General features: G+C 35.8%; 2 protein-coding genes across 2 annotated transcripts in view; one reads left to right on the top strand and one right to left on the bottom strand.

Annotated features, from left to right (window-relative positions):
• LOC146737842 (charged multivesicular body protein 3-like) overlaps positions 1–9592 on the top strand; it is a 10107-nt gene extending 515 nt beyond the window's left edge. The window contains exons 2-6 of the mRNA XM_085504703.1: positions 1677–1737; positions 4308–4487; positions 7115–7236; positions 7809–7923; positions 9204–9592. Of these exons, the coding sequence (XP_085360829.1) occupies positions 1677–1737; positions 4308–4487; positions 7115–7236; positions 7809–7923; positions 9204–9337 (612 nt within the window). The 3' untranslated portion in view covers positions 9338–9592. The remainder of the gene's footprint in view (positions 1–1676; positions 1738–4307; positions 4488–7114; positions 7237–7808; positions 7924–9203) is intronic.
• Positions 9593–19126: 9534 nt separating this feature from the next.
• LOC100372248 (atrial natriuretic peptide receptor 2-like) lies at positions 19127–69062 on the bottom strand. Its single transcript, XM_002740884.2, has 19 exons — positions 68342–69062; positions 42038–42266; positions 41261–41354; positions 40306–40441; positions 39759–39829; positions 37309–37465; positions 36742–36817; positions 34499–34601; positions 32713–32916; positions 29910–30098; positions 27158–27326; positions 26518–26664; positions 25453–25636; positions 23785–23925; positions 23108–23300; positions 22041–22212; positions 20572–20762; positions 19806–19903; positions 19127–19451 (listed from the first exon to the last, which is right to left on the bottom strand). The coding sequence occupies exons 1-19, from the start codon at positions 69060–69062 to the stop codon at positions 19127–19129; spliced, it is 3600 nt and encodes a 1199-aa protein (XP_002740930.1).
• Positions 69063–72089: the final 3027 nt, after the last annotated feature.

Below are 72089 nucleotides of genomic sequence, written 5' to 3'. Positions count from 1 at the left end.
GATTTAAAAGCTTTTGTTTTAAGCACTCGTAATCGACTTTTTATCACAGGACTTTGAACACAGTGATAGTTTGACATTTACGACGTTCCGACATTTTCAGTTGACATGGTGCAACCATGACCTTGTACCTAACTATTTCCGTTATCTTTTGTTATGCAGATTTGTTTTAATTACCATACTGTAACCTCTTATGTTATATTAGTGTAATAATTTTTGTAATTTGAGTTAATGAGGTGCACAGAGAAGTAAATAACTGAAACTGAACTGATTCAGAAACAGCACTCCTAGAATCGGATGAGCAATTTCATATGGTGTATGTGGTGTCATGTTTATATTTGTTTTCATTTGTAAAATACTTCATTTTAACCTGAATTAAATTTTGCTGAAATAAAAACATGTTGGGTGTTTTGTATGAAATTTATTTTGAATGTAAAAAAATATGAAACAGCTATATTCATTCCTTCATCATAAATAGCAAAATAAATTCCAAGCAAAAATATTTTACAGTACTTCGCTAATAACTGTACTCCAAGTGCACACACACTGGTGAATTTTGCGAAAGCACTCTTAAAAAAAAAAATCTAAACCAAAAACCTAAAATTTGTTATTGGTGATGTAATAAAGAAATATTATTCCAATCATAATGAATAAAAAATCACCAGATTCAGACGGAAGTCATGTTTTTCTTCAGTTGATTGTAACAGTGGCATTAGAATACTGAGCGGGATGAGTAGAGAACCTCAGCTTATCAATGCCTGCACACTTCTTTGATTATCAAGAACTAGCTCCATAATGCTCTGTCATTGGTTAAGCAATGAAACATGCTTTACTTTCCCGTAGTGGAAAGATAGTGTATTAGAATATTATATTTTCAAGAGGCTGTCACCTATCATGCAATTTAAGTATATATTTGTGCAGTTGCATTCACGTTAGTCGCGACCCACATCAGGACCAATTCGGCTTGTGCCAAAATCGCGCCCTCAAACAGGGAAAATGATACGCATATGATGATAATAATAATTGCTATATTGAAATTATATCCATTTGTTCATATGGTATTTATTACAAGTCATCGTGCACATGAACGGCAAAGAAGATTCCAAAAACAATTATTTGTATACGTTGATGTGGCATTGCAAGAAAATACCAGTCACAGCAGCACATAAATATGCGTTACTAACGACGGTTTGCATTCATTTCATTTATTACTACAGTATCCACCATATACAGCTTCACTTCCCTTCATCGTCATGTCACACTAGTATGGATCAAGACACGTTTTCTTAAATTCACCACAGAGGGCATGCTTTCACTTGTGCGCTCAGGCAGCACATGGCGAGTTTCCATCAAGATCAAAATCAAGTTTTTTTTGGCATGTGCTCGACTTGGCCTGACCGTTCACACACATGTTTCAGCACCTGCCGACTAGGTCTTGAGTCTCGTCACATGTCGAGATCTCTAATGTGAACGCCACTAGTTAGAACTGTAACACCTTTCCTTTCTCATATTTTCATGCAAAATACCTACGATAGTTATGGTTTCACTGCTTCATACATGTTCACACATTGCATGCTGAAAGCCTCCCTGGATAGCCAAGCCAATATGAATGACATATTAATGCAAGTTCTTAGCATCCTAACCTATATACCTAACCAGGTTGTTTTCATTGTTATTAGGTAGATGAATGGGCAAGGAATCTTCGGAAAGAAGGTAGAGTAATAGACAGACAAATCAGATGTAAGTCTTCACATTATTATCAATTCTTCTAAGGAGTAGACTCTTAGGAACTCAAAGGAAAGGGAAATGGTAGTAGAATATACTGTGTCCCATCAGACATACCACTTAAGTACTGGAGATACTTTTTAATATATCAAAAATTGTTATAGTAAAGTTAAAAATTATTATTACTATTATGTATATGTAGAGACAAAATATAAGTTGTAATTATTATGTTCGTTTTGAGAATTACCTACCCCCGTTTCCCACTTCAAATGATGCATTATAAGTTACTCAAGTCAGCTGACAATGTCACATGACCCATGGATGACACATTTGACGAGAAGTGTGGATTTCTGCTTGTAACAACTTTTTGTTCAGATCAATCAGATTACATAAATCCTAGGTCTGTCCCGGGTTACAAACTTAAAGGTGACAATCTTTGTGCGGCGTCCGGTTTGATATGGCACTCATAACGATGTACACAGCATGTGTAAAATACATGGTTTACAAGCAATTCGATCATGTGCCACGCAACATTCACCGCCCTTTAATTTATGACAGTTTTTTGTACTCATTTGTGTCCGTAATTATAATAAATGTGTTTATGGGATAGCTTAGGGCTATAATAATAATAATAGCACAAGGGAAATGTAAGTCGTTTGATTTGAGAGGGAGGGGGTAATTTCATCTTACATGTATCAAAATCCCATTAAGAATTATGCATCAAAATATTGTTTGAGGCACGGTTACTAAAAAAGACGGTTAGGAAACGAACCATGTTCTTTTCATTGGATGCGTGTCGCAGGTAAACATTTGAAACAAAAGGCGTACTAATCTGTGATAAATCATTAACATAAAATGTAGACAGGAAATCACGCAAACATGACGTAATTTTTCCCAGAGTTCATTGCAACCAACAACTGCACGCCATTTTATTGTCTCTGTCGATACTTTAAAGTATAAGTTGTTCCAGTGAATCCTGACAAAACCTGTCGCTCGGTTTAAATTCAATACATATTTGCCTTGGTTATATGGCATTTTCATTTCTAAATAACAAGATCGACAGAAAACTGAAATAAAAAAACCAACAAAACATGATCAGAAAAAAAGACGTCAAAGAAACCATACAAGTGTTTATATTTCAGCCAGGCGAAAGTTTTAATGAGAAGCCATAATACCACGTACATTTTGTTGGAAATAAACAAAATATGCGATAAGATAACTGAAATGACCCACCCATGCTCTACAAAATGCATGTAAGCTGGCCAAATATGCAACAACAGGCAGTTCCAATGAAATTAAGAACGGTTAAAGAGGGTTTGATAAAATTGATTTGGCGAAGAGACTGCCAGAAAGTTGTACCGATAGTTCAATGTGTTCAAAAATTGTAGCGTTGACTAAAACCGCATTTAACGGCACGCTGAATATTGCAACATGAATAATTTGCCAGAAAACTGAAACAAGGACAGACAAGAACAATTAAACAGGCATTTTATGAAACTGGCGGAAAATGTTGAATACATTTTCAACAATTTCTACGACTTTAAACAAAATGGCTGATACAGTGACGCGAAAGCAAAATGATAAAATTTACTCTAATAAGCCCCCAAATCGCACACAACCTTCATAAGTACGCACAGTAGTATACTAAAAATTTTAAAATAGTGACTTAGGGGTTAGAATTGTTGTCACTTTTTCTACCGGGACCCAAGCTCACTCTCATGACAAGAGTGAAAACGATAAATCAACGTTTCTCGATTTTGAATGTTTTCACAGTCACAAAGAGTACTCATCCGAAATGTACGTGTGGTTCTTCGTAGAGCTTGTGCACTAAACGTGGATATTTTATTGAAAGCTTAAAATTTCAAATTCCCGGAACATCAAGTGATCGACACAAAAATGAAACAAAATGGTGGGCCTTGAAATCTCTGAGGGATTAGGCAGATTCACACCTTTTAACAATAGCGTTTCCTAACCGTCTTTTTTAGTAACCGTGTTTGAGGAGAATGACGACTTTTGCATTTGTGAGATGCAATATGTTTGAATTGGAGATAAACAGAGAATCCCAAGACAAAAGAATGATAGCCGTTTCTAGACCTGGGATAAAAGGACTGTGGACAGACCATTCTCTAAGGGGACATCTATGATCACAGAATAGCCAATCAAATATAATACTGATACACATCACAGAACACCCCTTCCATCATTTATTTTTAGAGTTTGTACATTTCAAAATTTCGTATTAAGGAACTATCATTGGAAAGAGTTCCTTTTGCAGCTTTAACCTTAACTCTAACCCTCACCTCAGCCCCCCTCCAATTCAATTGCACATATCCCCCTAGATAACTAACTAACTCTAGATAGGAGTCCTTAGGAGGGGCATATACAATTATATTGAGGAGCACTGGATAGGAGGGGTAGGATTTGAATTAGAGTTAGGGGTGCAAAAGATATTCTTTCCCTTTCATTGGGGGGGGTGTCAGCAACATAGTTAACATTTTTTGATGTTCTTTACTAGTCTTGAATGAAAAGTCTACCACTCTGTGGTATTTATTGTGAAATAATCTGTGTAATATGACTATTTACAGCCATTCAAAGAGAACAAGACAAAGTCAAGAGACAAATAAAACAGCATGCAAAGAAGAATGAAAGAGATGTATGTTTAGTGTTAGCCAAGGAATTAGTGCATTCAAGAAAAGCTGTCAGTAGAATGTATGCAGCTAAAGCTCAAATGAATTCAGTCTCCATGCAGATGAAGAACCAATTAGGTAAACAGTGATAAGTAATAATGTTTTGACATGTGCGCCTAATCATCCATGTGTGTGTGTGCAAGCATCTCCTCCACCTGTATCTTCGACAAGTCTGGACCAATTTCATTCAAACTTCACACATATTTCATGAATCTTGGAATATGTCTATTAGTTTCATGATCCGATTCATGATGGCCAAATGGTGGCCATTTTTATACTAAAAATTCCTCAAAGCCAAGCATTTCTGGATCTCAGTTGTGTATGAATAAATTTCCTTCAAATTTCCTACAAACTTTGGACATTATGGGATCTTGATGCATGTCGTCAAATTCAAAATAGCTGACTTGTGGTCAATTTGTTTCAGAGAATGCTGTTCCAGAGCCATATCGCTGACATGCCTTGATTAATAATGTTTAAACTCTATATATACATTATACATACACCTGCACATGTACCCATTTGGGTGACACCTGCACATGTATCCATTTGGGTGACACCTGCACATGCACCCATTTGGGTGACACCTGCACATGTACCCATTTGAGTGACACCTGCACATGTACCCATTTGGGTGACACCTGCACATGTATCCATTTGGGTGACACCTGCACATGTACCCATTTGGGTGACACCTGCACATGTACCCATTTGGGTGACACCTGCACATGTATCCATTTGGGTGACACCTGCACATGTATCCATTTGGGTGACACCTGCACATGTACCCATTTGGGTGACACCTGCACATGTATCCATTTGGGCGACACCTGCACATGTATCCATTTGGGCGACACCTGCACATGTATCCATTTGGGCGACACCTGCACATGTATCCATTTGGGTGACACCTGCACATGTACCCATTTGAGAGACACCTGCACATGTACCCATTTGAGAGACACTTGTACATGTACCCATTTGAGTGACACCTGCACATGTACCCATTTGAGTGACACCTGCACATGTACCCATTTGAGTGACACCTGCACATGTACCCATTTGAGTGACGCCTGCACATGTACCCATTTGGGTGACACCTGCACATATACCCATTTGGGTGACACCTGTACATGTACCCATTTGAGTGACACCTGCACATGTACCCATTTGAGTGACACCTGCACATGTACCCATTTGAGTGACACCTGCACATGTACCCATTTGAGTGACACCTGCACATGTACCCATTTGAGTGACACCTGCACATGTACCCATTTGAGTGACACCTGCACATGTACCCATTTGAGTGACACCTGCACCCATTTGAGTGACACCTGCACCCGTACCCATTTGAGTGACACCTGCACATGTACCCATTTGAGTGACACCTGCACATGTACCCATTTGGGTGACACCTGCACATGTACCCATTTGGGTGACACCTGCACATAGACCCATTTGGGTGACACCTGCACATAGACCCATTTGGGTGACACCTGCACATAGACCCATTTGGGTGACACCTGTACATGTACCCATTTGGGTGACACCTGCACATGTACCCATTTGAGTGACACCTGCACCCATTTGAGTGACACCTGCACATGTACCCATTTGAGTGACACCTGCACATGTACCCATTTGAGTGACACCTGCACATGTACCCATTTGAGTGACACCTGCACATGTACCCATTTGGGTGACACCTGCACATGTACCCATTTGGGTGACACCTGCACATAGACCCATTTGGGTGACACCTGCACATAGACCCATTTGGGTGACACCTGCACATAGACCCATTTGGGTGACACCTGCACATGTACCCATTTGGGTGACACCTGCACATGTACCCATTTGGGTGACACCTGCACATAGACCCATTTGGGTGACACCTGCACATAGACCCATTTGGGTGACACCTGCACATAGACCCATTTGGGTGACACCTGTACATGTACCCATTTGGGTGACACCTGCACATGTACCCATTTGGGTGACACCTGCACATGTACCCATTTGAGTGACACCTGCACATGTACCCATTTGAGTGACACCTGCACCCATTTGAGTGACACCTGCACATGTACCCATTTGGGTGACACCTGCACATGTACCCATTTGGGTGGCACCTGCACATAGACCCATTTGGGTGACACCTGCACATAGACCCATTTGGGTGACACCTGCACATAGACCCATTTGGGTGACACCTGCACATGTACCCATTTGAGTGACACCTGCACATGTACCCATTTGAGTGACACCTGCACATGTACGCATTTGGGTGACACCTGCACATGTACCCATTTGGGTGACACCTGCACATAGACCCATTTGGGTGACACCTGCACATGTACCCATTTGAGTGACACCTGCACATGTACCCATTTGAGTGACACCTGCACATGTACCCATTTTGGTGACACCTGCACATGTACCCATTTGGGTGACACCTGCACATGTACCCATTTGGGTGACACATGCACATGTACCCATTTGAGTGACACCTGCACATGTACCCATTTGAGTGACACCTGCACATAGACCCAATTGGGTGACACCTGCACATAGACCCATTTGGGTGACACCTGCACATAGACCCATTTGGGTGACACCTGCACATATACCATTTGGGCGACACCTGCACATGTACCCATTTGGGCGACACATGCCAAACATTGTTTTTATATGATTGTTTACAGCAATAGTAAAGATGAGTGGATCAATACAAAAAAGCACAGAGGTGATGAAAGCAATGCAGTCACTCGTCAGATTACCTGAAATCAGCGCTAATATGATGGAAATGTCAAAAGAAATGATGAAGGTATTGATTAATTTGAGATTTTAGAGTCATGAATTTCATATCCTGTTTATCCCATAAATTTGTTAAAATTTTTAAAGACACAAAGTAATGCAGAAATAAAGGTGTATTCAAAACTCTGTGAAATTTATGTTCCTTTTCCAAAAATGGCTGCTTTTCATGTACATCGATAACCATAACTTTACTCTCACAAGAAGGGAATATTTTTTTTGAACCCATGTACATGTCTATATATATATATATTGATTGGTTCAAGGATTCATTGACAATATGAAATATTTGAAATGGTATAATTTCATAAAGATATATACACTAAATGGTTTTTAGAAGCATCTATTATTTGTAAGGGTATTTCTCTATACCAAAGGGACATTCTTTACTCTGTTTGTATGATTGATTTTGCTTTACCAGATGTGCAATTTCCAAAACATCAACCAACAACACCTTGGTAGTCATGTGATGCGCATTTTAGTCTGTTGTATGTCATGCTGCAGTATTGGCATTCTGCCACATGAGGGCGCTGTACGTAATTGCCTGTATTTTCATGGTCATGTGACTTCTCTGTTACATTACAGGCTGGTATTATAGAAGAAATGATGGATGATGTTTTTGAGAATATGGAAGATGAAGATGATTTGGAGGAGGCTGCTGGAGAAGAAGTTGATAAAATACTATTTGAACTGACAGCAGGTAGGCTTTCACGTATCTCATCTCCAATTTATAGCAGAATATTAATGGTTGTTTTAAATCTAGTTTTAAATCCCACTCAGTGGCATACATAAGGCAGCCATCCTGACACTAATATTATATTTGTATGCGATAAATAGAGGTTACAAATCACAAACAAACGAACTCTGCCACTTGTCCAAAAATTGTATTGTTCAATATATTTTGTAACTATTTTCAAATATTTGATGCATTATTGGCAAGAAATTAGGAATAACCTGCCTTACTTCTATGAATAATATTAAGGATAACTTGGTGAAGATCTCATGAAAAGCAAATTTACAAACGTCTGAAAACACTTCTGTCCTGTGTGTGTCAATCAAACGTAATTCTACCCAATAGAATTAAAGAACTTAGTGGGTGCTTAGAAACATGTTATTGCATAAACAAAAATGAACGAGATTATTGCCACGTTCAAAAATGCAAAAAACACATATTACATGCTTTGCGAATATACAAGGATGCTACCAAACAATCTGAGTTGAACACAAAGCAGTTCTTTCACCGACTTACTAATTTGCTTTAGGGTTGCTAGAAAGGTTTCTTTTGCGGTTTTGGTATCATATCATAGTTTGTGTGGCTTCAATTCACATGTTCTTCAATGCATATCTCGCCCATACTTATATACCTATAAATAAGCTCTCACAAAACTACATCCTGTAAAAAGAAATTAAATTTTTCATAATGAACAATCTTTTTCGTCATTTTCAATCGAAGATTATTTGTTAGATATCTGTGTCAAATATTGCTCTTTTCATTGTGATTGTAACAAGTGAAATAGTTCGTATTCGCTCTCAAATTCCTAACTATCATATTGTGATAAAAATGTTGACTCTTGAGTGATACTGAAGTGAATACAAAATAATAGAAAACCCATGCTTAATTGTGATCCTCCAAGTGTATATAGCAAACATTCTATTGAGAGTCCTCCAAATGAGTAGCATCAATTCTTGCCAATGGCTTGTATGAGGATTAAGCATACCATATTACATCACCTCTGTATATCTATTGTCAAGTACACACATCATCAGGACTTTGCAGTTCAGAGGGCATCTATTTTAAAGGCCACAATTTATTAAATTGCCTTGGCCTTGTAGAAATAACATAGGCACTAGAAAAAGACACAGCAAAACATATTGGGCATCAAGGCAATGGCCTGTGATGTCTCTGTGAAGTTCACTTCCTGATGAAATGATGTTCTAATAATATTGATTATAATAAAACAATTATAATTATATTCATAGGTGCTCTAGGTAAGGCTCCCAGTGCTGTGGAAGATGAATTACCAACACCAGGTGGTGCGTCGGCCATGCCGGAAAGTGATGAAGAGGAAGAAATAGAAGAAATGCAAGCCAGACTAGAAGCACTTAGAAGTTAATACTTGAAGAAAACAGACTTACATGAAAATGTATATAGACACATAGAAGTGAATACAGGGATGCAGTATGTTCCATATCAATGGCATCATCATCATTGTTGTCACTGATGTGGTTGTCATCAACATTATTAAACTAGAAACACTTGATGATCAGAAACTATTAATTTACTTGTAATATAATATTTATATATTACTTACAAATTTCCCTTCCTATACATGCATGTATTACACTGATGGCATAGGGATAGTATTGAGACATCCACCATTACAATTAAGGATTATCATATCTAACATTATTTTTTTATCTCAAAAGTATTCATTTTAATTTTTGCAGGTTTAATAATCCCTGTGCCTATTTTCTGTATGTACTTTTGTGAGTTATGGATCTTGTAAAGTAGATACAAGTGAAAACAGCCAGCTGTCAATGGTTAGAGATACAATTTGTGATCCAATATGGCCGCTTGGCTGCCATTCTAATGGATGACTTATTCATTATGGCCACTTTGCTGTCATTCTAATGAATGACTTACAATGTATCCATTATGGCCACTTTGCTGCCATTCTAATGGATGACTTATCCATTATGGCCACTTTGCTGCCATTCTAATGAATGACTTATCCATTATGGCCACTTTGCTGCCATTCTAATGAATGACTTGTCTACATTTGGTTTTATATTTCTGTATCCTGTACTGTCATCAAGCCTATCCCTTAGACAGGGTCAAGTGGTGGTTTGTTAGGTGAAATCTGTTTCTTTTGACACAATCTGTGCTGTGTACATACCTACTTAGTCTTCACCTCATAGTTTTACTTTATGTCTGTATCTTGTATATTTGTGGAGATTTATATCATGCACATCAAGATTTCTAAGGGTTTTTTTTCATAGTTAAAATAGATCTTATATTATTATGTTTTTGCAATGAACATTTGGTGACAAGATTAGGTGAATCTAATTAATCTCAGATTGAATAGCACAAATTGCTACCTTTGATCTAATCTTATAGCTTAGCAATTCACACCAGGTCTGACTGAAAAAGGAAATTGTACAAATATATATTATTTTTTTTATTATAATAATTACATTGGCAAAATTCAAAATAATATTATTAGTTTGTACATGTACTTCTCTTAGACTAATGTTTACCATTTTGAGTCGAATCTGACAATCCCATTTTAAGCCAAATTTTTTGAGTTTGTTTTGAAGGAGATTTAGTATGCGACTTTATCATCATTCAGTTTTTAATGTCAGTCCTACTAACTTTGGTTGCTTAATTTCTAGGTCCTTGAATAGAAAACCCTCGCTCCAGTCTATTATAACTTTTATCTTGTACACACTCTAAAGAAAAAACAAATTAAATAATTTTGTTGTAAATAGAAAAAGTTTGAAATATGAATAAACAATATGTTTGGAGTTGTACTAGTCAATATTATTATGCATATAATGTAAAGGTATGTTTTTCAGGATTCCTATCAGTCTGTATAGAGTGTGTATACTTATAAGCTCATATATGTATTTACTGTGTTTCTGTACAATGTGGTTTATAACACACAGCAAAGTATATCGAAGTGCTTATATTTGAGAGTTCACATGTAACTACAAATGTAGTTCATTAAAGAGAAAATCGGGTACAACTGATGTGTATTGTGCCCGGCAGGAACTAACTATTAGTCCACCCATAGAGGTAACCTGCTAGTATTAGTAAGTCCACTCGTAGGCTCATAGGGTGTGTGTAATGCCCTTCAGAAATATAATTAAGTCCGCCCATATTGGGCTCATATTGCACTCATGGTCCTGATAGAAGTATTGGTAGGTCAGTTATAGAGGTCGAATATGGCACTCGCGAATCTGCTAGTAGCATTGGTAAGTCTGCCACAGAGGCCGCATATGGCACTCGCTAATCCGCTAGTAGCATTGGTGAGTCTGCCACAGAGGCCGCATATGGCCCTCGCTAATCCGCTAGTAGAATTGGTAAGTCTGCCACAGAGGGCGCATATGGCCCTCGCTAATCTGCTAGTAGCATTGGTAAGTCTGCCACAGAGGACGCATATGGCACTCGCTAATCTGCCAGTAGCATTGGTAAGTCTGCCACAGAGGGCGCATATGGCCCTCGCTAATCTGCTAGTAGCATTGGTAAGTCTGCCACAGAGGATGCATATGGCCCTCGCTAATCTGCTAGTAGCATTGGTAATTCCACCACAGGGCTATATTGCATTTGCAAATCTGCTCGTACAGGTAGTATTGGTAAGACTACCATAGAGGGCGCATATTGTACTGACAAATCTGCTAGTAGTATTGGTAAGTGTACCATAGAGGGCGCATATTGCACTCACAAATCTGCTAGTGCTATTAAGCTCTGCAATTCTGATTAGTAGAGAAAATCAAAATGCAGTTGTTCTGAATGTAACACATTATTTTCTTAGCCAATTGACCTCTGACCTAAGCAACTGTTGTATATGATCAAATGTTTTTCAAAAATAAAAAATGACCACCAAAACTTGTTTGCACCAATTTTGGTTGAAACATAGTTTTACAATCCCAGTAATTTGAAATTTGCTGTTCATTGTACTACAGCCAAATGTTGTGTGTACTTGCGTCTTGAGAGTTTTATGTTAGTATTGGCAACTTTAATTGTCATGCTTCTGAAAGAAAAAATGACCCAACATCTAATACAGTTGGCATCTGTTAAATTCTGTATTTATTTTCTGCAAATTGTCATAAGAATTGATTGGAATGTCAAGAAAGTTGCTTTGGAAGTCGTAAAACTGGTTGGCAACATAAAATTGTTGGCTGGAAGGCAAAGAATTGTTAGGCAAAACATAAAACATTGGTTGAAAAATCAAAAAGTTGATTGTACAGTCATGAGAGTTTGTTGGACAGTCAAACAATAATGGGAGAGTCAGAAAGTCAAAATGTTGGTTAGACTGTCGTAATGTCTGAAATGTTGTATCAGCTCACTGGAATATCTAAATAGTTAAGGGTGAGTCAGCAAATTTGGCTGAATAGTAAAACTAGACAATCATAAAAGATGATTATACCATTCTATCATTTGGATAAAAGCTTGCTGGAAAGTAAGAAATGTTGGTTGGAAACTCATAAATGTTGGCTGGAATGTTGTAGAAGTTGGTAAGAAAATACTGAAGTTGAGTGGAAAATCTAGAAAGTTGTGAAAGCTTGCTGGAATGTGATACAATTTGGCTGTAAAGTTGTAATAGATAAGTGGAAATCGAAAATGTTGGTTGGGAAAAACAAAAAAAGTGACCCTGAAAGTCATAAAGTTAGCTGGAAAGTTTGGTAAAAAGTTCTAAAAGTTAACCAGAAAGTAGACAAAAATGCATAAACATACAGACAGTACTTTTTTTTCAACTTTTTTTTCAACAGAGCTTATATCAGTGATTGTCTGTCATCATCCTACAAGGCCAATTGCTTTGATACTTGGTGTATATGTACCCTGGGTAGACCTTTCTTAGATTTGTTCATTTCGTAATGATATTTTAAATTCTTGGGAGAAAAGATATTTTTGATTTCTTGTTAAAAACCACAAGTCTGATTGCTTTGATAATACACATATAGGTACTACAGATGGACCCCTTTCAGATTTGTTCATTTCATGATGATATCTTCAATTCTCTAATTTTGATGAATATTTTTGGTAAAAAGTGATATTTTTGACTTTTTGTTGAAAACTGCTTGTTTGACTTTCCATCCAAATGATTTTACTTTCTACCCATCTTTTTTAGCTCCGCTGTCGACTTTGTCGAGCGGAGCTTATCATATGAGTGATTGTCCGCCGTCGTCGTCGTCCGTGTCAATGTTTTACTTTTTCGACTTCTTCTTGAAAACTACAAGCCTGAATGCTTTGATACTTGGTGTATATGTACCTTGGGTAGACCTCTCTTAGGTTTGTTCATTTCATGTTGATATCTTCATTTTTCTAATTTTGGTGAATATTTTTGTCATTTTTGGTAAAAAGTGATATTTTCGAGTTCTTGTTAAAAACCGCAACTGCAATTGCTTTGATATTACATATATAGGTACTACATGTGGACCTCTCTCAGATTTGTTCATTTCGTGATGATATCTTCAATTCTCTAATTTTGGTGAATATTTTTGTCATTTTTGGTAAAAAGTGATATTTTCGACTTCTTGTTAAAAACCGCAAGTTCGATTGCTTTGATATTATATATATAGATACTACATGTAGACCTTTCTCAGATTTGTTCATTTTGTGATGATATCTTCAGTTCTCTAATTTGCATTGCTAACAGCGGAGCTATCTCAGCCAATAGGCTGCTTGTTCAACTTTCCATTCAACCCTTACTTCTAATCACTTTATCAACTTTCCATTCAACCCTTACTTCTAATCACTTTATCAACTTTCCATTCAACCCTTACTTCTAATCACTTTATCAACTTTCCATTCAACCCTTACTTCTAATCACTTTATCAACTTTCCATTCAACCCTTACCTCTAATCACTTTATCAACTTTCCATTCAACCCTTACCTCTAATCACTTTATCAACTTTCCATTCAACCCTTACTTCTAATCACTTTATCAACTTTCCATTCAACCCTTACTTCTAATCACTTTATCAACTTTCCATTCAACCCTTACTTCTAATCACTTTATCAACTTTCCATTCAACCCTTACTTCTAATCACTTTATCAACTTTCCATTCAACTGTTACTTCTAATCACTTTATCAACTTTCCATTCAACCCTTACTTCTAATCACTTTATCAACTTTCCATTCAACCCTTACTTCTAATCACTTTATCAACTTTCCATTCAACCCTTACCTCTAATCACTTTATCAACTTTCCATTCAACCCTTACTTCTAATCACTTTATCAACTTTCCATTCAACCCTTACTTCTAATCACTTTATCAACTTTCCATTCAACCCTTACTTCTAATCACTTTATCAACTTTCCATTCAACCCTTACTTCTAATCACTTTATCAACTTTCCATTCAACTGTTACTTCTAATCACTTTATCAACTTTCCATTCAACCCTTACTTCTAATCACTTTATCAACTTTCCATTCAACCCTTACTTCTAATCACTTTATCAACTTTCCATTCAACCCTTACTTCTAATCACTTTATCAACTTTCCATTCAACCCTTACTTCTAATCACTTTATCAACTTTCCATTCAACCCTTACTTCTAATCACTTTATCAACTTTCCATTCAACCCTTACTTCTAATCACTTTATCAACTTTCCATTCAACCCTTACTTCTAATCACTTTATCAACTTTCCATTCAACCGTTACTTCTAATCACTTTATCAACTTTCCATTCAACCCTTACTTCTAATCACTTTATCAACTTTCCATTCAACCCTTACTTCTAATCACTTTATCAACTTTCCATTCAACCCTTACTTCTAATCACTTTATCAACTTTCCATTCAACCCTTACTTCTAATCACTTTATCAACTTTCCATTCAACCCTTACTTCTAATCACTTTATCAACTTTCCATTCAACCCTTACTTCTAATCACTTTATCAACTTTCCATTCAACCCTTACTTCTAATCACTTTATCAACTTTCCATTCAACCGTTACTTCTAATCACTTTATCAACTTTCCATTCAACCCTTACTTCTAATCACTTTATCAACTTTCCATTCAACCCTTACTTCTAATCACTTTATCAACTTTCCATTCAAGCCTTACTTCTAATCACTTTATCAACTTTCCATTCAACCCTTACTTCTAATCACTTTATCAACTTTCCATTCAACCCTTACTTCTAATCACTTTATCAACTTTCCATTCAACCCTTACTTCTAATCGCTTTATCAACTTTCCATTCAACCCTTACTTCTAATCACTTTATCAACTTTCCATTCAACCCTTACTTCTAATCACTTTATCAACTTTCCATTCAAGCCTTACTTCTAATCACTTTATCAACTTTCCATTCAACCCTTCTTCTAATCGCTTTATCAACTTTCCATTCAACCCTTACTTCTAATCACTTTATCAACTTTCCATTCAACCGTTACTTCTAATCACTTTATCAACTTTCCATTCAAGCCTTACTTCTAATCACTTTATCAACTTTCCATTCAACCCTTACTTCTAATCACTTTATCAACTTTCCATTCAACCCTTACTTCTAATCACTTTATCAACTTTCCATTCAACCCTTACTTCTAATCACTTTATCAACTTTCCATTCAAGCTTTACTTCTAATCACTTTATCATCTTTCCATTCAACCCTTACTTCTAATCACTTTATCAACTTTCCATTCAACCCTTACTTCTAATCATTTTATCAACTTTCCATTCAACCCTTACTTCTAATCACTTTATCAACTTTCCATTCAACCCTTACTTCTAATCACTTTATCAACTTTCCATTCAACCCTTACTTCTAATCACTTTATCAACTTTCCATTCAACCCTTACTTCTAATCACTTTATCAACTTTCCATTCAACCCTTACTTCTAATCACTTTATCAACTTTCCATTCAACCCTTACTTCTAATCACTTTATCAACTTTCCATTCAACCCTTACTTCTAATCACTTTATCAACTTTCCATTCAACCCTTACTTCTAATCACTTTATCAACTTTCCATTCAACCCTTACTTCTAATCACTTTATCAACTTTCCATTCAACCCTTACTTCTAATCACTTTATCAACTTTCCACTCAACCCTTACTTCTAATCACTTTATCAACTTTCCATTCAACCCTTACTTCTAATCACTTTATCAACTTTCCATTCAACCCTTACTTCTAATCACTTTATCAACTTTCCATTCAACCCTTACTTCTAATCACTTTATCAACTTTCCATTCAACCCTTACTTCTAATCACTTTATCAACTTTCCATTCAACCCTTACTTCTAATCACTTTATCAACTTTCCATTCAACCCTTACTTCTAATCACTTTATCAACTTTCCATTCAACCCTTACTTCTAATCACTTTATCAACTTTCCATTCAACCCTTACTTCTAATCACTTTATCAACTTTCCATTCAACCCTTACTTCTAATCACTTTATCAACTTTCCATTCAACCCTTACTTCTAATCACTTTATCAACTTTCCATTCAACCCTTACTTCTAATCACTTTATCAACTTTCCATTCAACCCTTACTTCTAATCACTTTATCAACTTTCCATATCAACCCTTACTTCTAATCACTTTATCAACTTTCCATTCAACCCTTACTTCTAATCACTTTATCAACTTTCCATTCAACCCTTACTTCTAATCACTTTATCAACTTTCCATTCAACCCTTACTTCTAATCACTTTATCAACTTTCCATTCAACCCTTACTTCTAATCACTTTATCAACTTTCCATTCAACCCTTACTTCTAATCACTTTATCAACTTTCCATTCAACCCTTACTTCTAATCACTTTATCAACTTTCCATTCAACCCTTACTTCTAATCACTTTATCAACTTTCCATTCAACCCTTACTTCTAATCACTTTATCAACTTTCCATTCAAGCCTTACTTCTAATCACTTTATCAACTTTCCATTCAAGCCTTACTTCTAATCACTTTATCAACTTTCCATTCAACCCTTACTTCTAATCACTTGATCAACTTTCCAGTTATTTGTTATACTTTCCACTCAAGGAAAAACTATTACTTATATTTCTTCTGACTTTCCTCCAAAGTTTTTTTGACTTTCTAGTCAATTGTTTTAACTTTCCAGTCAACTTATTTTAACCAACTTTTTCAACTTCCATGCAAGTAGTCATGCTATTTCATAACTTTCCACCCAAGTTTGACTACCGGTGTAAGTAGCCAACTTGCTCAATTTTCCAAGCTTTTTCATCTTTTCAGCTAGCTTTGTCAACTCTGCAATCTACTTTTATTCCCTTACAGCCAACGTTTTTTTGCCAGCATTATTTTCAAATTTCTCCCTAACATTTTCAAATTTTTGAGTTTTTTTGACCAACTATCTGAATGTCATAAACTTTCCACTCAACTTTTTCAACTAACCATGGAACTTGCTCCACTTTCTATGACATTTTTACCGTTTTTTCAAGCAATTTTCTCAAATTCCGAAGTTGTCAAATCATCAAAGATTAGATAAAAACACCCTAGTAATATGAACAAACAAACATGTATTTCACATGAGTTGTTTTACATCATGTGAGATCCATATCGAACATAACACAGTGCGACAATATAGGATTTTTCACATGAGTTGTTTTACATCATGTGAGACCCATATCGAACATAACACAGTGCGACAATATAGGATTTTTCACATGAGTTGTTTTACATCATGTGAGACCCATATCGAACATAACACAGTGCGACAATATAGGATTTTTCACATGAGTTGTTTTACATCATGTGAGACCCATATCGAACATAACACAGTGCGACAATATAGGATTTTTCACATGAGTTGTTTTACATCATGTGAGACCCATATCGAACATAACACAGTGTGACAATATAGGATTTTTCACATGAGTTGTTTTACATCATGTGAGACCCATATCGAACATAACACAGTGCGACAATATAGGATTTTTCACATGAGTTGTTTTACATCATGTGAGACCCATATCGAACATAACACAGTGCGACAATATAGGATTTTTCATTCACTACAAGATCTTGTGTATTGCATGAAAAGCGTGGACCACCACAAAAATTGAACAAATCAATTTTGAAAAATTTAATTTCTTTTTTATAGCTCAATTTCAAAATGCCGATCTTTGAGAAGGGAATATTGTGTTAATTGACCATCAGCAAATGTGTATAAGCATAAAAATACTCAAAATACTTTCTCATTTGTCAAATCCCAGATGATTTTTGATGTCACCACAACCTCTGTTATCATGTTTTTACATTCCAGTTCACACATAATGCAGGATATGACAGTTCATGAAAGATGGTCTATTGTGATTCTGTATAATTTAAAAAAACATGGTAAAATACATGTACATGTACAAGTAAGTAGTGAATTACTTGTGTCTAAAACAGAAACAGTTGAAAAAAAAATGATGACATAATTTCTGAAGCTTCCACCAAATATATATATATACAATATACAACATCATTTGTTTTAATCATGTAAATATGACATTTCATAACTGAGAAAATCATATTACATAAATTAAATAGATATAATAGGTAAATATACAATACCCGTAACACACAACAACATTCACAAATTTACTTGTGAGGACGGCCTATACTTTTTTTCAATTGCCTGTGATAGCAACAGCATTAACAGTAGTTTTCATTGCCAAAAATATATTTCCATTTATTGATATCCCTGTTTTGTCCAAATTTAACAATAAAACTACCTGATGTTAAATATTAATATTTTTATTTCCATAAATATATTTCCATTTATTGTTGTCCCTGTTTTGTTCAAATTTAACAATAAAACTACCTAACGTTAAATATTAATATTTTTATTTCCAAAAATATATTTTCATTTATTGTTATTTCCATTTTTTTCAAATTTAACAATAAAACTACCTAACGTTAAATGTTAATATTTTTATTTCCATAAATATATTTCCATTTATTGTTATCTCCATTTTGTTCAAATTTAACAATAAAACTACCTAACGTTAAATATTAATATTTTTATTTCCATAAATATATTTCCATTTATTGTTATCCCTGTTTTGTCCAAATTTAACAATAAAACTACCTAACGTTAAATATTAATATTTCCTGCAATATTTTTGTGAGTGGTAAATTAGAATACAAAATAAAGAATTTCTGAAAGCCTAATCTGGTTAGAAAGCCATGTGGTTATATAAATCAGCTGTTGCTCCCACCTTTAGGATTCCCACCATTAGGAATAGAAAAACTAGTTGTTTTTTTTACGGGAGATAAACTTCCACTGATTTTGACGTCTTTTGGGGTAACCTGACCAGACTGCACACTAGATCTTGCTGTAGATGTGCTCTCACTCTTCTGTTTATTCTGATGTTTCTTGAATCCAGATGCACTTGTCAGACTTCCAAACTCTTCTTCCACTTCCAGAAGATCGTCAATGTCCATGTAGCCATCTTGCGGTGCCCTGGTAGCAGGTGAAAGAACACTGTCACCACTTATGTCACTACTGGGATTAGTCTCAGTTGAACTGTGAAAGATGGAAGTGGAGTCACACATTCACACAGTTAGAATAGAATAGAATAGAATAGAATAGAATAGAATAGAATAGAATAGAATAGAATAGAATATAATAGAATAGAATAGAATAGAATAGAATAGAATAGAATAGAATAGAATAGAATAGAATAGAATAGAATAGAATAGCAGAGCAGAATGAGACAAAATAGAACTAAACAGAGTAGAATAGAATAAATACAACTATTACATTACAATATAATTGACAATACATTAACTAAATAGATTTATAGATTCATGGACAATTTAGATTCAGATATGCGATATGTTTTATATAGCACTATAACAAAACATGTTTTCTACATACAATTTCTTCTCTGGTGCATCAGCAGTGTTATTGTTGTTTATTTTATGTTTGTCAATGTCTTCTCCAATCAACCAATATGTTGTCATATCACCTTTGCCCTACAAACAATATTGATAAAGCCTTCAAACAAAGATAAATTACAACAAAACTATATTTGCTTTATCAGAGGAGTCAGCATGTCTATCCAAAAACTGCATCTATTGTTTAACGGTTCATTACAATATATCTTATTTTGAGTAGTCAGACTCCCATTACAGTGTATTGAGAAAATGTATGCACTGGTAATAGACTGAATTTAGTAAATCTTTTTAAAATCAACGGAATTCATTTACAATGCAAACACAATGCTTCATTATTTTGATACCAATATATCATCATAAGATTATAAATGAATTATTGTTGTTTGCCAAATACAGCATCTACACAGGGACTTAAGGATGGATATTGGTAGCTCAAGAATGGTCTGTTGAATCGCTATGTAAATACGTAGACGGCACAGAATTCAGTGTCATCAGTGATTGGCTGTCTCCATGAATTAATCAGTACATCAACCATCATGAGAACTCGCATGCGCTGACTGACCCAAATGAAAGTTCCACCCACAGCCCTCCAAACCAATTCACTAGTCTATTATTCATAGATTTTTCATGAAGTCTCACGATAATAGATGGCATCTAGTTTATAGTTATTCATGTCTATCAATTTTTTTAAAATAAATGTAGCTTTCATGATACATTAATTGAGATAATGAAAAGTACAAGCTCACTTTTATGGCTACTGTTCCTCTTGATTTGGTATAATATCCCCCAAGTTCATCTAAAATAAACTTTGTCTCTGTTGATATATGTATTTTGTTTGGTTCCCCATTGGTTTCCATTCTAGAAGCTGTGTTTACTGCATCACCAAACAGACAGTACCTAGGCATTGTAGAACCAACAACACCAGCTGCAACAGAACCTGAAATACAAATATATGTGAATGTTACAGCAAGTCTCAGAAGTATTGGGGCAGCCAATTTGCAAACTCGCTAGCGAATTCGCTAAATGTTTGAGTTTTGACTAAACAGTTGGCTTTCGAATCTCGCTGGCGCCGACTCATGGTCACCTCCACTCCGGGCGAGTCTATTTTGCATTAGGGAACATAGTATGTTTTTACATAGCCTGGTACATGTCTGGATTCCCCCGAATGATTTGCTTTGCGAGGCGTGGTAATGTGAAAGTAGTTTCCCTGGTCAGCCTGAGAATAGCCACAGTCAGCTAGCGTACAAGTGATAATATGATAAATGCGATTAATCCACCGATATTTACTATATGGGGGTAGCCATCTTGAACACTGATTGAAACTAAATAAAGAGACAAGTTGAGAAAGTTTCCTATAAATCAGGGAGAAAATAAATTTTCACATCCAACCGATTCGTTGGGGTAACATTAAACCAACCGCTAATAAAATTCAACTTCATTCATCATTTTTGCGTGGACAATCCCTTGTATACGAACACCACGAAGAAAATGGAACACTTTCCCTGGTATATTTGAAATCAAAGTCGCCATCCAACTAAAGTATGACGACTGTCCCCTACTGTTATATAGATTCACCCAGAGTGGGCGTGACCACCGGATGGCGCCAGTGAGATTCGAAAGCCAAATGTTTAGTCAAAACCCAAGCAGTTAGCCAATTCGCTAGCGAGTTTGCAAATTGGCTGCCCCAATACTTCTTAGACTTGCTGTAGCATTTCAATGTCTCAAAAATGTTAAATACAAAAATCGTCTAGTTTTGTTAAATGTACATGGCTTATATACACAGTCACAAACTGGTCTTACAGGGCTTAATGTCATCTAATGCCAAAGTAATGGTAATAAAAAGTGTTATAACAAATTTAAATTCATTCCTGTCTATTTGTAATAAAAGTATATAATAATGCTTTAGATTAATTTGCTTTCTGCAGTCATTTCGCTAAATGCTAATTGTTCTCTAGTGTTGATCAAGATTACATGTAAGTGAGACCTAGAACGCTATATACTGTAAAATACTTTATTTTCACTTGGTATCTATTTTCGCTATCTTTGCTGATGAGAGGAATTAGTGAAAATAAAATCTCTTTTTCCTATACTTTATAATCAACTCATCAAAAATCAGTGAAAATAAACACTATTCAAACAACCAAAATGTGTTTATCTTTAAAAGTTTACAGTATAGACATAAATCCAATGTATATGACGTTGAAAAGATACTAACCTGTATTGATTCCTATCCTGACTTGTAAATATTCATCTATATGCCTGACTTTAAATGACTGGAGACCTTTTAATATGGAAAGTGACATACTAGCTATTTCACCAGCATGTCTGTTACCATTCCTTTCTGGTAGACCTGATACTACCATATATGCATCCCCAATGGTTTCCACCTTATATACAAACAGAAATAGTGAATTAGTGACTTCACACTCATTTCATTTATACAATAAAGAACTGCATGTAGGCTGTAAATATCATTGTACCTATGTGGTCTTGTTTGTCTCTTTTTGAGTAAATTAAGTTTTCTTTCATTCTGTCAATATCTGGAATTATTATACATCTGTCACCGTAACGCCATAAGTTACAGTGTGCCGTAATTTTGCGGTATTTTACGGGGTATTTTCATCCTACCATACATGTATAAGGAAATGCGAATTTCAAATATGGAATGATTACGCGTAAGCCTCCTCTAATAATAAAAACAAACATGGCTGCCACCAGGGTTTGACCAGACTCTACGCAGAGAAGTATGCTGATAAAATGTATAATAATAAGGTTATTACGAGGTTACCTCAAAGTATGTACTCGGACAGTACATCGTCGCATCAACCTCCAAAACTGCTGCTGTACTGTCTTCGTGCATACTTTGAGGTATCCTCATAATAACCTCATATTATACAATGAATTATGGAACACATGCACTGCATTCATCCCACTAGAAAATGCTCTCATTAATTACTCGATGAACATATTGGTTTCAAAAGATAACACATTATTAACAAGGACAGATCAGTATGAAACTTATTAGGGACATACATTGTATACGAAAATAAAAAATAAATTAAATCTCATGGCCACAACTTTGTAACAAGTGGTCACAACTTTTTTATTTTGTGGTCACAAGATACCAAGTCCCAAGTTTTAAATTTTAATTTCATTAATAATAAATTATATTAGAACAGTAGAGTTAATTAAATTTCATTAGATTGGATGAGACCAAAATAGAACAGAACAGAATGAAATATAATGGCTAGATTCTACAAACTTATTGATTGTAATTTTTACCTTGTATACAGCAAAGTGTTGGATGACATCATCAAACCATGAGTAGATGTCATTGAGTATATCTATAACTTCCATCGGTGTGTGCTTAGCACACAGCTTAGTAAATCCAACAATATCACTAAAATATATTGTCACTGAAACAAAGAATTCACCAACCACAGAGTCTCCTCTCTTTAGTTGCTCGGCTACAGTCCTATGATGTAAATGAAATGTATTTGTTATACTGACAATGTTGTTGAATTATGTCATCATTTAGACAGTATCAATATATATAATATGATTGTTCTCCATGCCAGACAACTATTGCTGAGCTAAACTGTTACATTAGGACATATCTAGATCACTGTATTAACCAATGTGGCACATGTCAACCAATGCATGGCACACGTCAACCAATTTGTGGCACATGTCAACCAATTCGTGGCACATGTCAACCAATTCATGGCGCATGTCAACAAATTCGTGGCACATGTCAACCAATCCATGCCACATGTCAACCAATCCATGCCACATATCAACCAATCAATGCCACATGTCAGCTAATCTGTGCCACATGGCAACCAATTAATGCCACATGTCAGCCAATCTGTGCCACATGGCAACCAATCAATGCCACATGTCAACCAATCAATGCCACATGTCAACCAATCCATGCCACATGGATATTCTATACTTACAATGGTAACATTCTATAAAGCAGTAAGTCTGTTTTCCGTTTCTCTTCAACCAACTGTGCAGTCCTATCTGCAACAATAGTTTCTAAATTTTCAGTATACTTTTCTAACATCAACACCATGTTGTCCATTAAACCACGTTTTCTGCAATAAGCAAAATGCAACGATTCAGAAATCAATGGACAGCACGACAGTGACACTGAATTCTACTAACTTTAATATAGTGATAGCAACAAATGCCAAATGGGGCGCTGCAGTAAAACATATTTGTACCAAATAAAATGTTTGAAAAGACAGACGGACGGACGGATGGATGGACGGATGGACAGACAGATATTACTTATTGCAACATACTATACTGTATTTCTGATTCATATATGTTCTCATAGGGAATGACTGACAATATAAAAAAACTCTACACATACTCTAGTCATACTAAGTTCAGGATTATTGTGTTTTGCAGTCATTCGATTTGAGGACCTTACGTCTGCAATTTATATCACACTTTTGACGATGACATATAATATTTAATAACTCATAATAACTCAAAAATGGTCATAAAAAACAAAACAATCAAAGAGAGAAACACCAACAAAAACACAATGCTCCAAACTCATTCAAAAGACAGTTACTGTGTGGTATTAAGACTGGCCTTAATGAATTGATATGAGGTGATTGCTAGCATGCCATAAAGTATCACTCAGACAGTCTCATCAGTCTCACATATGTTTTGATCTTCTCATGCTGCGCTCATTTCATAATACTTAATATATAGTCAATGTAATTGAATCAACTAAATAAACTCACAAGAAAAACAGAAGAATCAGAACACAAACAGAATGAGTCAATGTGACGGTAGTTATACATGTATATCAGTGTTTTAATGAGCGTACTGTGGTTGAAATGTAAGATCATCCTTTTAGTACATATTGAAAGGTCAACTCAGGTCACAGATTTACTTTCACCTCAAGACATCTCTCATTGACTCATTCATCTAATTGAGATATGCATACCTTGCATGGCATATACACTGGTATTTCACACACTGAGGCCACGTCTTTGGTTTCAATATCCCGCTGACTGATAAATATTTGATTATTGCACAATTTCATCAACTTCATAAAAATGTTTTCTCAACTGAGTGCATTTATCTAGGACTTTTCTTGATTTGTTTTAGAAAACACTTATGGGGTGCATTTTGGGGGATTGAAAAGTGATGAATGGGGGTAGCAGCTTTCTGAAATTCAGATACCCGGCATATGCAGTGGACTGAAATGTGCAGATATTGTGGGAAATTATATACCATGTCTACAACAAGATAAATCAGGACACTACATCTCTATACGAGTGTATATACACCTAATGTGGATCAATAGGTGATTTTACAATCACTGCGAAGTTACACAAATCTGCGAAAATGGAATGATTCATTTTTGAGCTTGAATTTTGAATTTATAGTTCAATGTCAAAATGCCAAGCTTTCAGAAGGGAATATGATGTTGAAAAACACTTGCTTCATTAAAATTGATTATCATCATTTGTGTATAGCACATTATTAAGCATGGTAATACCCCAAAATACTTTCCCATTTGTTGAATCCCACACAAATTTTTTATGTTAAGGTTGGATCTTGCAGTGAACGGAAAATGGTCTATATGTTTAGTTACTTACCTGCCTCTGTTCATATTTCTAAGTCTCTGTCTAATAGTATGAAAATCTGGCCTGTCTTCTGGTCTTTCTTCCCAGCACTGCGTCATGAGTGAAAAAAGTGAAAGAGTAAGATGATTTTCATTTTCTGGTGTTATCTCAGGACGGAATGGTGGTTCTTCTCTCTGCATTACACGTCTTACGATTTCTATGAGTAAACAAAAGGAACTACATATTTTTTCAAATTGTGCAAATAAAATATAACTTAAAAATAATGTATATTTTTTCAAATAAAATGGTAATATTTGACTAAAATAAGCAGAAGTTGCAAATCCATGAAGCAGTGATTGCATCCTATCCACTACCTAACATTTTTCATCAAATTTCAATACGATACACCAGGGCTTAAATAAACTATTATTTCAATTTTCATAAATGGGACTTTGTCTGGAAAATCCACTAGTATGCGAAATACACAATGTAAATATTACACAATGAAACCTGAATCAGTGTTCTATTTTAATAATTGATGCATCTTGATAAAAACAAGAATATTATTTATCTTGAAATAAAATATATATAGCAGTGTTTGATAAAATACTTAAGTCTCATATGCTACAAATTACCCATATATAGATTAGTGTTACTTCTCTTTTATATTACAAACTACATGTATAAAACATAATTAATAAACATGCTTAAATTATCTGTCTTTTCTCTTTAATTTGATGTGTCAGCACCACAATGCGTGCTTGATATTAAAAAAAATCGCTCTGGTGGCCAATTGTATTAAAGTAAATATTACATTATAAAACATCAGTGTGTGTAAATGGTGAATACAAGAAAACAAATAACATGGTGATTCAGGGGGCACAAAGTGCCTGTAATTACCCACAATCCTATGTGGTATGTATATATTGGTTGGAAAAAGTTTGGTACATGCTGTCAATACAGAGCCATCTGTGAATATGCTTCATGCATTCTGAGAACATACCGGTATACTTTATTCAAATTTGTTTTCTCCAGATTGCCATACATTACATACAAAAACAGTGACCTCCACAATTTCCTCAATCAAACTATACAGACCTCTGGGGGATCCGTCCCAATCAGGAAAGGGACCTTGTCTTGTGATAATTTCTTGCATAATAATAGCATAAGAGTAGACATCTCCTTTAGGGCTTCCTTTAGAAGGACATTCTAAGCGAAGCAATTCAGGCGCTGTCCATAATTTTCCTGCTGACAGAAGTCAATAGTATATATCATATATTTGGAAGATATTAGTAAACACACAGGTGGGTTGTAAACAGGCAATGCATGCTGGGCTTATTAATGATCATTATATGGCATCATGGTTTGGAAAATGAAATATTTCGACTACTACCAATATGACCTTTTGAGCACCTTAATTTTTTCTGCCAAAATTTTGGTAAACATTTTGCATAATTTTAAGTATTTTCTATAATATTTTTGATAATTTTGGACCAAAAAGACGGATTTTCTATTACCTACATTTCTACAAGTTAACACAGCATTGAATAACTGTCATAACATAGGTAGCATTTTGTAGTTTTTTATGTTGATTATAACATAACAACATCTTTAATGAAGGTCACAAGACATTTTATCTTTTTAATTTGATTATAGGATGATTTTGAACAGAATGAGGATGTGTTAAAAGTATTAAAAGCAAGCAATAGTATTTGACATAGTAAATAGTAAAACTAACTTCGAAATCTGGCTTCCATTTCTTTTTCTTCAGCTCGAGTTTTGTCAATATCTTCTGCAATAAGACCGAAGTCAGCTATTTTGCATATCCATCTACTGTCGATTAGACATAAACTTGACTTCAACATACCATGAGATTTGATTTCAGAATTGTGTAGATAGTACATACCCTGTCAAAGAAAAAGTCATACAAGGTGTACATGACTAATTCATATAGTTGTGCAGAAAATGCATGTACTTGTACGGTGGATTGAGGGTTGATTGCAGAATGAAACTGATCTCAATTTGGCCATCGTTTGCCCTATTGAGGGATACAGAATTACATGAGCTGAGTTAAAGTGATTTTTATTTTTAATAACGATTTCCTGTACGTGTCATAAGTATTAAATTGCAACGACCATCGCTGAAATGTGGAAACTGAAAACATAGCATATACGCTATATGCATATACCAACGTTTTACATTAAATCAATTGCAAGTTAAAAATAATGGCATCTGCGTCCATTTATTGAAATCAAGATTCATCAAACGAATATCAAGAAATTATGGTACAAGATGACAACTTGCTCTGGGCCCTGGATGAAATCATGTCAATACATTGCCATCTTGAGAAGCTAACTATCACTGATAATATTACATGTATGTGTCATTTCCACTGTGTACGTCATGTATGACCATTTTCAAGGATGGCGACTATTCAACCATTAGTTATCACATCACAATTTATGTGATATACCCTTGTGTCTAAAACACTATTTCAGTGAGATTTAGTCATCTCTTTGCGGTAATATTTAAATAGAAAAATTATTAAAAAAAACTTGATTAAAAAAAAAAATTGTTGTAGAAAGTTGTAACAAATATTACTTTTTACAAAGGACTATTTTTTCAAAAATTTTACAGATTTACAGAGAGAGTCAAGTAATAAAGAAAATCTGGAGATGACTACCTCAGGAACCTACAGTAAACAATAAAACTAGTTTATAATTTGGAAGTCAAAAATTTCATTTAAATAAAAGCCCAATACTGTGCAGTATCATTCTATGTATGTATGTATGTATGTCAACAGAATATCTTTCTAAATTAATTTTCAGAAAATATAACATTTAAATGTGAAAAGGTTTCACACCCACTGGTTTGGTCAGTACAGTTTGCCCTAAGCTCAGAGGGTGCTCTTATCATAGCTTTCATCGGCCTCTGAAATTGACTACCTCAGTTGTCATTTGTATGAAATATTTAGTATTTCTAAATGTTTAGCAATTTATGTGTTTGATAGGAGTGTTTATTTAAACAGTGATAAAATGGAATACTGTTTTAACTATTGGTGGGAATGCTCACATAAGCTAATAACTTTATTTTTAGATTTTTAATATCTCATCTTTATAATAAATTAGATCTAAATATATCTCCACCTAAATGCTTGTAACATGAGAATATAAAATATGTCAAAAACAATTAATCATGTTAGTGACAGGAATTTATTGGTTTGTCTAACATTAATGCCTACTTAATGGGGAATAAAAGTAAACAGTTAAGATTTAAGAGCATGAGTGTGACAAAGTCTACAATATCTTAGTGTTGACCACTTATAGTTGTTCACAAATAAATAATGTTTTTCTTGTTTGTGAATATTGCTTATATCTACCTGTTGTGAACATTTGTTATTTTTACAGTCAATTTAATCTGAGCACTCTATGATAAAGTTTAATAGGCTAATAAAAAAAAGCAGCTCAAATACTGTGTTTGTGCTATTAGTAGTACATGTGATTACGTAAATCTCTCAATACTGGGTTTGGGTTTGTAATCGTCTTTATTAAAGATACGCTTCTAATAGGGTAAATATGGTATTAGCATCATATATAACTTTATTGACATGTTTACATTTGTTTTTTGTGTCTAATCAGGTCAGCATAACATCACAAGCAAAAGAGAAAAAAACAGGTGTGAACGCATTACCCACGTAACACTTAATTGCAGTGTAAAAACAGATGTGAACATGAAACGGGAATCTTAAACACCATTACTAGGAAAATAGAAATGTGGTATTAAATACAAAGTAGAATGACAGGAATGTAATATAACCATCCAAAACACTAACTCATAAAAATTGACTGTAAACTATACGGCAAATATCTGATACATTTTTATTAGAAATCTTAAGAATCTTTCTGCTAGATAAATCTCATCAACATAGTTATCATAGCTGCCATAATTGATTCAGATACAGACATTTCCAATATGATTTCACTAGGAAAAATGCCAAAAAGTATCAACAAAAATAATTTATTTTAGCCCCTCACTTATGATGTAAATTACACTATTTAAATATGTTTATCTCGGATAAAAACAGTGTTTATTTAGGATAAAAACCGTGTTTATTTAGGATGAAAACCATGTTTTGGTCTTGCACATGAGAACAAAATATTTGTATAATAGAAATTTGAGAACTCTTTCTGCATTTCTGTTCTTCCAATATTTATATTATTCCAACTTTGCAGCATTTTACTTTTGGGTGAACCACCACGGCAGTGGAAATGAGTAAATAACTGAAGACAAAAAAATATACAACTGTAAAAAATTTATTATAGCTGGAATTAATGTTTTGTGTTATGTATGGATTTTAGTTTTTATTGATTTTTAATGAGTTGAATGTAAAATATAGGAAAAAAGGTATATTCGCTGGATTTTATTTTCATGTTCCATCAGCGAAAATAAATTCCGAGCAAAAGTAAAATACATTATAATAATCTACTTACCCTGGCAACGTCCTCCAAGAAGGAGAATTTAAAAGTCATGTCAAGTTTAATATCATCATTTTCTAAAATATCCATGAGTGAACCTTTGGGACAGTACTCTGTTACGTAATATAACATTTCATTGTTTCTGGAATCTGGCGGACATATACCAATGAAGCGGTTCAAATTATCATGAGTTATGGATCGCATCTGGAAGTAATATATAATAATTACTATATAAAAATATGGCATCAAAATATTGGCAGCAACAAACAATGATACATTTCAAATTTTGTTTGAAGTTTGGTGGTTGTTACACAGCGTAGTGTTCGATTGGGACGTGTTAAATAGATTGTTTGATTACATGTAATTCAAACACACGCTGCGCGACAACCACTGTGCTTTTATATTACATGATAAATCATACATACTCTATTGTTTTTTATCAATACATAATATAAAATTAATATAAAATAATATAAACTACTCAAGATAACTATGAGATAGTTGTATAATAATTATAAACAAAATATGATATATGTACACAACATTTGTATTACGCAAGAAAATAAATAATTTATATTTTGAAAATTCGTAAAACATTTCAGTGAAAAATTATTCAATTAATACAAAAGAAATCTTCATTCTTAAATATGTATTGTTGTTTAACATAAAATGCCACATTATTTTGTAAATATAAACAAAAATGTTGAATTTTTGGTATGTGCTAAAGACATTCATATCAATTATTTGACTGTGTTTATTTTTTATTGACAACATTTAAATTTGTACTTAAAACTTGTCAGGTTATTTTTATATTTATTTTGTAATAATTTATTTTATAGTGTGTTAACGATGTCCTATAAGGTTCTTCAATCTTGAAGATAAAAACACTCCTAATTACAATGGATAATTTATTCATACTTTATTATCAATAAGGCTTATTTGCTTGCTTACAGAGTCAGAAATGAATATAGATGTCATATAAACCTGACTGTCAAGGAAACAATAATTTATGTTCACTTAACCTTTCACCACCAGTTCTTCTTGCCCAAAACTTTCTGCACTTTTTTTCTTATATTCTTCAATATTTCTGGAAATTAATGCTAATTACAGCATACAAAATTTGAGTCAAATTTCATTTTCTACTCCAAAAATTTGGCTATATTGTCCCAATGTTCTGAAGGAAAGTGCTATAAATGGGACTACTTTGTGATGAAAAGAGAAAACTGGTGGTGAAAAGATTAACATTCAAGGCCATAACATACACAACATGTACTGATCGAGGACTGATCAGATAAACATTTTAATTGTTGATGTAAACACATTTCATTCTGTGTGGAAACAAATATACTGCATACTATCACAACTTGACATGTCATACATGCGATGTAATACTTCACTAAACAGATGATAAATATATCATTAGAAGATGAATTTCACTTCAATATATCTTGTCCCATTTATAATCAGCAAAGACAATGGCTATATGAATTAAGAAGCTTTATATTTCATTCCTGGTTTTATGAATCAAGACGAGAAAACTACATTTATTTTGATAGTAATATGACATAACCGAAAAAGCCAAAATTATTAAATGCAAATTCTCTGCAAGAAGGCAACAAAGTCATATCGGATTCTGCCGTAAATTCGCCCTGGGTCGTTAAACAGCAGTTTAGGTTTTAAAAAAAATAAAATGGGACCAAGAAATCACTCAGGATGATTTTTTGGCAGTTTTTTAAGGTGTTATTTTAATCTTTCCTGATGTCTAAAAGTTTTACCGTAGTCATTGACGCCTATTCAATAGTATGATGTTTATTGCCACTAGCGAGAATGGGTAAGCTTTGTTTTGACAATGAGCTGTTATCACTGTAAACAATGTTAAATTATTCTTCAAATGCCCAGTTTATCTTTTGAAAACAACTATTTTTTTTTATTTAAAAACAAATCATGTTGCTTTCTCATCAAAATCCAAGCTAAAAGATCGTACAACAACATCGGCAAAACTCTTCCGTGCTGCTTCTTCAATAACATTAACAATTTAAATGAGCTATGGTAATTTGTCACATTGACATCATCCATCATTTTGATTGGTTAATTAAGCGATTTGTCCGTCAAAATATGGCAGATATTTATTTCCACAGCATCGAGCGTTTAAAATGCAATGAAATAAGTTGAAATTTATTTTGCATTTTATAACCATTCAAAAAATTAATTTTTTGTACGTTATTGTAATCTCTTCTAGGTAATAATCAACAATTCTGAAACGCAGCATGACCAGATTGCGCTACTGTGACCATTTACTAAGCAGTGCAGTTGTATTCAATTTTATTTGAAACTTCTTTTACAATACTTTTTTTACTAATAAAATAAAAGTTATTGTTTTTGGCACACAGGGTTCGTTAATGTGATTTTTTGGAGAAAGATACGCTGGGTGACATTGTTATGAAATTTTAGGCGATCTACTTTTTAATCCAGCAAGAAAAAAAATGTATAAAATTTTAGATTAGCTTCTGCAATAGTTTTTTTCGTTTTGGGTGGTCCAACTGCCGGCGTTGAAAGTCGGCGTAGGTAAGTCCCCAAAAAATATTTGCTGATCATCTTTTGAAATTTTGAACCCCAAATAAGGGCCCATCAGCCGTGAAATCCGGATGGGCGAATTTACGGCAGAATCCGGTAGTATAGAGAGAAGGTTGTTTTTTTTCTTTTTAAAATTATATTTGACTTTTTGCTTGTTTGTTTTGTTACCCTTATTTCATTCTCGTTCTTGTAATTTAGGTAACCTTACTGCAGAGGCAGTGTTGTGATTAATAAATGAGATTACCTTGGTCAACTCTTTCTTCATAAAAGTTGTGAGATGGAAGTTTTTCATAAGGATTCTTTTCACAGCAACAGTCTGGGCTTTATATATTGCTACTGCAAAGTCTGATTCACCTCGGAATCCCCGCTCTAATCCTGGTAAAGAACTTATTGCAGAAGGATGGCTGACATTACGATTCAGTCTAAATTTGGAGATTCGACTCTGAAGCTGGTGATAAAATATAAACAGCATTAAAATGCAAAGACAATGGCTATAAGACAAATACTGAACGAAGCATATACATTGTGAACAATGCCATCTGGTATTTTTTATAGTTGATCTCTTCTATCGACAATTTTACTATAACAAGACAAAGAAAATTAATGACAGCATAACCCTCAATCCGTGTTTTATGGTACTTTTGTCACTGTGGCTAAGATCAATCATACGCTATCATCAATAAATATCATTTTATTACCATTGGTAAATATCAATAAATACTGGACATGTAGGAAGTGATTACAAATATCCACTTAAAAATATAACATATTATAAATTTGTTTTATAGTTATCTAAGTATTAATTATGACTAACAATATTAGTAGTATTATCTAAGGGCTTGAACTACAGTATTCTGAGAGCACCCAATTTCATGATTTCTAAAAATGCCTTAAATTGTAAAACAAACATTGAAGGCATCAAGGCATTAAGGTGGGGCATTTACACTTTTCAGTGGAACATCTATGTATTCAAGTGGGACATCTAGATATTTAGGTGGGACATCTAGTCATTACGATAGGGTATCTAGTCATTGAGATGGGACATCTAGGCATTGAGATGGGACATATAGGCATGCAGGGGGTAGGCATCTAGGCATTGAGATGGGACATCTAGGCATGCAGGGGGTAGGCATCTAGTCATTGAGATGGGACATCTAGGCATGCAGGGGGTAGGCATCTAGGCATTGAGATGGGACATCTAGGCATGCAGGGGGTAGGCATCTAGGCATTGAGGTGGGACATCTAGGCATGCAGGGGGTAGGCATCTAGGCATTGAGATGGGACATCTAGGCATGCAGGGGGTAGGCATCTAGGCATTGAGGTGGGACATCTAGGCATGCAGGGGGTAGGCATCTAGGCATTGAGGTAGGGGGAATCTAGGCATTGAGGTAGGGGGAATCTAGGCATTGAGGTAGGGAGCATCTAGGCATTTAAGTGGGGCATCTAGACATACAGATAGGGGGCATCTAGGCATTTAGGTGGGGCATCTAGACATGCAGATAGGGGGCATCTAGGCATTGAGGTAGGGGGCATCTAGGCATTTAAGTGGGGCATCTAGACATACAGATAGGGGGCATCTAGGCATTGAGGTAGGGGGAATCTAGACATGCAGATAGGGGGCATCTAGGCATTGAGGTAGGGGGAATCTAGACATACAGATAGGGGGAATCTAGACATGCAGATAGGGGGAATCTAGGCATTGAGGTAGGGGGAATCTAGACATGCAGATAGGGGGCATCTAGGCATTGAGGTAGGGGGAATCTAGGCATTGAGGTAGGGGGCATCTAGGCATTTAAGTGGGGCATCTAGACATGCAGATAGGGGGCATCTAGGCATTTAGGTGGGGCATCTAGACATGCAGATAGGGGGCATCTAGGCATTGAGGTAGGGGGAATCTAGGCATTGATCTCTGTGAATTTCAAGCCCTGTTACTTATTATTTCTATTTAATCATGCATTAACATTCCATGCATTTCTAATCTAACTGAAAATAAATGAAAGTATTTTCACCAAATTATCACAATATCTTACTCCTGTGCCATCACTGGTACCAGGAAAGGTAGGGATCAGTTGTATATCATCCCAATGTAGTAACCACTGCTTCCTTCTAGCTGTCTCTCTTCTGTATCGGATTCTGAAATCAGATTAAACTTATAACCATTAATGCATTTAACCATGCAGGGAAACTTATAATTATAAAAGTACTGTAAACTACTTTATTTTCACTTAGAATTTATTTTCGTTATTGTTTCTGAAGTGATGATTTACATACAGTTAAATAACAAATTTTTTTTCATATATTTCGCATTCAACTCATCCAAAAATAGATTTATTACAAAGCTAATATTAAGTAGTTTGACAGTAATGAAGATAATTTTTGTTTATTTTCACCTGACTCTGAATAGTGCAGACATGCTAACATTTCTTCTACTAGACATTTTAATTTTTCTAAATATGCAAATGAGCTAAAATGTGAAGGGACTGATTTTAGAAAATACATTGTTCAGTGTATAATATGTTATTTATGTTGCAATTTGTTGGACTACAAAAGTACAGTGAGACCTTAGGTTTTCTACAGATCAAACAAAGTGGTAATATCGTACAACTTTAAGTGTTATAAACCATTTTAATTAAATTCAATGAAAAAAGCCTAAACAAATTAGATCTGTTTCTCATCAGCATGCATGCTAGTTTCAAGGGCTTTGCTCTTAAAGGGGAACTGATCAATCCCAGGGATTGCACCAAAGGATCATGGGACACTATTGTTTATGTTGTTTACAAAGTTAATCTATCTTTTGTTATCCATTGTAATTTTAATCCAGAAAGTAAATTTGTTGTGAGATTAGGCTTAACTGGAAGTGCCCCTTTAAGATTTGTATATTTGAAACAAATACCAACAAGCCATGCATGCACTGTCCCCATCAGTTATCATATGTAAGATATATAGTTTTGTTTATAGTAAATTATGCTGGAACATAAACATGTCAGGAAAATGATTATGATGATTGTTTAACATTAAAATGATTGACATTTGTATCTGATCATCAAACAAGTTTCAAGAGATATTGCTCTGGAAAAGCATTTATTACAACAAAATCATGAATAAATGTATAATGAATATATAAAATTTGAACATAGTCAGTCAAAGCATGTCAGAGCTCTAGAAGTCCATTCATTAAAACAAAATGGCCGCTAGTCAGCCATTCTGAATCCGTTCTGAAAAATAAAATGACGAGCATCAGGAACCCTTAATGTATAATGTATGTACCAAGTTTGAACAAAACCCATCCATAAATGCCAGAAATGCTTGATATTTGATGATTGTTTAGCACGAAATGGCCACCATTCGGTCATTTTTAATAGGATCGGCAAACCAATATATATGTATATCTATGACATGATGTATGATAAATATTTAAAGTTTGAACATAATCAGTCAAAGCAAGTCAGAGAAATGGTACTAGAACCACATTCATTAAAACAAAATGGCCACCAGTCGGCCATTTTGAATCTTATCTGAAAAACAAAATGATGTGCACCAAGGTCCTATAATGTCCAATGTATATACCAAGTTTGAAGAAAATCCATCTGTAAACAGCTGAGAAATGCTTTTTTTGATTTTGATGATTTTTAGCACAAAAATGGCTGCCATTCGGCCATCTTGAATCAGATCATGAAACAAATTGATGTGCATATGTATAATATCATGTATGATGTATATGTGAAGTTTTATTATGATTGGTCCAGGCATTTCTAAGATACAAGTCTGGACATAAGTCCCCTTTTTCGAACTGCATCCGAACGGGGCCTAAAAAAAGGGGGAATGCACCTGCCATTGGTGGCATTGGTGTTCAAGCATGCACAGATCAAATAATATACTTAGAAAACTCAAAATCTAAAATATAGAAAAAAAGAAGAAACTTTGGACCAGAAACAGATTTTTCTTGGGTTTAAACCAAATTATTTTTAAAAATCTAAAATAAATAATTAAAGAACCTAATCAAACTGCTTTCACTACAAAAAAGGTTAAACTATATGAGTGAATTAAAACAATGAGTTTGATTTTTATGTTGAAAATAAGATGTAATGAAATGTGTGTAGTCATGGTTGCAGAATGATTGATGCAAAAAATTGGAAATAATAATAAAATTAGTCACATGGCATAATTGGACTTTGTATTGATAAATTACTGAAAGAATTGTGTGAAAGTTCATAGTTATACCATGTGATTGGGGGAATGTGAACAGATATACAATGTATATTGTACAACTTACATGAATAAAATTGCAAAAATGATGGCCACTATAGCGGCTACAATACCAGCAGCCATTGCAACAATCTGACCAACCGCTGAAAAATAAAGAAGAAAATTATTAACTATTTTTGTATATCTTATATAAATATCAATTCATGAACCACATGAAAAATTAAATGAAAGCAACACATTCTGATTATAGTACATCACAAAGCAGACTGTATTGCAGAGTTTATGTGTATAGCAAGTACAATAGAATTATTGTCTAATTCAGTGCTTCAATGATGATATAATAATAATAATAATAATATATATATATTATGATTTAATAGATGTATGCTGTCTATACTATGATTCAATTATCATATGCTGTCTATACTATGATTCAATCATTGTATGCTGTCTATACTATGATTCAATCATTGTATGCTGTCTATACTATATCATTGTTATAATGTTCTCTATGCTTTACTTCAATCTTTCTCTTTTGTCAATACATGTATTGACAATGATATTTAGATTGAAAACTTCTCACAATACACAAAAAGTTCACAAACTCGGCCCAAAAAAAGCAATATTCTCTTACCCCAACAATATTCACCATGGAACCCACATCTAGGCCTATCCTTGGGAATCTCTTTACCAGGCCAGTCAATAAATGTCCCTTCCATTCTTACCAAGGTGTAGTTTATCCCATTCATATATGCCACAGTTTTAAACACAGTTTTATTTTCTTCAATCGACTGAACATAAAACAAATAATTTGAACTTAAACTGTAAAATTTTATGGTAATGTTATGTTCATAGTTTTACAGGTTGTTTTATATTTATTGGTGTGTTCTTAGTGTTACGGGTGTGTTCATAGTGATACAGGTGTGTTGATAGTGTTACAAGTGTGTTCATAGTGTTACAAGTGTGTTCATAGTGTTACAAGTGTATTCATAGTGATACATGTGTGTTCACAGTGATACAGGTGTGTTCACAGTGTTACATGTGTGTTCACAGTGATACAGGTGTGTTCATAGTGTTACATGTGTGTTCACAGTGATACAGGTGTGTTCACAGTGTTACATGTGTGTTCACAGTGATACAAGTGTGTTCATAGTGTTACATGTGTGCCCACAATGTTACAGGTGTGTTCACAGTGTTACATGTGTGTTCACAGTGTTACAGGTGTGTTCATAGTGATACAGGTGTGTTCACAGTGTTACATGTGTGCTCACAGTGTTACAAGTGTGTTCATAGTGATACAGGTGTGTTCATAGTGTTACATGTGTGTTCACAGTGATACAGGTGTGTTTACAGTGATACAGGTGTGTTCACAGTGTTACATGTGTGTTCACAGTGTTACAGGTGTGTTCATAGTGATACATGTGTGCTCATAGTGATACAGGTGTGTTCACAGTGTTACAGGTGTGTTCATAGTGTTACATGTGTGTTCATAGTGATACAGATGTGTTCATAGTGTTGCAGGTGTGTTCATAGTGTTACAGGTGTGTTCAGTGTTACAGGTGTGCTCATAGTGATACAGGTGTGTTCACAGTGTTACAGGTGTGTTCATAGTGATACAGGTGTGTTCACAGTGTTACATGTGTGTTCACAGTGTTACAGGTGTGTTCATAGTGGTACAGGTGTGCTCATAGTGATACAGGTGTGTTCTTAGTGTTACAGGTGTGCTCATAGTGATACAGGTGTGCTCATAGTGATACATGTGTGTTCACAGTGTTACAGGTGTGTTCATAGTGTTACAGGTGTGTTCATAGTGATACAGACGTGTTCATAGTGTTGCAGGTGTGTTCATAGTGTTACATGTGTGTTCAGTGTTACAGGTGTGTTCATAGTGATACAGGTGTGCTCATAGTGATACAGGTGTGTTCACAGTGTTACAGGTGTGTTATAGTGTTACAGGTGTGTTCATAGTGATACAGATGTGTTCATAGTGTTGCAGGTGTGTTCATAGTGTTACAGGTGTGTTCAGTGTTACAGGTGTGCTCATAGTGATACAGGTGTGTTCACAGTGTTACAGGTGTGTTCATAGTGATACAGGTGTGTTCACAGTGTTACAGGTGTGTTCATAGTGATACAGGTGTGTTCATAGTGGTACAGGTGTGTTCAGTGTTACAGGTGTGCTCATAGTGATACAGGTGTGTTCATAATGTTACAGGTGTGTTCACAGTGTTACAGGTGTGTTCATAGTGATACAGGTGTGTTCATAGTGTTACAGGTGTGTTCAGTGTTACAGGTGTGTTCATAGTGATACAGGTGTGTTCGTAATGTTACAGGTGTGTTCAGTGATACAGGTGTGTTCATAGTGATACAGGTGTGTTCATAGTGTTACAGGTGTGTTCAGTGTTACAGGTGTGTTCATAGTGATACAGGTGTGCTCATAGTGATACAAGTGTGTTCACAGTGTTACAGGTGTGTTCATAGTGTTACAGGTGTGTTCATAGTGATACAGATGTGTGCATAGTGTTGCAGGTGTGTTCATAGTGATACAGGTGTGTTCAGTGTTACAGGTGTGTTCATAGTGATACAGGTGTGCTCATAGTGATACAGGTGTGTTCACAGTGTTACAGGTGTGTTCATAGTGTTACAGGTGTGTTCATAGTGATACAGATGTGTTAATAGTGTTGCAGGTGTGTTCATAGTGTTACAGGTGTGTTCATAGTGATACAGGTGTGTTCATAGTGTTACAGGTGTGTTCAGTGTTACAAGTGTGCTCATAGTGATACAGGTGTGTTCATAATGTTACCAGTGTGTTCACAGTGTTACAGGTGTGTTCATAGTGATACAGGTGTGTTCATAGTGTTACAGGTGTGTTCATAGTGTTACAGGTGTGTTCATAGTGATACAGGTGTGTTCATAATGTTACAAGTGTGTTCATAGTGTTACAGGTGTGTTCTTAGTGTTACAGGTGTGTTCATAGTGTTACAGGTGTGTTCATAGTGTTACAGGTGTGTTCATAGTGTTACAGGTGTGTTCTTAGTGTTACAGGTGTGTTCATCGTGTTACAAGTGTGTTTATAGTTACACTGACCTGAACATCTTGTAAAACAAATATAGATCTTCTATCTCCTTCTTCATCCATTATTACAGTGCCTGTCACTCCTGAAATCAAACCACATTGTAAGTAACTTTTCAAAGTCTATTTATAATTGACATGGTTGATGTAAGTAAAATGATTTTTTATTTTAAACATATTTCAAATACAGCCACATAACACATGGTCAATAACCTGTGTGGATGGGTGGTGGTTGCCATGCCATGCATGTGTAAGATTTGTGTTGATAAACAAGGTTTTTTTCTCATAGTGGCAAGCATGAATGCAATTTTTCATCTGGTAGTGTTGTGCACCAAATAATGACTTTGACTTTTCAACAGTACAGTATACTTTGATGTCAGAAATTACCTAGTCAAAGTCACCATTTTTGATAATATTGGATTCATATCATACATCTGCAGCAAGAGTACCTTGCCATTTAACTTCATGCATGTAATTTATGTGAATTGACTTATACAAAAAAATACTCAAATCATACTGTGTAGTTGACTGATATATGTCATACAGTGAATTAATACCTTACCTTCAAATATGATATCCCTCATATTTTCAGCTACCAAGTAGGAATTATGATTTGGCAGATCCATTTCATATGTTTTATTAAGAGCATAAGAAATTAACAGAACAGCATCGTATAGATATCCAGCCATAACACTAGCCTATTGGTAAATACAAACTTTGTAATTATTTGATTGAAAGCAAAATGTTTTTGTTAAAAAGATATTCAATTAGTTCATATTAGCACATGGCCAACATCCCTCGACTAATCAGACTTGTGATAAAGTGTGGTTCTATTTCACTTGGATCCCGGCTGAAAAAACACAATAAATCCAAAGGATTTTCATTGCAACAATTTATTTATAACACTAAGATCAAATACAAAGTATCCATTGAGTTACGCTCGATTCAACTGACACTACTCGCAGCACGTAGGCCATGTTGCAACATTTCAACAAAATGTACTAAAATGTTATTTCACAAGTTTGATTGCTGTCAAAATGTCATCATTTGATTGGCTAATTAATAAGAATCTTTTCTAGGGCTGATTGTACAGTGCTAAGTCGATTAGATCACGCCCCTCAGTGACTATGAGAATTAGAACTTGGGCTTACGGCCTTCGTTCAAATTCTCATAGTCACCTCGAACTGTGATCTAACCTATACATAGTTTGTACTAGGAGAATTTTACGCCGCGCATTCAAAGTATATGAACTCATATTAATAGCGCTGTTATAGTTACCACTTTCATTTATAAATGTTTGGAATCTAATTCAAGGTTACATATCTCAGTTAAAATGATATTTTCTTAAGCACAGCGTCTGCTGAGGCTGTTTTCCAATACATTTCAGCAATCCAAAATGCTCAAAATTAATTCCAAACAAACAGGGTTCCACATTCTAAGACTGGAATTCAGATATATGCAAAAAACAATCTAAGTGGCAAAACTTATGTTTGTGTTGTTGAAAAGTAGTTTTTTACCTCAAACTCTGTTATATTGAGATAAAAAGGTGGATCGGCCATTCTTGGTATGACTTCATCCATAAATTCTGTAAATCCATCGTCCCATGGCAGACTACACATAAATACAACAATAAAACTCAAAGATTAATGTAAACATAATTAAACATGAGAATCAGAAAAATGTGTGATTTGGTGGCATTGTGATTTAGTTGCAGTGATTCAATAGTGCTGTGATTCAGTGGCACTGTGATTCAATGGCAATGCGATTTAGTGGCACAGTGATTCAGTGGCACTGTGATTCAATGGCACAGTGATTCAATGGCACTGTGATTCCATGGCGCTGTGATTCAATGGCACTGTGATTCAATGGCACTGTGATTCCATGGCGCTGTGATTCAGTGGCACTGTGATTCAGTGGCACTGTGATTCAATGGCAATGTGATTCAGTGGCACTGTGATTCCGTGGCACTGCAATTCAGCGGCACTGTGATTCAATGGCACTGTGATTCCATGGCGCTGTGATTCAGTGGCACTGTGATTCAATGGCACTGTGATTCCATGGCGCTTTGATTCAATGACACTTTGATTCAATGACACTGTGATTCAGTGGCACTGTGATTCAGTGGTTCTGTAATTTAGAAGCAGTTTGATTCAGTGGCACTGTGATTCAGAGGTTCTGTAATTTAGAAGCAGTTTGATTCAGTGGCACTATGATTCAATGGCACTGTGCTTCAATGACACTGATATCCCAAGTTTTCTATGTATCTGTAATGTGATTACTAAAAGTCAACTGACCTGTACGTAACATGTAACATTGCCCTGTATGCTACTAACAAATCAGCAGTTTTGTCTTCATGTCTTGGCAACAGAGGAGCCCAATACTGGGTTTCTGGTCGGTCTGTAAATATCTCAAAGTTAATGAAGACAAAATCGCCGTTGGTCATACCCATCTGTTTTGCACCCAGCATGAACATTTGTTCATCTTGTTCCAGGACTGTCACTGTGCCAACAATGAGAAATATAACTGTATGGGAAAAAGTAAATAGGATATGCTAGTAAAAATTGTCTTGCATTACTGTGTAAACATCTGAATACTCCACCCCTGGTCATGCCCAGCCTGCAATATATGTCTTACCAAATGCAAAAACCAGAGTTTACGTTTTTGGTTTCTGAAAATGATAGCTGATAATAGCACATATTGTCAAAATGGACACAGTAGCCAACTTTGGAGGAGCTGTTTATAGATTTTTGTTCTTATTATTCATTTTATTACAGGTTGTCTTCAGCCTGAGTAAAGTGATGAAATAGCCCAATAAAAGATAACAAAAACGGCTACAAAAGATCATGCAGCTATATACCCTTGATTTAGACAGATGGGTCAAACCCCCGGGCGGCTACTTCCATAGAAGTGCATTTTACGTTTTTTTGTTTAGAAGTGGGTAGTGGTTTATCAATGTTTTGGTTTAGAAGTGTGTAGCATTTATTTACTTTTTCAAAGGTCCTTCAAAGCCAGGTACCGGAAAAAGCTGAATAAAATGCGTCGCCTGGATGCGCTCACTGGTTGCAAAAGTTGTATGTGTATACTGCATGTGTTACAGTCGTTCTGAGAATTATCCGACAGTCAGTTAACAAAATGATTTGCAACTTTGCGAAACACTTTGGTCTTTGCCCAATCTAGACTTGTCGGCGCCACTTGATTGGCGGGCACGTGGTTTGGCATTACTATTTCATAGGGGTTGTCGGCATGGTGAATTGCAAGTATTATCTAGCGTGCGTATACAGAAACCATTCAAACTGCAGTTGAAAAAGTGATTTGCTCAAGGAAGGCACTTTTGATTTGACAAAGTCCATCAAACCGTTATAATCAAGTGTATCCCTGACGTACTCTCCCACCTCGGTATAAAATCTGAATTTGATACATAATGCACCAGTAATGTAAAAACAACTTTTAGTTTGGCTCAAAACTGTCGCGAAACTGCAGCGCGTCCAATGCTAAGGAACTCAGCTTTTAGCCTTCCCGTCTACGACTAGTTCATTAATACCCGGGGTTACTCAACACTCAGGAGTTGTTTTGCAAATTGCGCTATGTCAGGTGGACTCAGACAGTTATACCAATTTAAAATAACACTTTGAATGCACATACAACATATAACCTGTTAATGTATGGTACCCAACGCGTGTCGTTTTAAAAACAGCATTTTACCCGTATCTAGCAAGATAATGGAATGCCCCCAATTGTGGGCATGCCAATACAACGGCGCTGTCAAATCTAGATTGGAAAAGATTCAAGTGTTTTGCAAAGTTCCAAGATATATTGCTAACTGACTGTCTGAATAATTCTCCGAACGGCTGTAAGCCATATAGATCGCTAAAACATGTTTAGAAATGGGTATATAAATAGAAAAAACAATTGTTTAGAAGTGAGTATGGTTTACGAGAGGTGGGCTGCACATCCCTACCCACTTAATGTGGAAGTATCCCCCCTTTGGGTCAAACATCCATGTAAATGGTGATGTTTGCGATAGGGGGACGGTCGATTCGTCCCATATCACATTCGTCCCAAGTCGATTCGTCCCACAAGTTGATTCGTCCCAAGTCGATTCGTCCCATAAGTTAATTCGTCCCAAAGTCGATTCGTCCCACAAGTCGATTCGTCAGATTTAAGGTTAGCCCACTACTAACTCGCCAAATAAGCGCAAACACATCCAAACAACGAACTGTTCACGTACACGTCATGCACTGGCATGCGTAATTGTTCGTTGCGCCATTTTGTTTTTGCCGACGTTATATACAAATACACCTTACATACAACGCTGAGTTATTAGTTAATAAATACAAATACACCGTACAAGTTATTAGTCAATAAATACAAATACACCGGACATTCAACGTACAAGTTATTAGTTAATAAATACAAATACACCGTTCACGCAACGTAGAGTTATTAGTTAATAACTACAAATACACCGGACATTCAACGTACAAGTTATTAGTTAATAAATACAAATACACCGTTCACGCAACGTGGAGTTATTAGTTAGCGTGTCAGTAGAAGTTGGCATAGAAATTGACCCTGTTCAAGATCGTAATGCTGACTAAAAATGTAAAAAAATGGACGAATGTGAATTGGGACGAATGTGAAATGGGGCGAATGTGAATTGGGACGAATCGACTCGTGGGACGAATGTGAATTGTGACGAATCGACTTGTGGGACGAATGTGTTGGGACGAAAGTGAATTGGGACGAATTGACTGTGAATCTTGCGATATATAGCATTGGTTTGTACGGTCAAAGGGACTCATATCAGTTACATATACAGTACGATATGGTGAACAAATTAAACGTAACTTACATTTGACATATTAAATTAGAAAATTCTGATGAATATCATTTAGTTTTAATAAAATAATGCTTCGAAATTAAATTCCTATGAAAAATGTTCCAAAACTGCTCGTTTTTGCAGACAGTTTTTTTTTCCAATATACAAATTGTGTTGAAAGCAATAATTATTTGCCACGTTTGATATAAAAACAATGTGATGAATTTTCGCCGCTATTTTACCTGACTGTGTGTCGCAGTGTCGACCAAGTTTCATGGCATTTTGAGTCCGAAGAGGTAATACGCCACAGTTATTTTCCGTGCCCGTGGCTTTTAATAACAGAAAGCCGTGTTGTTATGTATTAACTCGTATTGTCCGCTAACACGTAATTTTAGCTTGAACACGGTAATGTGCGCGACAATTTTCCCAGTTGATACACATCATAGAGTCAAACATAACTACACAGCTGTAACAATATCATAAATACCGAGCCGCATCCTACCAAGTTGTACTGCATCAATTCAGCGGCCATGTTTGTTGTAGGGCAGTGCATTGTGGGTAATTTGAACTTTTCAAACGTGAACTTAATAATCACTTCACACTTCAATGTCATGGAATTTCAGTCAAACGAAATTGATAGTTAAACATAATGAACACTGTAGAATTTAATATTTGTTATACTATCATTTCTATAAAACGGTCGGTTACCGTCCTCTTTTATACATTTGACCTTTTACTTAATGAAACATTATAGTAAAATATAAAACAAATCTGTAGTGGTTTTAAATTATTTGCATAAAGTGTTACTAGCATTGACAACTAAAAGCTGTACACAGACGAGAGTTTGTCTGAAGTTATCGAATCGCAACACGACGTTTGCTTATATAGAAATTCGGTAAGGGGCGCCGAAGGCTACGTCGGCGCACCTCCGTTGGGCTGTTTTTTTTTTGTTTTTTTTTCAATTGATTTGTCAATTGCAGGCTGAAGAGGGCGCCTGGCGCGCCTCCCCCTAAATCCGCGCGTGGGGATAACGCGTGGTCTATTGCGTAGTTAATGTTAAAAAAGTGAAAAAATTAACTCGCTGTAGTTCTTCATAGTTTAGCTCGAAATGAAACAGCAAATCTGAGCTACGCGCTAAACCGCGAGAACCGCATACATATGAGCAAGTACTCTTAGACCGGGAAAAAAATTCTCTGTTTCTAGTTTCATGGAAATTTTAAAATGAAGCGGCGAGGCGATTTTTTTTTTTTTTTTTTTTTTTGAAGACTGAGCTAAAATGGGGGAAATTTGAGACAAGTGCGAGTACAAGCGCATTTTGGAATGCTTTAGAAGAGAAACAAATCGAGGCGCATAGTTCAAAATGATGCGCGCGGAAACGAGAAACAGAGATATTTTTGTCTCAGCCTTAAATATTCATTGTCAGGCTAGAATTGCAGCTTGGTAGTTCTTTGTTAATTGTATCCAATTTAGTTTAGTCGAGCATTTTGTTCAGGTTGAACGTGTGAAAAGGCAGCTGTTGCAAATACGACACTGGGCAGGCGTGTGGTGTATGCATAAACGACCGTGCAATTGTTACTGTTAAAATTGAACGAAAACTGACCAAATTACTGCGATATTAAGGCAGTATATGCGACTATCATGAGAATAAATCATCGCTCAGCTTTAAAAACATTAAACGAAGGCCATAAAACTCTTGAGAAACTTTAATATCACAACACGTATCTCAACATGAAGTGGAACAATTGCTTTATTGAAGAGCTCTTATATCGTGTGTGGTTTGATAGGTATGTCACACAAATACGTGATTGTCAGTGTTTTGTTGTAGTTTTTTTTTTTTTTTTTTTTTTGTAGTTTTTAATCACCACAAGTGAGCGGATTTGTGAGACCCCACCGTCATGCGCTGTGACAGTGGTATGTTGTTGTTAGTAAACCTTGAACCTCTTCTTAATTTTAAGCGAACTTTACGACTCGGACAAGTAAACAAATACATCCTTAAATCGTTTGCAAAACACGATAAATTTATTGTTACAATCCTGTAAGCGAACACATAAACAAATTTATAACCATAGAACACTTGTTCTACCATTCAGAATTAGAGACACGCGTTTACGTGACGGTCAATGTAAAATCGCGCTTTCTGTCGGCGTATACGTATGTTTTTCGGCCTTGTTTGGAGGTTTTCTTAACTTTATATTTCCTGCTGATGTCACAGTTTACTTCAATATTTCGCAGTTACTCAAATGTAAGGTCTTACACAAACGACGCGTTGGGATGACGTCAGCAAAGTATCGATCTACCTTAAATAGTATATACACCAGTATGATATATTAATCGAAAGACGCTTTCCCGAGACATCACTGGAAAAATGTCTTCCGATTATACATTGTCAGTTTCAGTGTAATATTCTAGAGTTAAGTCAGTAGAATATCTACCGTTGGAAACTTAGTAAAACGTTACAGTTCGCCACGTAAATAACATAATAAAATGATTGGCTACCCGTAAGTTTCCATGGAAACACATACGGTATCCGACGTATTGTTAAAACAATACTCGGCCTCTTTGGGAAAGTGAAATATGTTCTATTTCGTCGCATTGTCTCAAATTTGAGTTTAATTTCAAGATAAATCTGAGGGAAAATCTAACAGATGTGCGGAATGTCATTGACCTTGATTTCCCCCCCCCCCGTTGCTGCAGTGATGCGTTCTTAAACGAATCATGTACATCCATTGGGTCAAGTATCGTTGTCATACAGACACCGTGTAGTCTAGTACAATCACGTTCAAAGTCGCTATCATATTGTATTATTTGTACACACACGACACTGATACGACAACTTGAGTTGAAACCTAGCACCAAATCCGGTTCTTTGTATCCACGGTCGGGCAGGTAATAATTCTCGTTTATATTGCTTGAATGTTTATTTCCCGGTTTGTCTAGTTTGACCTTTCATGAACGGAATTTCGTAACATATTCTATGCATTATTAACATTGTGAAATAAAATCACTGTAATTCATAGCCACATGTACTATACACACAGTGAGGATTTCAAGATCTTTAAACGAACAAAACTAATATGTACATTCTTATGTGTCCGATTTCCTACATGGACCATCTACACCGTGTTTTAATCGGGGAGGGGGGTCAATGGCCTTTCAGTTTGGTAGGGGTGTGCGGCCGTTAAGTAAAACTCCAGACCCCCATCCTAGACCGTTTCACCTCAAAAACCATACCCCATTATAGACCAAATAGTGATTTTTTTTTGTATCTCAGAGACCAAATTGTCACACTTAGTCGGTTTTAGGTTGAATCTACTCATCACCCAGACTCGTCAATAAAAGTACTAAAACTCGGGTAAATACATGAAAATAAAAAACAAACAGATCCCATCCCGGCGCCATCTTACACAGGTAAACTTGATATTGGACCTAAATGCGACCAAATCTATACCATATTCTAGACCAAGCAGCTAAAAATTACGACCCCAAAGGGCGGCACGTCCCTATAATGTGATTTGTATTAAGTGCCCCCTGGGGTTTTGATCAAAACTTACTTTTTATTTTGGACTTCAATCATGTAAAATATCGACATGAGTTCAATTCTTTATTAAAGAAATGTGATGACATTTGTCATTTATAACACGTGATACAACGTAGTTTTAAAGTAATTGAATGATTCACTACGGCTATTCTGGTACAAATGTACTAAGCAAATAGGTTATCATCTGTGTATAATTGTCATATAAGGTAGGACATAATAATTATTGACAAAATTGGTCATAAATCACATAACAATGTTCATTAGTTTATTATGTACAATCATGAAGCTATTGTCTCATGGTACAATGAAATGGCATTATTTTGTGTGTTACAGTTATGTTTTTTGAGAAACGTGTCCTAATATTTCTTGAAAATTGCTATTTTTAGAACAATTCCATAGAACACAATGTTAAAGAAAAATTGCATTTTTTGACAGTTTTTAAAACCCAGACTCCGTCATTAACAGTATATGATTTTTTTCAGCCTATGTCACCAGGCTAGATTTTGAGATATTGCATAATATCTCTGCCATAGGAACCTGTGGTAAAATGTTATAATAGTGTCAAAATGGCGACTTTCCACCAAAATACAACCATCATTTTCTCGAAAAAAAGGCTGGTGACCCCCAACTTTTTTTAGGTCAATACTCTTATATTGCCTTGGAGTTCAATTTATTGCAAAATGAATAAATTCTGGGTTTCTTAATTTATGAGTAGGCTTCTACCTTAACACTGATGACGAAATTAACGTTCAAAACTCATAACAACGATCAATGAAATATGTATTGTCATCTCTTTGTTCCCAATCAACTCGGTGCGTTTTTTAAATTCATACCGAAATTCTGAAAATTCATATACCAAATGTCATGTGACTTAACAGTCCTTCTGGTGGAGTATTCCGTAGTTTTCATTATTATCTACATAGTGGTTTCAGAGATCGTGATTTCCTGAATGTTGAGTTAAAAACTACTGATAAATTGTCAAAGATAACGTTGCTAATTATCTAAATAATGATGGACTGAGCTAAACGTTCAAACCATGTGACTGAACAATGAATGTTATTAACTGTACTCAAGACTAAACCATTCGTTACATTGGTAATATCGCGGATTCTGAACAAGCGTCCCTGTCACGTGACATCGTTTGCTGTACGTGTCGCAATGCAACATTTCTACGAACCGGCGACCATTCGAAACTCCTAAACCTCTCCCAATCGTGTATTGTACACACTGACCAAAACGTTCTATATATTCGTCTGTGTTTTTTGGTTGCAGTCATAATGCCTTATATGAAGTCTATATTTGCAGTATGTGTAAACATGTATGTAAACATTTCACGCGTTCTTTCTGGCTCATTGGATAAGAATACACCATAGACGTACTGTCTGTAATAACACGGCGTCTTTTAAGAAAACTTACACGATAATGAGCCTACATTCGAAGCTTAGACATAGCAATATATTGTAAAGTGAAGAAATAGTAACCCACTTGCCACAAATAACGTTATAGGGACGTGTAGCTTTTCTGGTGTCAGTGTTTTTTGCATTTTGGTCTAGAATAGGGTACGGATTTGCTTGCATATTGACCCAATTGGCCTCTATCAAATATGTTGGTCTAGGGTAGGGATTTCTTTATATTTTAATAAATTTTATATATATTTTATAGTTCCCCGAGTTTTTATTAAAATTATCACTAGCATCGATGGGCAAGGTATTCAAGCACTAATTACCTAATGTAAGCCCCACTATATATTGTGTGTTTTTTTCGGTATATTGGAACGAGTGCAGTTATATAGACTATATGATGTATACTAACTTGGTATCTTAACTTAGTCTACAATTGGGTTTGTTTTAGGTTGAAATAATCTACAATGGAGGTTGGGTTTTGAGCTTATATCCCTGTGAATCTGAGACCACAACGTCACCCCTTCTCACCCTACGTCATGGTAAACAAAGTGTAACCAATGACGACGTGTTATCTTGTTAAGTATTAAAAGTTTAATATTTAATAATTTAACCATGTTTTGTTTTTAATATTAAATAATTGTTTGTTTTTTGTTTTGTAGGTTCTCGTGTCGGACTTTAAGCAATCATGTATTTTTTCAGTACGTTCTAAATATCGGAAATTCCAAATTTTTTTATGGCAGCTTATCGTTTTTCAGTTCTTTATAACAACATCGTTCGTTCTGTGCGTTCTTCGTTGATTGGCTGATCGCATGTATGGTCTTTGCTGTTATTAAACCTTTAATATTTTGGTGCTGAATTGTTAGTATTGTATAACACGGACACTGTGAATTCACGTGACATGAATAATTTTGAATATCAAGCCATAACAAATAAAAAGTTGTGTGAGATTTACACTTGAGCGCTGAGCAACGTGAAAGATGCGAGGAATCTGTGCAGGAAATTATAAACATCCGTATTTCAATCATGTGTTCCCAGGCCTAAAATTATAAAGTCAGTTGTTTTGTCTCTTCATTTGCACGTACGTGTGACGTATCTTAGCAGGGGTTATAGATACGTATGTCTATATTACCTGCCCCTTGCATCGATTGCTTGATATCACGAACATTAGGGAGATGTTAACAAAATAAATAACTTATAAGTTGTAGTACGATATAACACAATAAAATTGTCTGTCAGACAGTGTGTGTATTCCAACCGAGGTAGACTGTCTCAAATTTATTCAATTTATATTTTCTCTGGGCGCTTGCAAATATCGCTCCTAGAAATTAAAAGGCTCGATGACATACAGCAAATACGGTGACTGACACACACCACGTCTCGAATCACTAGTGTGGGCTGTGGGAATGCACCGAGTGTTTCGTGTCGCAGATCAAACCTTTCAATTACTATATTGGTATCATCAGTCATCTTATTGAATTACGTTTTTGAATGACAACACGGCTGGTCCATGGGAAGCGCAACCTAAACCGTGTGGTTCTTGTAAATGTCAATACAAGTTGAACTACGTCATTACAGAGTTCGTGACCTATGCCAAAAGCTTCTGAATTAAAATGCACCACTGATTAAGCTATGAGCCAATTAATTATACAGGAATGTGTCTGAAAATGTATATGTTACGGCAAAACAGGACTGATCGGTTGCTGATTTCAAAAGTAGGCGATAAACGGGCCACATTTACGAGCTCCATGTTTACGTCACGAAAAGGAACTGGATTGAAATAAATGAGCGGTAGAAAATCATGTGTTTTTTGTAGTTTAGATAAATATGGTCTAAATACACTAGATTTTAATTAATCGTAAACTTTAAAAAAAATGACTTTTAGGTACATGCGCATGCGCTCTACATTACTTATATGTATTAGAAATTTATTGCGCATGCGCACGTGAAAATATGGTAGAGCGAAATATTTGTATGTTGTGAAATGAGTGCGTTATTCTGTGGTTGAAAACTGAATGGTTCACATTCTGATTACTTGTGATATTTGGAAGCGAAATTGCTGCCGACGTCATAAAGAGTTTCATTGCCAAACATTCCACTTAGTATCCCATAATTCCATTGCTATTTTTGAAATTGACATTACGTCTGTTATTTGAACTGAGTATATGCAATCGATTGAACACTATTTATATGTGTGTGCGTTTCTAATATCACGTGACTTGTAATATCGTGGTTACGTCACGTATGTACATTATAACTGGTATGCTTACTATCTCCGACGTTTTTATCTGTTTTTGTGATTGCGAATGTTTAGATTGAGGCCATATACTGGGATGAAAATAAAGTAAAAAATAGACTTTGTATGCTGTATCTCAGACCACTAATAAATCATTAGCGGTCTGAGGTTGTATAAAGCAATTTGGCCACGTCAGACACATTTTTATTAAAATGACGTGTGTATCTTTAAACTTGAGACATTGTGGTCCATACGTATTCTTCTGATTAGAAGTACAATGTTTGAAAGATTTAATAAGGCAGTAAACTTTTCAACAAAGCAAAGACAATGTATTCAAATTCGTGGTGTCAGTGTCATACAGTACGCATGTTTCATCTTCGCCTCACGCAGTAATTATCTACTGACGGCGGAGGTTAATTTTTTGAAAGAATGATTGACTTAATATGAACTCAACTACCAGCATGACATACAGTATCCCACACAGCGAGACAAAGGCACATGTGAGAACAAACAGCTGCTTCATAAACTAAAATGCACCATAATATGAAAACTAGTCACGAAATCATTGGCGTTAAAACGTGTCGCGCGACAACCGACTTAATTTCGATGGCAGTACCTTATATGTATGAACCTATAGATTAAAATTGTGAAAACAATAAAAAGAAGGATAACCAGTTATAAATGATACATTTATTTGTGTCAGTTAGGATTAGTTCGATTCATTAAATCTGAAATGATGTCCTATAAGTCGTGATACATAAGGAATATTGTGGCCCAAAAGCACAGGTATACAGGACAGTTCCTTGCAAATGTGTCTGTATATACATATGGTAAGTGCGAATACACACACGTTTCATATTACAATGATAATGTCTGTGTAATATCTCACCAGTTATAAGTGCAATATTACAATTTAATCAGAAATTTGTTGAACGGCTAAATGTACTTCACTATATGATGACGACAGACATGCGCGTGTTCACGCTATTCTCGTTTTGTTACCCCCCCCCCCATGTAACTCGAGTCAAACACTGCTATTTTATATACAGTTGTACCTGAGAAACAAGCGGCAAGCTTGTGAAATGCCTGTTATTTCCTAGCCTAAAATCATTTATTGGTACATCAATGCTATTATTGTTTATGCTAGTACAAAATGAATCCAAAATGGGAAGTGTGTGGGTAGGCATTAAATAGGCACTTTAAGTATCTTGTCCATCGGAGGTGTAAACCATCTGTCACGGTCATTCTTGTTGCTAGTATGTGGTACACTAAGATTGATTAAAGGCAATACGCTATATTCCATGATATGTTCGTGCCGGGAGACGGGTAATACATCCATTTAAAGTAATCCTAATTAAAATCACTTTGTAGCAATTAATTAACTAACTACAGAAAACGTACCTTGTGGTGATTATTTTGGTGAGACAGTTGGCAATATTGGGTGAGCCCAACGAAAGACCCGGACAAGAACGTTCTGGTAAAGAGACATTCTGCGGGATAATTTGAGCAATGCCAGACTGTTCGAACATAATTGCGACGAATCACTGAAATTTTCAATTAGGCAGACGCGATACTGATCTGGACAACATTGGTAAATACATTATTCAGACAGTGGCTCCTTGTAAAACAGCATTTAGCTGACAGGATTCCTAATAAACTTTGCTTTTCTGACATTCTGAATACATGTTATGCGTAATCAAACAATTGTGTGGTTTACAAAACTATTACAATCGTTTAATGACGTCATACTGGGAGAAACCTGCAAGTTGTACAACGTTTTGTAATATTTATTGGAGTAACAGTGGTTGGCATTACAGTATTCCGAACGTACATGTTTTTTTGATGTTTAACAAATCGTAAAAAAGACGCACGTCGATAACAGAGACGGTAATGCATTCCACGTGTCTTAAAATAAACTCCCGTAACACGTTTAAAAAAGCGCCGTTACATAAGTATTGGTTGGTTGACTCACTCTCCGAGTCTAAAATTGGAAACAAACTCTATAAATAAAGTTTAAATCTCATATTCGCTTTATATTAGTATCACGCATCATATAGCACTGATGAATAATTTGAATTTAAAAGTTATCTGAGTTATTATCACAGACTAACTATTTATGAACGAATCACATGTCGCCGAATTAAAAAATTACGTCATCTTCACCTGCGTAGTTTAACTTTCTAACGTTCTAACTTTAATACATCATGATTATAAACCAACTTGAAAACTTGGTGTTTGCCTAGAGATATTCTGAGTTCAGTGATTCTGTGTATTCGAGATAAAACCGAACTGTTAGGAAACGATTGTGGTTTGAGTATAGTATTAAAACACGAAACCTGAAAAACAATTCGACATATTTTGCTCAATAACAACCATATTTGGTCATGTGACTATATTTGACAGCACGCAAAAAACAAGGGTTCAGCCATGAAATGTGATATAAAAAAGATTTATCTTTTCCAAACACAAAGGTCACGACCTCCAAAGTATAATTATTGTTTTAAGTTGTCATAGTACGAGTAGGGTGAATGCGTTTGGTGATGGCTTAATGAAATAAACCGCCGAGTTTCGAATGACTAAGCTAACAATCCCACACTTTTAATGGCACTAACATTATCAGCTTCTGAGAGCTCTTCAAACACTGCCTACCGCCAAGGATTGATAAATTGCATTAAACCATCGTTCTATATACAGTTATTGTTTTCATACACAAGTAGGTTTACTTTATTAAACGTCGCCAAGGAGATGTTTCCGCTTTCAGTTGGATAAATGTAATCAAAAGTCACGAATTTTTTGACACAGCACAGACACATGAAGACAAGTCACGGCACAGTGTCATCTTAGTGCTAGCGATGGTGATTCATTCACGATTCTAGCATGTGATGTTACGGCTTGCTCAACTGGGCACCCCGACATTTCATTGTAGTATCATATTATTATGATGTTCTTCTGTGGACATATGACTGAGTTATAATCAACAGTTACACGATGTTGGTAGTTAGTTTAATAATTCTGAAACTTTTGAATTTGCACCGGTGTTTGCGTACCCATGCAGAATTAGAAAATAATGGCGCTGGCGCGTATGCGTAACGCTGACGTGTAGTGTTGTCTCGGTTAATTTAGCTTGCTTCTTTGGAGTGTTGAATGTGATGGTCAAATCAACATATACACGAATACTGTTATCCCAACTCACGGTTCAAGAGACAAACACCCACGCTCCAATGGCCAAATCCTTGCCTAATTACCCGTGTTTTACATCAAGTACGGTACGCCAACCTTTAGGAATGACATAGATCATATGACATATCACGCATTGTGGGAGTTCCATATGTCGGTTATTTGTATCAATATCACTGGTGCCAACTTTACTCTAATTGCACCTGTTCACCGATAATTGACGATGTGTGTTCTCGTGTAAATGTTTATTAACTTCCATCTGTTTTTGTGCTCTACAATATGACCCACACGCCGTCAGTATGACCCGGATATTATATTGAATTGCATAGACTTAGGCTCAGAACTTTATAAAACACAACGCAAAAGATTTCGCTTGTCACATTTGTTCACAGTGAGGTTTTAAAAGTGTTGCTCGGACGTTAATAATATTCATATTTTTAATTTGGACAGTATTTGTGTTTCCTATAAAGTTGTGATACTAAGTTGCTTCAGCTTTTCTTACTTGTCACGTGACAGCAATGTTCATTTCATAAATACTGTACAAAGCACACATTACATCAAATAGAACAACAATAGCTATTTATCCAAAGAACAGAGAGCTCGTCACAAAATTGACGTGTTTTTTTCTCCGTAGCAGCAAAACGTATGACCCTTTAGGAAAAAAACATGTTTCTGTTTTCCCTTGACACAAAATAAGCAGCCCAAAAGGTGTCGGTGCTTCTAACTTCTCTCATGAAACAACAGTGAGCCCCCTCCTTCAAAAAGTCGGTGCTGCCGAGAAAGAGAGAGAATCTCTGTTGTCAGATATACGTCGTCTTTCTTTACAGCGTGGAAAAGTTTAACCAGTGAAGTGTCATCACCAACCACGCGTCTGATTTATAAAAACAACAAACAAATGAAAGTGAAAAAAACAATAAAAAAACAGAGCAGACGATTTATTTATCGTGTAGGTGGTTCAAGTAGATGATGTGATGATAGACTATGAACAGGTGTCTCAATACTAGCAAGACACGATGTTAGCTTGGACTGTTTAACCAACCAAATCGTTCTCATTACGAAGGAGTTTATCCGAGATGTCATTCCAATATACTACATACGCTATATAAAATACTGTACATGTTCGAGAGTGTAATCGACTTTTAGATTCTCAAAATATTTGACTATTTTTGTCAGCGACTAAACTGCTCCGGGCGTATATAGGTTATGAAATTTCAAAAATGATTAACAAAAGTAAATGTCAGCGGGTAATGCTTTTATAGTAGACTAGTATATATAGCACTTATATAATTACATTCTAAGTAGAGTGGGCTGCTATTTAACACGATATATATGCGAATATTAGCAAGCAGTGCAATGATTTCCACAACTGTCTCTATTGAACAATGTTACTTTATTTAAGACATAACTGATACTTGTCAATATATGATGTTTAATTAGCAATGTTACTCCACGCCACATATCGGTTACTCATCAATTGACAATGTAAACAACTACGTTTAGTATTTAAAGTATCAAAACTCTCTTCCTTCTCATTTCAATTTTCGCGTATACAAATCTAAATGCCCGGGTGAAGATGAATTTCAAGAATGGCGTTTTAAATTAAGCAGATTCCTGGCCAGTGACAGTGAAACTATCCCGGTCGATATGAACTTTTTTCCAAGTATATAACATCAGAAAAATCACTGATATTGTTAACGCTACAAAAAACAGTAAAAACCGAACTTTCCGCCAACCCTTACTCAGGACTTTGCGCTTCACATATGTGGCGTGTGCCTTCGCCCATTATGAGTTGGCGGATAATGTTTAAGTAACTTCCCTGACATTTGTTATACTTTTAGGATGTTTATTTTGAACGAATCATGAATATCTATGTTTAAGTTTATGTGTTATTTGTAGGAAAGGCATTTTACATTTTGTGTCTTTAGATGTACATTATTTATTCGCCATGCAAGCATAAAACAGTATTATGTGTAAGAAGCATGTATTACTGTTGACACAACAAACCCATTCTTTTCATTTTAAGAAATATCTGTAATTTGCACAATTCAAACTGAATCTAGAGGTTTCTATTGACCAATGAAACAACATTGGAACATTTTAAAATGATGTCATTGTGCACTGCGCTCGTTGATTTGCTGGTTGAGTGGAACCCATAAAACCCATAAAAATGAAAGGAATGGATTTATTGAGTTAATAGAAGAAATACTTGATAAGGTAATTCATAATGTTATCAGGATGTTGTTTCTACAACTGAAATATAATGTACACGATAGGAATTCTGGGTAATGTGGCGTATTACATTTAATTGCTCAGGTTACGACCGGAGAAGTGACATCTATGTGAACTTGTAGTGTGTCCCGCCAATCATTAACAAAAACAACACTTGTGAGTCATTTATCATTTGTGTGATATTGGTATGCGAGCAGGCATGTATAGTTTGTTTAAAGATGAACACTGGTAGGCGACTAAACAATCGCACACACGATTGTCACTCAAAATATGCGACAGCAGTGACGTCATGTTGGGGGTGGACACGCGAATGGCGATAAACAAAAGTTATTGCCGATTATGTGATTGGCAAAGTATAGAAAAGCACAGATAATGGCCATCAGAGTGGCGTGAATGGTAGACAATATCAAAATGGGATTGATATCAGAGTGGGGTTGGTAAACGATATCAGATATATGTTGGTGGACGACATCAGATAGGGAATATCGTAATAAGATTGGTGGACGATATCATATTGGGTTGGTAAACAATATTATATGTATGTTGGTGGACGATATCAGATAGGGAATATCGTGATAAGATTGGTCGACGATATCATATTGGGTTGGTTGACGATATTAGATAGGGGGTATTGTGATAAGATTGGTGGACGATATCATATTGGGTTGGTAAACAATATTATATGTATGTTGGTGGACGATATCAGATAGGGAATATCGTGATAAGATTGGTCGACGATATCATATTGGGTTGGTTGACGATATTAGATAGGGGTATTGTGATAAGATTGGTGGACGATATCATATTGGGTTGGTAAACAATATTATATGTATGTTGGTGGACGATATCAGATAGGGAATATCGTGATAAGATTGGTCGACGATATCATATTGGGTTGGTTGACGATATTAGATAGGGGGTATTGTGATAAGATTGGTGGACGATGTCATATTGCGCTGGTTGACGATATTAGATAGGAGATATAATAAGTTTGGTAGACGATATCAGATGGGATTGGTTGACGATATTAGAAGGGATGGGCGATGTTAGAAGGTGGGGTACGATGACGATATTAGAAGGGTTGGTGGGCGATATTAGAAGGGTTGGTGGACGATATTAGATGGGGTCGGTGGACGATATCAGAAGGTGGGGCTGGATGGCGATATTAGAAGGGTTGGTAGACGATATTAGATGGGGTCGGTGGACGATATCAGAAGGTGGGGCTGGATGGCGATATTAGAAAGGTTGGGGGACGATATCAGATGGGTTGGTGAGCAATGATAGAAGGGTTGATGAACGATATCAGATGGGGTTGGTGGACGATATTAGAAGGGTTGGTGGACGATATTAGAAGGGTTGGTGGGCGATATCAGAAGGGTTGGTGGCGATATCAGAAGGGTGGTGGCGATATTAGGTGGGGTTGGTAGGGAGGTTGATATTCGTGTTGATATAATACTGGCAATTAGTTGTTATTTAAACTCATCGTAAGATACTGTAAAAACACCGCTGCCAAAACATCATAAATTGCTATTCGTAATTAAATTTAATTACATTAAAACGTAGGCATTGCATTTTCGCAAGTAAGCATCATATGTGAATAAGTAGGCAATGCATATTGAACAGTATTCGTTATGTCTTGAACTAGGACATTGTAAGGCAACAACGGCGTTCCGCATACGTCTTATAAATCACGTGGCTTTATTTTAGCACACCTAGCAACCCAATGCTGTGAGTGGACATTTTGTTTTAACTGACAACTGGCTAAAAAATGTTATATTACTTAAATTTTAGAACACGTATGAAATTTAATACTGGAAAGTTATAAGGATTAGTCATTTGGTACATGAACTCAATTTTGTTTTTTGTTTCGCTTTTTTAAGAAGTTTTTACGTTTTGTTTACGTTTAATATAATGTCATAGTCGCTGGACAGCGCGTTCGGATTCCGTGTAAAAAACATTGTATTTTAAACTGTCACGTTGTATATGTCGTATGGGACCCACATTGAACACAACGCGATGTGGTGTCCATGCACCGTTATACAAGTTTCACAAGGGAATAGATTCAACAACTTCAACTTCAAAAAAATGGGCGAAGTTTATGATCAATGTTCACTATTTTGTCCATCTCACGTCACGTGACAATACTAGTTCGCCACTTCAAGACTCCGCGCGGTTCTAGATGTCCAAAAGATTGAGCGACAACTAGAACAACAGTTGCAAACCATTCTTTCAACCCTCAGTTCGCAGTGGCAGCACGGGGGGGGGGGCAGTCGAAAAATGTTGAGAGGCATCCAAAATCGAGCTGACAAAAAGTGTCAGCAAAATTTGTCCCTCGAAATGCAGGAAATAGCGTTTCTGAGGGTGTAGATTTCATTTTTTTTAAGGGGGAGCATGCCCCGAACCCCCCAGTAAGGTCGCAATACTGGTATTTGCGCCCGCCTGTGTTTGCTTAGAAGTGAGTTGTCATTTATCAATAGTTTGGTTTAGAAGTGTGTAGCATCCCTTACCTACTAAATGTGGAAGTACCCCCCCCCCCAATGCAAAATTTTGTGCCGCCGCCCCTGGTTCGCATAAGGTCACATGGTAAATGCATCAAACCGCCGACAGTTCACGTGACTGCCACGCCACTTATGAACGTTTGCATAAGTTAAGAATAACTCCGTTGATATGTAATGAGATCCATGACCAATTTATTCAGAAGGGTATACTGCCATCGACCGCGATGAAGCCGGTGATTTGATGTTGCTGTTGATGTTGTATGGTGACATTAATGCTGATTCAAGTTGTAATTACGTTACATGTACATACATACATTTACTCTATTGAATATCCATCATTACTAACACGCGGTATTGATATACAATGCTACGATTTTGAGCGCTCCGCGCCGTATTCAAAATCGGTCTCACGCAACGAAAGGCAAACGCGCGCAGCGCGACTACTGTGGCGCTTTAACCTAGTACGCGTTATTAAAACGCACTACGGACGATTGTTGTATCGATAAATATATTTGACTATGATTTATCGTGAACTAAAAACTTTGTTTATGTAGCGCACCTATGAGTATTTGGTCGATGAAACAATGAAATGATTTCTTTTTTGGTACGTACAATAACAATCACGCACACGCGTATTAGTGGGTTTGATTTTTGCATCTAACCATTACTGTTGTGTATTCTGCAAACGCAACATTTTTAGTTTGTAATAAATCATATTTGGATTTAGTTTACAATATGAATCTATATAACAAAAAGTTAACATTATTGATAAATATATAACTGTATACACTTGATTTACTTGAAGATCAATGTGTGAGTTTTGATTTATCGCTGCGTTATACCGTGACCCACTAAGTGACGTAAAGTTCAGTTTCGTCAGCGTCCAATTTGTAATGATTTTAGCCGATATAGCATGGTCATTTTTCATCTGTTAAATTGACAGCTTGTCTGTCTGGGCAGTACTCACCACTATAACTAGGGTTAGCTACAGGCGAACTAAATAGAGAACCGTGATAAGAAAAATGAGAACACCTAAAACGGGATTTCTGAAGAAAGTACAGTTGCCAGATATTTAAAAACAAAGAGCTCATTCTGTCCACAAGCCAGGTTTTGCATTTAAACATTTCCCAAAATTGTAGGTTCCTTCGGGTGTCAGTTTTAAGGTTGACCCCGCCCCGATAACGCGAATTCCGACATACTCCTCCCTCAGTGATGCACACCAAAAGTTCATGTTCACTACTTGTATAGCCTCATCTTTGTAAATAAGAGGATTTATGTAATTAGTAATTATCACCAATTTGAGTGACGTCACGCCCGTTGCTACGCGAAAATGAAAAAAAAATAAACCCAAGTTTACACATACCAGTGTATTTGTAGCCTGTGTATGTACCTCTATATCTTTAAATAAATAAAGTTATCGCCACTGAAGGTGGTTTGATAAACAAAATTCAGATATCATGTGAGTATTTAAGATAAGGCTCGGCGATCCATCTTGGTTTTACGTGACAGAAAACGATATTTTAGGATAATCAATAATGGCCTTTGGCAGGTCACTACATGCAGTGTTATAACGCATCAAGCATTGGAACGTTTATGTACAAAGCAAATACTTATCTGTGTAACCCACTAATTTATTTGTTACTTAAATAACTATTCTGAAGTCTGTAATCAACTCCCACTCGCCCATTGTCAAAATTTAGTAAAGCATGACGCTTTTATTAATAAATTCATTAATTCTTGAATGTAAGTTACTAAACAGAGTGGTGAAATATATTATCATAAGTGGTTATCACCGTGTCTATTTCGTGATGGTCGCATAGCTTAAATGATCAAACGGGGATAACATTTAGGTCATACATGCGGGCAGTGATTTCACGATCGAACACAGACATCGATTTTAGACCATCACTATACACTCAGCGAGTATGAAATCTCCTCCTTAAAGCTTAACACGTTGTTGGACGGCGATTAACGATAATATCAGTTTACGGTTTAAATCCCACCAGTCTCATTGATAGTAAATCTTATTCAATGTGAGCACTACATACCTAGCGCAGGTGAAGATGACGTAATTTTTAATTTCGAGTAGTGTAGCGGTTAATTGGTTGTTAAACACGTAACTTATGTTATCTTCTGAAATCTGGTTGTGATTCATAGAATATGAATTATATACCTGTGCACTTTGAGTACATTCATTTAAAGGGGCGTGGTGGGTGTATTCATTAAAGTGCAATGAATCCTTCTCAATGTAACCTGAGTACTGAGTACTGAAGTTTTCTTTCATGGGATGAGCATTTCGCCCTATGCATTCAGAGTGTACAAGTATTCGTTTATGGATATATTTATAGTCGTATAATAAGTCGTTGCATATGTACATTGTATTTTCACTGGTGACGTCATATTTCGAGGATTGTCACTATACACTGTGATCCGTCATTTAAGGTAGTTAGATACCAATAAAGAATATAGCCAGAAATCCAGCAAGAGGGGTTAGGATAATGTAATGTTCAAAATTTCTAAATGTTGATAAAAATGCCTGTTTTGAGTAGTTTTAGTTATTCATGAATTGACGTGTTTACATGGATTTCTATAAAAAATGTTCCAAAATGGTCATTTTTTGGATTATTTTGCATAATTATGTTTTCTTGAAAACACACCATTCTTTCTCCATAAATGACTTGCATGTATGTGAATCATCACACAGAAATTGTTGAATGATTTACCGTGATCATTTTATTTTGCATTGGTAAACGTCTCAATAATTAGCAACGGCACAATAATAATCGAACTTTTATAATAATTGTTTAGAATTGACAATTGGAATCGATGAACGAAACGTGTGACATAGAGTGAATTTAAATCATGGCATGATAAATAAGATAATTGACAACGTATCTTATAGAGTTTATAGATTCACAATTACACACATACATTGGAGTCGGTTGACGACATGAATGTCGTGAAGAAACGTCAAAGTGAAGACTTATTTTTATCGGTTTACTCACGGACTCGATCACTCCACTTCGTACATCTTTGTTTCTCAGTTTTACCAATTGTAAATAACCTACTAGTGAGCAGTTTATTGGAAGTTGCTTTGGACTGTCTTACTGTCTCAGATTATCTCAGATAATCGCCTTATCTATGATATGTTTGAGGTGTATTATCTACCAGTGTGTTTCATTGTAACGTATCCAGTATTATAACTCAATGATATTCAGTGAATGTATATATTATATTTATATTATATTTAACTTATATGCCGCACACCTCTGTAAATTGGAGATGATTATTGATAAAGTGGTCTTATGATATGCCATGGCAACTTTCGTTCATTTCTCTCACATGTATCTCTGTACGTACAGCATCGTTCATTCTAAACGATAAGATTTGAGGCCAAGTTGTTTACAGAGCAGATCTGGAGGTAAATATACCCACACACAGATAAGATTTATCCGCCATGACTAAATACCTACAATGATGATGAATAGACGTGGTCACCGGGATAGTCAACATAACATTTAAAGCCCCGTGCGGACGACAATGGGAATGGTTAATCTTTATAGTATGTACGTATGTATTCAGGAGTAGTGATCCTGAATGTATATTCGCTTCATACCTTATTTAACATAACGGACCCTATTATTATGATAAACTAAACTGTTATGACAGGAAGTCTATATACCGACGGTCTCCTATTGCTACAGGTTAAAGGTCAATTCGTATGAATACCGTATGGATCCATATATCATGTCATATTACCGTATACCATGTGGTGTAACTGGTGTGATAAATGAGACAAATATAATCATAACCATGATTATATTTCTTGTCGCGAATTGTGTTATGTCCACGGTTAACTCGTGGACTCGTGCTAATTATAACGTGTGTAAACTACATTTCGAGTGCGCTCGTGAAATTATGAAATTAAAATAATCAGATAAGTATAATATTTTAGCGCCGTCTATCAAGTTCCAAAACGTTCCATTTAATGTGACCTGAAAAGTTTGCTCTGGCCAGTTAAATAGAGTCATCTAGGGCCACGGCGTTATCTCCGTGACCATGGTAACATCAGCACACTGTGTCAAAACAGTATGCGAGCACGAGGCTTAAAAACAGTCATGTTACAATCCCACAGCGGGCGTAGATTTAATCTTGTCTACGATTAAGTTAGACATTAGACATTCTGTTACTAATGTGCGGAATTACGCGTGGTACCGTTGCAAATTATAACTCAACATTTGTGTAATATGCTAAATAAAAACAACTTTAAAATGTAATACATTTAGTATACTATAGTAGCCGTTCACTGATTGGTTGAGAACCTGGTTGATGAAAATGATTTAACCTCACATTGCCTCCTCTATGTTATAGCAACTCCTTGACATAAGAAGAGACAGATTTAGCATTCATAGCAGTTTGATATGATATCTGGTCTTTCGCATAATAGTTCACGTTCATCACATTCTTTTTGAAAATAGGGAAATTGTTATAATGGTGACAATCTTCGTAATGATGCATTTATTTATGAACAATGTCAAAGTGGCTGAATGAGCCCTTGAATAATCAATTCTGCTAAGGCTCTCTACTTCAGCCCATCCCACTCATTTATTTATTTATTTATTTATTTATTTATTTATTTATTTATTTATTTATTTATTTATTTATTTATTTATTTATTTATTTATTTATTTATTTATTTATTTATTTATTTATTTATTTATTTATTTATTTATTTATTTATTTATTTATTTATTTATTTATTTGTTTATTTATTTATTTATTTATTTATTAAATTGTATTGTATTGTGTTTTGAATCCGGGCAAAAAATATGTGTTATGTAGAAATGTGATCGCTGGACCCCCCCCCCCGGCCCAAAGCACTGGTTATGAGTTATTTTAAATTATGGATTACGTACTAAAAAGGAAAGAAAAAAACCTGCCTTGTAATTAAAATAATAACATTCCCCAACTCACCCACTTACTAGCATTGGCGATGAATTGCACTGTTTTATACCCATCAAAGTGAAATATTCTCTATTGACTTTAAGTATAAAATAATTAGAGAAGATGCCACAGATAGTGAAGAACTTGAATGATATTGTTAGAGAGTTGTTTCCCCGCCCTTCTGAAGGCTCGTGACATTGTGTGAAAAGAAGTAGTTAGCAGTTAGGTTGTTCATCGGGGAATCATGTGATATTCAGGGGTGGAGAGTTTAACCCAAAGTAGTAGTCAATATTAAGGGCATTTTCATTTACGGAATTATATTTTATTAAGTAGTAGGTAAGTACATACTGAGCATTGACTTCCCACATTAATTAAGACTATCGGAGCTTCGACTTCTCACGTGAACTAAAACCACTGCACCGTCGACTGTCTGGGATGAACTAAAACTATTGCAGCGTTGACTCGCCAGCATGAATTAACAAGTAGTCTGTACAATTTTAGTTGCCACGCCGGTTACATTGTGCTAGCCTTTGATATTTGACGATGTACTAATATTTCTAATGCCCTGTGAACTGTTATTCTCATACAGCATAATTACACCAATGTCTAATTAACGTAACTAGGACAGCATGACAACAAATCTATTATTCAAATTTACGAGGTTTAAATAAGTTTGAAGCTTCCACGTTATGTCGGTATCGTAGGTTAAAATATGTTAATTTCTTAGTGTTGTTACGATAAAATGCGATAAAATCTCCACAAAAATGAATGTATCTAGTGATGGCGAGTACTTTAACAACATCAACATTTCAAAACTTACGGTTGTTGCTTCTCACTGGCGTAGAACTACAATTTCCTGTTAAAATGCTTCGTTCAATTTTAAGGAAATAAAATGAGTTATTTGATGAGATGGAAATGAACTAGAACAATGTTTATATGAAGACGTATGTTTAATAAATTGTCCTGTATAGACCATAGCAACAACAGCGGATGACGTGATTTTTCTCGAACCCTGCTGGGATCAGTGGTGATTTTTTAGGTCAAAGGTCAACCAGGCGGCACATTAACGACATGCACAGTATGAATTGTCAGTCTACGCAGTTTCAATTGAGGTTGGCAATGACCATAAACATGTTGTTTAGAAGGCAGTCGTACTAATTAGTAGTTCATTAAATGAGTCGCCACAGGGGAATGTCATTTAATTTGTCTACTAAGTAAGACAAGATTTATTCGATTAGAAGTTGACACACAATTCTGCCATGTACACTTAATCAAATATGCCTGTGAGTTAGAGTGGGACCGATAAATAACTAATATGTACCCCCCCCCACATACTTACACAGTGACGTATGACGTATGCCTCAGTCAGTTAAATCCCGTTTATTGGAGCATTGACTGCCCGCATCAACTAAGACCATTGCAGCATTGACTCCCACAAGTGACCGACAGTAATATACAATGTTCAGTCTATATACAATATATTGATTCAATTCTTGAAATGTAGTCTATTCAAAAATAGAGTAGTATTTTTGGTTTTTGTAATTCCAATGCTGAAGATATCAGTTATATGGTTACAATGTTGTTTGAGTGAGAACCGGTAATGTTTATTAATGTTGTTGTTTAAAACTGCATGTTGGACCATGGAAGGTACTAACGTTAGTACCTTCCATGGTTGGACTCACTACGATTTACCATGAGTTAAGAACTGATTACACAACTGACGCATTCGATCCAACAATGACATCATTATGTATACGCATGCGCACTGATAGTTTTGGTGCGTACAATCAACACCTCAGACTAGTAATGTATTACTAGTAATGTATTACTCGTCTGAACATAGACTAAAAAACAATTTTAAATATTCGAAATAATCGTGATAAACCACTGCAGACCATACGGCCACACTATCAGCTGAGTAACCATGGTGACGTTGGGTGGACACTGATCAGTTGTCTTCGCAACCCAATCATTTGTTGTGTGAGGAGACTAAACCCTGCAATAAAACTAACGTTTCCAATAAAAGATCGGTTCATAGATTCGGGTGATTAGAACACCGTGTATATATACACCGTAAAAGCAATCGATCTTTTCAACTTAGCTATGATGTGATTTTTTCACCGATCTATAATTTAATCGCCAGTCTTATTCTCCTTTTATCAGTTATTTACGTTTACTGTCAATTGAAGATAATCCATTTAAATGGGTCATAGATGATACAAAGATTACGACAACTTTGCCCAGTATTCAGATTATTAGAGAATCGACTCACTGCAGTAGAATACGGCAATGTTGCAATGGGATGTGTTCCAACCACGGCGTCAGATACTTGGGTGTCGCAAACTATGCGGGTTAAGCCCCACGTTTGCCATTTTCGATATTATTCGTTAACATTTGTTCTAGAAAATATATTCATACAGTTGTGTTCTATCGTGCATAACGATAACTTTTCATTTGAGTAAAAACAACACAAAGACGCGTTCCTCCATTTTTTGGTAACGCCCAATAAACGCGTAGATTACTGACATACACCGAGAACGGCAAGAACAACAATTCTACCTACATACCTACATCAATTTGATCCTAATATACTTAAAAATACTGCGAAAAGTGAATACTTAACTGCTAATAAATGTTTAAAAAAGTGAACCCTTGAAATATCATGTTCTTATAATTATTGTAACCCGCCCAGTTAATATCTGAAAATACGATGTATTTTCTGTAAATAACACGTTCCTTTTACGGCCCAACTCCATCCTTTAGGATCTACAAATTTGAAGTAGATTGGGGAGCATATCACCATTGAGTTGCGACTCCTCATCAGATTATTTGAGTTATGTGCTTGTACGCTACGTTATCAATTCACGGACATAATCCTTAATCGGGGGGGGGGGGGGCATTGAACAAAGCTGCCGAACGATATGGCTCCGAGTGTAGGCTCCCGTTACTATGCCTCGGGCTACGTACCAACGCAGCATATTTCACAGCCAAGGTTGACAAGCAGATACTGGAAAGCTATTAATCCTATAAAGCCAGGGTTACATTGGACATCTGTAGAGTAATTTTGAAAGTTCAAGTTGGTATATTAGTCATTTGTGTTCACGGTAACCATGTGAGTTACGACACGGCGTCATTAATTTCGTAGACAATTTTACAAAACTAGTTATTTTAGTGAAAGAAATCAGACGATGGAACAAATCTTTATTTAATCTGTAATTATAATGATGAAATCATAACCCTTGCTGATAAAAGAAATGTGTGATTTACGATTCACCCAACCACAGCGTTTTTAATACAAGCCCTGGAGATGCGAGATTGATCATATTTCCGCAGGCTTAGCGTAGTTCGTGACGGCAGTGTACAAATACACGGGTCGATTTCAAACCAGTTAACATCGCGATCTGCTTGCGCTTGCAGGAACGCACGTGGGACTCAAGAAAACAAATATACATGGAGAGAATTATATTTTAAACATACATGGAATACAGCAAGGTCCTAACCTCGACCCACTAACAGAGAATTTGACATGCTATTACATCATCGATACATTAACACCGACACCATGAGAGCGGACAGTATCATGACATTTGACGTGATGGTGCGGCGGGTGGTTCATTTCAGTTAAACTATTAGAGATATACAAGAAATATACTGCAACGAACGTTGGAATCGGGTGGGTTTAGTGACCAATAAATTGATTGAGGGTGTGAAATATTGGTGTAAAACTTGACTAATCTAACAACAAAGTTGAACTTACTCCTTGCTGTCTCCTTTACTTCTGTCAGAATTTCGAATACGCGTTCGCGGTACAGCTCAGAGTAGCTGTGCGTAGAAATAGTCATGCCTGCTATTTTCAAGTCGTGTTCGATTCTATCGGCTATCTCCTGAAATATCGTATCTTCCTGTGTGATTATCGTAGCATATTCCCAGCCAAACTCTTGCATGATAGTCACTGCAAGTGGAGTCATTTTGTGAATGGGGTCTAATAGTCGCGATGTGTACGGATGCAACGTTTTATTTGAAATATCCATGACTTCTGGACAAAACCAGGATGTCATTACCAACTCACTAAACGATGCTAGCGTGGATACAATATTGCATGGTCCTGAGCACGGTGGTCCCAGCATAGCGTCTACATCTTGGTATATAATCAAATCGATAGCTTGTCCCAATGCCTCGGAATTGTCACATTTACTATCCGTGATTATGAACTCCATTGTGTTGTTGCCAATTATACCTTCGATGTATACCCGGTCCATCGCCATGTAGACGGCACTGGCACTGCGCTGGCCCAGACAATGATATCCAGACGGCGACTCCGTCGAGTTCCAAGGCAGCTCCCATCCCAGTACGAATTCGTGAGCTTCACACAAACAACTGGAATCAATATTATACGACGATAAAATACTGTAAATCAAAACAAAATTGCACAACCATCTCCCGGTTGCCGCGATGTTTAATACCTCCTTGTATCCCATACTTGTTAATAATGGTAATCACCAACTAATGCAGTCTTGAGTCCCGAAAATGTGTCGCATTGTCACATTACGACATAACGACAGTCATCGCGACAGGGACTCTTACAGAAAGTATGCAACACGTTTGAATAAAATCAATTCCGCGATTTTCAGAAAATAGATGCGTCGAGCTAATCCGAGGTCGAGAGTCTACTCGTGAAGATCGTGATTTGTCCGGCAATAAACCGATTAGTGAATTCCTACTGTAATACTCAACCAATAAAGCCAGCTCGCGGGCCCAAACACTGCATACCAAACTGTACTAGCAATGTACGTCTCTGATAATTGGCTGATGGAGGTTCACAAACAAACACGTCCATATCACCCACTTTGCCATGTCCTGGTAGAAATCGCTATGCAACGAAATAGACCTGTCTCTCAATTATTAACTATTTGTTTATCATCAATATGGCACAGTATCTCGAAGCTCGACGCTGCCAACTTTACGTCTGAGTGTGAGCATGAATCAATTGTTATAGACAGTCAATTAAACCAGGGAAACACAACACTCAACCAATACGTCATAGAAATAATAACAGTAAGTGCCAATACGCTTACTATTGATACGAATAATTAATAATGGTGAAAATAATTTTGAAACCGCTTATTAAACGCAAACTATAGAATTCAAACATTGCTATGACTGCCTTTATTTATTCCGAAAGATGAATTGAGATACAACTAGATGTTTTCACCAACAAATCGCGCATACCATTCTGTAATTCGTACCACGCTAAGAGAACTATAACAAACTAGTTACATCGTTGAACTTGAAGACAAGTATTTAAAACACATCACGACTAAAGATTTCTAATCTTGTAAAATATTACCCGCCTCCGTCACTTGAGGGCGTAATTTGCCTTTGAGAATTCAGTTCATATGTTTGGTCACGCTAAGTGATAGGGGACGACTTAACTACTAGAAATAATGTAATGTCCATAACACTCAATAACATATTAGTCCGTGCGAAGTGGGCATAATTCAATATCGTCTCTGTCAATATCGTGTTATTTGTGGCACAAAAAAAAGTCGCGTTTGGTTTACTTTTGACACAATATCGATCGCACATAAATCCAAAAGGCCAGACTGTATGACGCGTTAGGTATTCTCACCTGAAAAATGGACAGGAGTGGGCCGCCCGAGAATAGACGGGTTGAGGGCGCTATAACTCGAAACTCCGCTATTGACACCATACGAACTTCCAGGCCATTTAAACACCCACTTCTCGGGTACAAATGTTTGTCCTGTGTTATACGGTTTGCGCGCGACATAAATTTCTGATTCCTTACGTGTCATAATTCTCGGATAAAAAATAAGCAATCCACTTCTACGCGGCAAAATAAAACAAATAATAAACAATGAGAAAGCTTGTTGTCAAGGTACGGGACCATGCATGTACAGTAATACTATTGAGAAATATTGTATTCAATAGGTTCAATTTTTGACAACATTACTGGTGTATAAAACATCGCGTAGCGCCAAGCAAGTTATTTTATCGTTCTTGTTGGCAGGATTTTCGCTGTTGCCATGTAACTTTACTTCATGTCCAATTCTGACCAATCAGAGAGCAGCTTGTTTGGTGACAGTTTTTTCAACGTATTAAATTATGCCTTGTATGTATGTTTCTATTTAACTGGACATCTACCAGGTGCACTATAGTCGGAGGCGACACTTCTTCCCAGTCGAATACGATCACAGTAATAAGAATATGATACTAACTTCAACATTTGAATACAACTTAGTATGAATATGTTGCTAAGCTAACTCCAGCTGGGTAAACTCCTGAAATGATTTGCATGCAGTTAAATGATTTGGGAAAGCCAAATAAATTTTATATCTGTGGCATCGGAAAAAGTTTATTCTAAAAACAACAAATACTGTTAAAACTACATTGCCGGACAAATGTCACTAGCGTATCTAAAAGTCTATCCTGTGAGCTTTCCAGACTTCTAGCCAATCACGTAGCTTTTTGCTGGTTCCCGTATCGAGTGTCGTGGAGCACCAGGACACGTGACAAGCAGCCGGAACTAGTAAGGGATCCGGCATTCTGATTGGTCCATTAAGGGGTCCAACTTCGTCATATTTCCCTTGGTAACCTGACGTCAGCACTAACGCAATCTATTTATAGATAATTTTAATGGAAACTGCTCTGTAAATGGCATTAACAATTTGTCCTATACATGAAGAAAGCACTGCGCATTGGAAAGAACTCTCGTGTGATGGAGGCATGTATGAAGCAAAAATTAGAAATATTTCAATTAAAAATTTAAGATTACTCTTTTAAGCAAGCAGCTTTGCAACTAAAATAGGCCTGCTATTTGAGATGCACAAATTTGAAAATAAATTTCATTGTACATTTGTAGTTTGCACCTGCACCACAATTTAAATAAGATTTTTGAAGTTATCAAATATTGCTTTACAAAAAGTGGTCAATAAAGAAGCTTGCTTCACAACATTAATTTAATCACATCTGTGGGGTAACCTCCCTGAAATGTGACGATTATGCAGATTAGGTAATTAATATGCTACTAATTTCAATTCAAAACTAATCAGGTCTTTCTTAGCATTATCCTGAAGCACTCGTGCACCAAGTCTAATTGAAATGCAGTAAATTTCCCTATTACAAATTCTTTGATGTCATTTCCATTTTACTTTTCTCATAAAATCTGCAAAAGATATAGTTTGGGATACAAGTAGTCACAGGTATATCGAAAGACAGCAAGTGTATGCTAATACTGGTCAGAGGCCAGACTTCAAAATCAACTTTTAGGGAGTCAATTGCCAATTTTGTTTGAGGTTCTCAAATTTCAACACAGTCATGTGATCTAGGTATATACAAGTGCAAAGACAGTTTATAAAATCCTGCAATGGAGCATTCATGTTGATAGAGAAGCACTAGATGTGGAATTGTGGAGTCCCAACCAATATTATTGACAATTTGTCAATGGGACAGACTACGTACGACATGCATGTCAGTTTATATTATTT

Source organism: Saccoglossus kowalevskii, chromosome 10, assembly GCF_978046115.1.
Source record: "Saccoglossus kowalevskii chromosome 10, keSacKowa6.1, whole genome shotgun sequence".
NCBI classification, from domain to species: domain Eukaryota; kingdom Metazoa; phylum Hemichordata; class Enteropneusta; family Harrimaniidae; genus Saccoglossus; species Saccoglossus kowalevskii.
The sequence above is the reverse complement of the archived record's forward strand: the minus strand, read 5'-3'. Positions and strand labels throughout refer to the sequence as shown.

Excerpts from the sequence above, each read along its gene's own strand:
- LOC100372248 (XM_002740884.2), bottom strand. The coding sequence starts at position 69,062 with ATGGGATACAAGGAGGTATTAAACATCGCGGCAACCGGGAGATGGTTG. Across the intron at positions 26,665-27,157 it reads AATGGAAGCCAGATTTCGAA|GAAAATTATGGACAGCGCCT; the intron begins GTTAGTTTTACT and ends TTCTGTCAGCAG. Across the intron at positions 20,763-22,040 it reads CAGGATAGGAATCAATACAG|GTTCTGTTGCAGCTGGTGTT; the intron begins GTTAGTATCTTT and ends TTTGTATTTCAG.